Genomic DNA, 72,089 nt, shown 5'->3' with positions numbered 1-72,089 from the left:
CCTTGCAAAGAGATCTTTACTTTATCACTTCTGTTCACCTTAGGGTAGGTTAACATGGTCCATAAGGCCTCAGGAAAGGATTTATAATCATGAGATTGCATTTACTTTTATGTAAGTTAGACTTTGCTTTATCCTAGATTCAGTTATCCTTCACTATAGTTGGAAAAAAACCTCAAATGTCTTCCTTATACTTGTTACTTGTCTTCCTCTCGAACACTATCATAGTCTTCAACTGAAATTTGTACCCGTCAGCCTTTTAAAAATAGCTTTACAATTGTTTGCAGAAGTGGTACATCATATATTTTAGAGCAAATAAATCTTTGTTTGGATGCTAACGCAATATCTACAGATTCTATTTAATTGTTTCTCTAACAGTGAACCATGTTAGAGAAACACCATCCTTAAAAATGATATTGATGCTTAACCCTAAATGTGAAATATGGATCATGATGCTTTTATAAATAGAGGGATCGGGTATAGACTTCATCGTGTAAGCTAGGACACTTTGGGGAATAAACTAAGTAGTTATTGATAATTATACCAGGAAAATAGGCATGAACTAGGACTAATCATTAATTGAGGTCACCCTATTCATAAACTAAACTAAGTGATGGTAAGAAGCCAATTAAACCATATATATAAAATATCTTTAGAATAATGAAATAGACTCTGAGAATAGATTTCTTGTTGAGAGAGAATGAACAATTATTTTAAAATAATAATATTTATCGTTTGTTACTTATATGAAAATAATGTACTCTAATTGTATAAATTTTTAAAATATAGAAAATATAAATAAAAGATAATTCATTGTATATAATTTTTATATACTTTTTCAGATATTTTTCTTATGAATATATACAATGTTATATATGTACTGCAAGTAACATATTTTAGTATAATTGTTTTTTCATTTTTATTACATCAGCATTTTCCCATTCCATTAAATATTTTTCTACCACATGATTTTCATTGAATTGATACTAATTCATTTATTCAATTAGTATTTAGTAAGGAGTCTATGTATATTTCATTGTGTCAATGAACCATATTTTATTTAATGAGTTATTTTTGTTAGACATTTTGATTATTTCATTGTTTTGCTGTTATGAACAAGGCTCACATTAATATGTTTATGCATAAATCTTTGGTTTTGTTTCTGATAATTTCCTTAGAATGTGTCCTAGAATTGGAATTCCTGGATCTGATTGTATGAGTATTTGTAAGGCTTTGAATATACTCTGTAAAATTGAACTCCTGAAAGATTATATCAATTGCCATTGCTTGTGCAGTGCATGAGACAGCCATCTTACCCCATACTTGCCAGCATTAAAAATATCACCCTGTTTTATCACCCAGCAATCCCACTACTGGCATTTATCCAAAGGAAAAGAAATGAGTATATCAAAGACCTATGCACCCCCATCTTTATTGCAGCACTATTACAATGGCCAAAATATGGACTCAACCTAGGTGTTCAACAATAGTTGAATGGATAAAGAAAATGTGGTATATATGCATAATGGAATACTGTTCATCCTTAAAGATTGAGGAAACCCTGTCTTTCATGGCAACATGGACAGACCTGGAGGTCATTATATTAAGTGAAATAAGCCAGGAACAGAATGTCAAACATCCTGTGTTCTCACTCCTATGTGGAAACCAAAAAACATTGATCTCATAGAAGTAAAATGTAGAATAGAAGATACTACAGGCTGGTAAGGGTAGGTAGAAGATGGGGATAGGGAAAGACTTTTTAAAGCATACAAACTTATGGCTAGACAGGAGGAATAAGTTCTAGTGTTCGCCATAGCACTGTAGGATGACTATAGTTAGCAATGATAGATAGTTTTGAATAGCTAGAAGGAGGATATTGAATGCTCCCAACAAAAAGAAATGACAAGTATTTGAGATGATGTATATGCTAATTACCCTGATCTGATTACTATATGTATATTGAAACATCACTATGTACCCCATGAATCTGTACAATTATTGTCAATTAAAAAACTAAATTAAAAATATCCTTTTGAAAATGTTTACAACTTGAAAGGTAAAAATATATATTATGTTCACTACTGTTGATATGTCTCTTAAACTTGTACTAGTATCACATAGTTTAAATTTGTTCATTAAAAATAAATTTTTAATATCAAGTTAGATTCCCCAACCCCTGTTACTTTGCTTTTAAAATTATTATATATATAAGAGTTGGGAATTTATTCTACCCAGTGAACTTCAAAAATGTCTACTTCCTTAAACTTACAAATGAATTTGAAAGAGATTAGACAGATTGAGTCTTGCCATCAAGCAGCATGATGCACATCACTAATTTTTCTATGTGTCTTTTGTTTTCTTCCATAAAGTTTTGTAGTTCAACTCACATGTCCTGCACAATTCTTGTTTTGTTTATTTGTAGGTATTTTATAGTTTTATTAGTATTGTGAATCAAGTATATTTTTCATTAACTTCCAAATTTATTTGTGCTGAGATACACACACACACACACATACGCACATACAAATACACATACACAAACACATATACATTTTTTAATGTATTCTCTTCTCTTCTGTTTCACAGGGGCCATATTTTCTTGTCATTCATGAAAGTTGCCAACTCATAACTTAAACATTTTTTTGGATCCTCTAGTAGATACTTTTCAATAGCATGCTATTCTTCTGACTCTCTAGTATTGTTTCTTTTCTTTTGTTTGGTGGTTTTTCAGAGGTCTCCATTTTTTTTTCCTTTTCGTTTTTTCCTTTCGTCTTGGAATATGAAGTAATTCTTTCAGATTTAGTGTTCACTGAAACACAACCCAGAAGCTACTTCCTTTCACTTTCAAGCCAAGTGAGTTGCCTTATTTCAGGGCAGAATCATGTACAGGCCACTAGTTGGGTTTCTTCATTCAAACACATTGACCTTATAGTTATTAGAAGTTACACTCAATTTCTTAGGATTGTTTGTTTTTAGTTTTCTTTCTTTGCATGACTTACTCAGTATTTTAGTCGGAATTTGTCAGAGACACTTTCAAGAGATTTATAGCCAGGTACAATTTTGAACAAAAAGTAAAAAATGGGCTGTTAAATGTTTCTTCTCAAATTCTCCATGTTTTATAGTATACTCTCACATAAATGGAACAGCACTCTTTCTTTCTCCAAAGGACTTGGAAAAATGGAAGCCTTAAAATTTAAGCTGTAGATAATTTTTAAGAAGAATTAAGACAATATAAAAGATAACTATCAAATGAGATCACCTCATTATGATTTATCTCCTATAAGCTTTTGAAATTTACTCATGTGGCTTTTTTAAAACCTGAGGTTATAAATGTCCAATTTGTCTAGTGAATAGGTTCCATTGTATTCTTTATTGAAAACTACACTTAAAAGACAGATATATCAATGAAAACTCTTTGGTTTGTAGATGGCAGAAACCCAACTTGAATTAGTTTGGGCTAAAAGGTAATATATTAGAAGAAAATATAGATATTTCACAAAGCTAATAAAAGGATCTATTAATTAAACCATGGTAGGAACAAGGTTTCCTAACAACTGGCAGCAGAAGTTTCTTTCCTTCTATCATATGATTTTCTCTCTACATCTTGTTATTCTTTTCTACTTTATACTAGCTTTCCCTGCATGCTGGAGAGCATAGTGTCTCAAATTTGGGATCCCAGATCCCAAATCTCACATTTTGTAGTTCCTATTATCTAAGAGAGACTAACTCCCTATTCAGGTTGGAAATATTCTAGGGAAAGATGATAATCTGATGGACTTGGTGGGACATGTGAATTCAATATTTCCAAGTAATCATCAGTTATCATTTAGGATAAAGTAGAATTGTGGGAGTTCTTTTATAATAATTATATTATGCAACCTCATAGAGTTAGGAACATAAAATTTTATATTTGGCAGAGAGTACTACTAAACATTAAGTTTGGGGTGCAACTTTGTGTGGTTTAAGTGTCCTGTGAATAAAGAACTAAAATGATATTTTTATTTGGAGTGGCAGCTAATCAAAGCTATGAGACTTTGTTTTTTCTTTTTTGCAAAACTTTACCTATCTAGACCTGAATTAATTGCTAATAATCAATGATGCTACTATAGGTGCCCAAATAGTAGTCAGATATTAAAGATTTTAGGAGATATTACATATGGATAACAAGGTAATCATGATAACTTTAAAAAACACTTGAGGAAACTTTACATTGTATCATTCCCAGGTGAATGCTAGCCATGATTATCATCAGTGATTAAGAAGAAATAGAAAATAAGAACTTTAAATTTCTCTTCCTTAGACTGTGGTATTCTTGATACAGAGTGGTGTTTAGCCATGTACTCTGTTAGATTTAATTCAGCAATCTGTATCCCAAGTTAAACTATGTGCCAAGGATCCTAGGTACAGTAATGAATAAGATACAGTCCCAGAATCCAAGGTACTAAAACTCCAGAGTGTATTATTGGGTAGTTCCTTGTGAAAAGTTGGTGCATATGGAGTTTATGGTTGAGTATCCTATTGCATAGATTTTTTTAGTGTTCTCCAGAAATTCATGAGAACTCTTATATTTCAAGACTTTCTTTCAGTTAGATTAGAGCTACATGACTGGGTTCTGGCCAATGGAATGTGTATAGCTTATTAAGTATGAAATGCCTGATTTCCTTAAATACTAAGTTTGACAGGTGATATCTCTGACGTTTCACTTTGACACTTTTTGTTTTATTTTTATTGTGAAGGTACATAATCAGTCTTTCAAATACATGTTTTGGCTTCTGATTGTTTTTCAAATTATTTTTTAGAGCAATTTTTGTGAAACTGTGGGTAAGTCAAAAATTCAAGTTATTTTCAAATATGAGTTCTGTCGTGGAACCAATGCAGCCCAGACAGCTTGAAATGTCAATGGAGCATTTGGGAAGGATGTGGCTAATGAATGCATAGTATATTGATGATTTGAGGAGTTCCATTCTGGTGATTTTAATCTTGAAAATGAGCCATGTGGGTGACCTGAGACCAAGGTGGATAATGATGAGCTGAAAGCTGTAGTGGAAGCAAATCCATCTCAACCTACACGTGAATTAGCAGCAAGTTTTGACGTTATTATTCCAACAATATTGGACCATTTGAAACAAATCGGTAAAGTAAAGAAGCTGAATAGATGGGTACCGCATGAATTAAACAAGCGTCAGAAGAGAAATCGTCTGGAAGCTTGCCTTTCTTTGCTGTCACAACATAATGGGTGAACCATTTCTACTCAGTATTGCTACATGGAATGAAAAATGGATTATTTTTGGCAATCACAGGCATTTGGCACAATGGTTGGATAAAGATGAACTGCTGAAACACAGTCCAAAATCAAATATCCATCAAAAAAAAGCTAATGGTATCTGTTTGGTGGTCCAGCTCTGGTATTATCTACTACAGCTTCATGAAACCTGGTCAATCGATTGTAGCAGATGTCTACTGCAACCAAATCGACAAAATGATGATGATGCTTGCAATTAAGCAGCTGAGATTGGTCAATAGAGACAGGCCAATCCTCTTGCAAGACCACATGTCTCAAAAAACAACGCTGCTCAAACTACAGCAGCTGGACTTCGAAACTCCCTGTCATCTACTGTATTCACCAGATCTTGCACCAACTAACACTTCATCGAGGCTTTGGACCACTTCTTGCAAGGAAAAATATTCAATTCTTGACAAGCTGTGGTAAACGCCTTTGGCGATTTCATCACTACTCACTCTCCAGGTTTCTTCGCTGCTGGCATAAACAAGCTACTGTGAAAATGGCAAAACTGTATCAATAGTTTAGGTGCATACTTTGCTTAGTTATATTGCTTCTTGTTTGAGATATAATAAACTACACATTTGATTCAAAATTGGACATTTCATATTTGATGACCTATAGACTTGACACGAGCCTATTCTAGGACTGGCCCCTTTAACTTTCCTCATGACCACTTCTCTTTCTCCTCCTGCTACAGAAACCTAAAAGGCCATATGTTTAAGATAGTATGATGTCAAGATAGAAGAAGATAACCTGACTTACTTTGACCCGTATGTATGCTAATGAGAAGTAAACTTTCCTTTTTTTAAGCCACGGCCCATGCCAAAACATCCCAAAGTATGAGCCAGTGAACATTGACATGGGAGTCCCTGAGACTTCTTAAGAGGATCCACAAAGTAAAAATTATTTTCATAAAAATTCTAAGATATTATTTGCCCTTTTCAACTTTAATTTTGTCATGAGTACATGGAATAATTTTCCAGAGACTACGTGACCTGTGATAAGATCATTGCTCTGAATGCTATTGGAATGTATGCTCGTATAGTCCTGTATTTTCTAGAACTTTGTAAGATAGTAGGTTTAGAGTATAAATATGCATTTCAGAGATAAATTTCATTTGTTTTTGATACTTCTTCTTTTCTCTCATTATCTATCTTTGAGTTATACTTGTTCTAATCTCTATAATTTGAAAATCATGCATTAAATCTTTTTTTTTTTAATCCTTTACTTTTTCTTGGTCCTAAGGGGAAACAAAACTAGAAATGAGTATGCATTGTCGTCTTGTTTTGAATATATTTAAAGATGTTTTGGAAAGAAATTTATAATTTTTAAAATTTTGTCTAAAATTTTTACTTTATAATTTAAACATAGGTTTTACTAAAAGAAAATAAATATATTACAATGTTTTTATTATATTTGAGGATGTATTCTTTCCTTAAAAAGAAAGAAGATAATTGCTTTCTCAACTCACAGTGTAATATCTTCACCTAAAGATGCTGAAAAAAAAAGCTTATACTGGCATACTAGAGAATTGTCTGTTTTATGGAAGAGAAGAATCTACTCTAAAGAAACTGAGAAACTAATAAGACAAAAGATATGATGAAAGTTTATTTTCCTCAGCCTTATATGTGGCAATGATTTATTTTCTCTAATGCTAAACATTTTTGAATATTATTATGGAGTCTGTTAAGTTGGGAAATGATTTTGAGACCCATATTTTATAATTTTTATAAAAAGTAAGTTGCAGTTATGGACGATGAATAAGTCTGGAGAACTAATGTATAGCATGAGGATTATAGTTAATGATTTTGTATTATGTGCTGGAAATTTGCAAAGAGATTAGATTTTAAGTGACCACACACATATACTCACATACTCACACAAAAATGACTACGTGAGAAGCTGGATATGTTAATTGGCTTGATTGTAGTAATCATTTCACTATGTATATAAATATATATAAAACCATGTTGTAGACTTTAAATATATGCAATAAAAATAAAAGTAAAAAATAGAGAAAGAATTGCATATTTAATATAGACATAGTGAACTATTTAAAGTCAAAAATTATTACAGAATTTTAAACCATAAATGGAAAGTCACTGAAGCATCTTATGGAGTTGTTTATTGTGTTTCATTGGCTAGAGGAGTACACACAATTTTGTACATTTTACTTTGCCTAATAGCTGCTTGATGAAAAGTCAGTGAAAATAATAATGGTGCTGCCACTTTCCAATGATATGGTAACTCACTGACTTAAATATTTAGCTATAAACATTAGGACTGTGTTAACATCTCATCTTCAAAAGTATGATTTTGCATTATGAATGAACAAATCTATAGATGTAGCTGGGCTTCCTGTTTCACTTGTATTAATCTGGTATGAGCATGGACTAATTAGCAAAGCAGATCTTTTATGCTAATGATGGGCAGCAAACACAAGGGGTGCTGAAATATTCAAATAGAATGACGTCTCTGAATCTCATGGCATATCTTGGAACAACTATGTTGACAGTTGTACTGATGGTGCTAGAGCAATGGTGGATAAAATTGCTGGTGCATTAGCACAAATCAAGGCACTGGCATCAGACTGTAGTATTAATCATTGATTTTTTTCATCACCAGGCACTCACAGTAAAGATATATTTCAGATATATTTCAGATTCCACATTTAAACCAACTTTTAAGAAACACCCCTTGCTGAGTCTTGATATGGTGTACAAGAACAATATACAATTGTTTTAAAAGGCTATTAAAATTCTCCTCACTTTTCTAATTGCATGCATATGTCAGACCAAATTTTTGTCATATACTTCAACCAAAATGACATATTTAAACAGATTAAATACAAAAGCAAATAAGACATTTCACCTGTCCTTTATTAGGCTAGATATTAAAGAGATTTGCAAAAATAAAAATGTTAGTCTTTAACTGATTTTTTGTTTTAGAAAATATAGTTATTTTTCATAAAAATAAATTGTTAACATGTAATAAGTTTGTTACTACTTTTAAATAAATTGATAAAGTAATATTTTTAACACATATCAGTTTTATTTTCAAAAATCATAAATATCAATAGATATAATCCATATAAAAACTTCATTGGGGTCCTCAATAATTTTTATGAGTGTAAAGGGGTCCAGAGACTAAAAACTTTCAAAGTCTCTGGCTTACATTATCCTGAGTAGTATGTCATCTGATAGAGGTTTTAGGCCAGCAGGTATATTGTGTAAATGTTTCCAAATAAACAGTTTATGGATGTGCTGTACATGATGTGATTACCTTTCTGTACTCATTATTATATGCAATAAAATATACATAATCTGTGGAGTAGCCTAAAGTGTTCAAGCTCTTCACAAAGACCAATAGGCTCTACCTGATTGCAAATAATGCTCTTCTTTTTCTGTGAAAATGGAGTCGTTCGCAGTAGAAGATGATCACTGTATCTTGACCATGCCTCATTCAACAAGCTATTTTTGTATGACTCTTCCTTGATGAAATCATCTTAATTATGGCTAATGTTTTTTTCAAAGTGGCTTAGGGTGGTCTTTATTTGGTTTCAAATCTTTGCCATAACAACTTTTGCTCTGTTACAGTTATTTGCACAAAATGGATTGACAGCATTATATTTACAAAAATTTTGCATTTATTTTAGTTGAGTTTAAGGAATTTGTGGATGAGAATATTATTTACTTTTTCAGTATTTTGCTTAATCAAGCAAAAACCATAATGTAGGTGAGTTCGTCTGGTCCCAGGTACTGTTTGACTTTCCAGGAAGTGAATTCCAACACCTTTGTTTGGGGAAATTTGGCCTTGTGGCTAGAAGGATTTATTGAAGGGAATGGTATGTTTTCAAGGATAATCCTGTTACTGAAAGTTTGGCACTTGTCCCTGAGGCTGCATCAGAAGAACGAGACAAGTGGTTTGAGGAGAAGAAAAGGCAGGTTTATTAATTTGCTGGCAAATGAGGAGGATGGAGACTCTTGTCTTAAAGTGCCATTGTCCTATCAATTAATATAAGCAGAAATAGAAAGCTTTTAAAGGGGTGTTTTCAGCTTTAGGTGATTGCTGTTTAACTATAGTTGATGGTTCTGATACATCCCATCTCGGGGAAGACAATCTCATTTCCTCATCCCAGACAATTCTGTTGAGTCATCTCAACAAAGAACGAAGGACAGTCTTCTGCCACTCTGATTACTGGTCCTGAGCAGGGATGCAGGTTTTAATTTCTAAAAAGAATGGGGGAGGTTTTAAACAGACAGCTTGTAAAACATTTTACCCCTTTTCAGACCATTCCTATTGTTACAATCTGAATTATACTTCTAGTTTTACTTTTCAACAAGCATATATCAATCTCCTGCTATATTCAAGGAATTGTGCTAGGTCCTGTCCTTACAGACAAGACTGAAGATGGTGAAGGAAATTAGAAATATTTTACCCTAAAATATGTTTCTTTGACATATTTTGAGATGGCTGCCATGGGTCTCACAGACGGAAGTAATGCTGCAAAACTGTCTTTTCGTGGAGGGGGGGATATTTGTATCTGTAGGGAATCTCATTTAATGCAACCAGATCTTTCCTTACCTGAGCTGGAAAAGATTAACTGAGAATCTGACACCTTTAGAGATTTGAAAAGAAACATTTACCATTTATTTTCTCTGAGGGCTTCTACATTAAAAGGTTTCATTTATATAACAAAGCCACCTTTGCTAGCTAGCCAAGTCTCTTCCATTCTTCCTCCCCAAACCTGTTTTGCTGCTTCCAAATCCCTGTTCTTTTAAAAACTCTGTACCTCATTGAAGAGTTGAGTCTTCATTCTGAGGGTTCCTGTGTATACATGTAAAATCAATTTGTATCTTTTTCCTATTGCTAGTCAGTCTGCCTCATGTCAATGATTTTTCACTGAATCTTAAGGGAATCTTAGGGAGTCTTTGCTCCCTACTGTGGTAAGTGCCAAAATAAAAGTTTAAATAAAGTTTTCAGAATATAGCACAAGGGGAATACCATTTTGTGCATGAAGATTGGATCATGAAACTAGGTAGATCACGTGCACCAAGAAGCAAGGTACCAGTAGCTTATCACTCTTAAAGAGAATATGGGATGTTTTAAGGTTCCAAGGAGGAGATAGGATTTGAACTTGACCTTGAAAGACATTCATTGAGGGGTAGAGAAGTTGTAGGGGAGTTTGTAAGTGGAGGTGGAGTGAGGAGTCTACAGTTGAAGGGAAGTGCATAATGGATCATGAGAAAATATCAAGCCTTTGCAGGGTTTCCTGGTGAAGCATAAGGACTTGGGAGTGGAGGTGCAGTGACTAGTGCTACATAATGTGAGCAGGTGGGCTGTGGCCAGGTCCATACCTGGGTTGCAGAGGAGGGAAAAAAAAAAATTATGAAAAGAGCATGAAAGGGAAACATCTAATCAAGGATGGTGTTATGAGACCAGAACAGATATTTTGATCCCACCATATGCTGCTATTTCCTGCTATGCTGCTTGAGCTCTCACCTAAAGGCATTTTGGTGCCGCTAATCACAATAAGCCTAGAGAGGCTATTTTAGACATTTAAGTGTCTACTTTATTAAAGAGACAATTGTGATAAATACTCTCAATCTTATAGAAAAATTTAAGCTTATTTTTTCAACTAAACTTTTACAGCCTGTATTGGAAAGTTCCTCTCATGAAAAATTTGTATTTTTTTTTTCAGGTTCATGCTAATTTAGTGCTAATTTTATGTAAATCAAATTATTTTCATCTGCATCATATTATTTGATTTTCATGTGTGCCAATGTGTGATGCCAGCTGTGACATAATAAAAATGCTTATATTTGGTCTCCACCCACCAGCCCACTTTCCTGGCACGCAGCTCCTAAAACTCTTGGAATCTCCCAAGTAATAACTGTCTTTTGTCTGCTAATGAGATCACTGATGGCTGGGAGCTCCTGAATACTTTCTTAATGGGATCTGGTTGCCAGGGGAAGCAACCATATGATTAGAGTGTTGAAACTTTCAGCCCACCTCCTCCAAAGAAGGACTGGAGGTAGACTTAATCACCAATGGCCAATGATTTAAGCAATCTTGCCTGCTAGATTAAGTCCCCAAAGTGTGAGGAGTGTGATTCAGAGAGCTGAGATGGTGAACACAATCATGTGTTTGGAGGGTGGTACACCGCAACTCCATGGAGACAAAAGCTTCTGTACTTGGGACCCTTGTGGATTTCACCCTATGTATGCTTCATCTGGCTATTCATCTGTATCCTTTATCTTATCCGTTAAAACAAACCAGTAAACGAGTGTTTCCCTGAGTTCTGTGAGCTGTCATAGTAAATCTGAGGAGAGAATCATGGAAACCTCTGATTTGTAGCCACATCGGACAGAAATGTGGGTAACCTGGGAACCCACTAATTGGGACTGGCATCCAAAGTGGGGGACAGTGTTGTGAGACTGAGCCCTTAATCTGTGGGGTCTGCACTAACTTGCATTAGCGTCAGAGTTGAATTGTAGGATACCCAGCTGCTGTCTAGACAGTAGGAAAATTGGTTGATGTGGGGAAAACCCCACATATTAGGGCCCAGAAATGATAAGTGTATAGAGAAAAACTGAGTTTTTCCTGTACACATCACACTCAGGAATGTCTCTGAAATTGACACCAACTTTCCTCTTACTTCAGGCACATTTTTTTGTATAATGTGCTAAAAATAAATATGGTATATGACTTATTTATTAATAGTACTTAAGATTAAGTGTTTGTGATTCTATGTACTACTTTTTGTTGGTTGTGAGTATATCTACAGGATCATCTTGAATCTCTCATTCATCTACCAGATCTATAGTGCCATTTCTTAACTATTCTGTTCAGGTACGGCATTTTGGTCTGATTTTGTGATAATATCCTAAAATATGCAGGGAGTCTGGCTTCTTGAGTCTCTTCCTATAAAAAATTCTAAACAGCTCCCCATTGATTGACAAAAAAATGCTCAGCATTATCATTTAGGCCTTCTAACTAGCCTTCTTTTCTCAGGAAGAAAAAGCTGCCATTCACTGATTGCTAAACAATGTGCCAGGAAATAGGCTAGGTATATAACTTAATTTAAATCACACAACAACCTTATGAGGTATATTATTATAATTATTGTATTTTACAAGTGAGGAAAGTTGTAGGTAATAAGGTTCAATTGAAGGTTCTTTATAGAAGGTAGGAATTAACACCATCAAAGAAGTTATTTAGCAAGATTAACCTCATGCAGGATACAGGGTGGCTTGGAGGGGTGAGAGAATGGACAGCAGGGGACCAGGGAAGAGGCTATTGTACTTGTTTAGTGTGAAGTCATAAAGGCCTGACCTAGGGGTATTGTAATTGTAATGCAGAGAAACAAGAAACAAGAAGTCTTTTTGAAGGAAAAATAGAACTTAGTAATTAACTGGTCATAGGGAATGAAGAGAGGGAGAGATGTCCACTGCACAGAAAGACTTCTGCAGAGACTAGTTTTTTGGAAAAAGATGCTGTGGTTTTGTTTTCTCATTGTAACTTCTTTTTATTGAAGCACAATTTGTATAACATAAAATTTACCATTTTAAAGTATAAAATTCAGTAGTATTTGGTACATTCACAATGTTGTGCCACTGTCACTTCTATCTATTTCTAAAATATTTTTTATTACCCAGAGGAAATCCTGTACCTATTAAGTCACTCCTCATTACTTCCCACAGGCTCTGAAAACCACTAATCTGCTTTCTCTCTCTTTGGATGTACCAATTTCTGGATATTTCATATAACGAAATCAGACAATATGTGAACTTTTGTGTCTGGCTTCTCTCAGGTGTCATGTTTTTGAGGTTCATCCATGCTGTAGAATGTAACAATACTTCATTCCTTTTTGTGGTTAAACAGTATGGATATACTATATTTTGTTTATCAATTCATTCATCGCTAAACATTTGAGTTGTTTTTACTTTTTGACAATTGTAAATAGTATTGCTGTGAACATTGACATACAAGTATTTGTTTGCGGATCTGCATTTAATTGACTTAAATGCATACCTAGGAGTGCAATTGCTAGGTCATTACATTTAAAGTTTTGAGAAACCATCAATCTGTTTTCATGGCAGCTGCACCATTTTATATTCACACCAGCAATGTGTGAGTGTTCTAATTTCTGGACATGCTTGACAATAGTGGGTGTGAAGTGATATTTTATAATAGTTTTGATTTACATTTCCCAGATAAATAATGATGTTGAGCCTCTTTTCATTTACTTATTGGCCATTTGTCTGTCTTTTTTGGAGACACCTATTCAAGTTCCTTGCTTAGTTTTAAATATTTTTAAATCTTTTTGTTGTCGAGTTGTAAATATTCTTTGTATATTATGGATACTAGAGCTTCATTAGATATATGGTTTGGAAATATTCATTCCCATTATGTAGGTTGTTCTTTCACTCTTCTGATAGTGTCCTTTGATAAAAAATGTTTTAAATTTAGATTAGTCCAATTAATTTATTTTTTTCTTTTGTTGCTTGTGTTTTTTGTGTCATATCTGAGCAATCATTGCCAATTCATGGTCACAAAGTTTAGCATCTATGTTTTCCTCTGTGTGTTTCCCCTATGTGTTTTATGATTAGCTATTGCATTTAAGTTTTTGATCCATTGTGAGTTATTGTTTGTATATGATGTGGTGTAGGTATACCACTTTATTTTTTTTCCATGTGACTATACAGTTGTCCTAGAATCATTTGTTGAAAATACCATATGTCTCCCATTGAATTTTTTGGAACTTTTACTGAAAATCAATTAATCATATGTATAAGGGTTTATTCTGGACTATCAGTACTATTCCATTGATTTATATGTCTTTTCTTATGCCAGCTCCACCCTATCTTGATTAATGTTACTTTCTAGTAAGTTTTGAAATTAGGAAGTATGAGTCATCCAACTTTGTTTATCTTTTGAAAGATTTTTTATTCTTGGCTATTTGGAGACCCATTGCAATTGCCTATGATTTTGAGGATCAGCATTTCCTTTTCTACAACAAAGGCCACTGGCATTTTGATAAAGTTCACATCGAATCTGTAAATGACTTTGGGCGGTATCACCATTTTAATAATCTTAAATCTTCCAATCTATCAATGCAGGATGTTTCCATTTATTTAGGTCTTCATTAATTTCCATCAGCCATGTTTTCTAATTTTCAGTATCCAAGTCTTGTACTCTTTTTGTTAAATATTTTCTGAAATAATTTATTCTTTTTGATTGTTTTGTTAATTTATTTTTCAGATTGCCTGTTGCTTGTGTATAGAAATGCAATAATATGCATGTGTTGATATTGTATCATGGAATTTTTCAGAATTAGTTTATTAGCTCTAATACTTTTTTGGGAGATTCTTTAGGATTTTTCTATGTAAGAGCACTTTACTGCTGAATAGTGATAATTTTATTTCTCCCATTCTAATTTGGAGGCTCTTTATTTCTTTTTACTTTTAATTTTTATTTACTTTTTACTTTCTAATTACTGTGGTTAGCAAATCCAGTAAAATGGTAAAAAGAAGTAGATGTGCTTATTTCTGATATTAGTCTTTCACAATTGAGAGTAATACTAATTTTGTGGGACTTTATTTTCATAATTGTCATTTATCATTTTGAGAAATTTCACTTCTATTGCTAGTTAGTTTTTATCATGAAGAGGTGTTAGATTTTCTTACATTTTTATGTGCATCAATTGGGGTAATCATGTGGTTTTAAAAATTCTAGTAAAGTGTCATATTATACGGATTGATTTTTTTGCATGTTGACCCACCCTAGCATTCCTAGGATAAGTCCCTCTTGGTCATTATGTTTAATCATTTCAATATACTAGTGAGGTTTTTTTTTTTTCTGTTTTTTTTTTTTTTTTGGAGGATTTTTGCATTTATGTCCTTAACAGATACTGGTCTATAATTTTGTTTTCTTCTGATGTATTTATCTAGCTTTGGTATAAGGGTAATATTGGTCTCATAGAATGAGTTAGGAGGTATCCCTGCTTTTTCTATTTTTTGGAAAATTTTGAGAAGAATTAGTGCTACCATATCTTTTTTTATTATTATTATTTCAGGATATTTTGAGGATACAAACATTTTGGTTACATTTTATGTCTTTGCCTCGCCCAAGCGAGGATTAGAGGCATGCCCTTCCCCTCTATAATGCTTCCCAGTATCCTTTAGTTGTGAGTTTACTCCCCCCCAACTCCCTAATCCCTGGAGAATATTACTACCGTGTTAGCACCACAGTGTTGATCAGTCAGTGCCATTTTGATGGCGAGTACACGTGGAGCCCATTCTTCCGATCTTGTGATACCTCACTTCAGACGATGGGCTCAAACTCTATCCAGGAAAATATAACAGGTGCTAGATCACTGTCATTTCCTATAATTGAGTAATATTCCATTGTATACATATACCAAATTTTAATAATCCGCTCATGAATTGATGGGCACTTGGGTTGTTTCCACATCCTTGCAATAGCGAATTGTGCTGCCAGAAACATTTGGGCGCAGATGTCTTTATTATAGAATGTCATTTGCTCTTTGGGGTAGATGCCTAATAGTGCTATTGCTCGACCGAATGGTATTTCTATTTTTAGCTCTTTGAGGTATCTCCAGATTCTTTGTTGGGAGGTTTTGATTACAGATCCAATATCTTTTTTTCTTCTTAATTATTATGGGTACATAATAGTTGTATATCTTTACAGGGTATATGTGATGTTTTGATACAGGCATACAGTGTGAATTAACCAAATCAGCGTAAATGGAGTATACATCACCTCAGGCATTTATCGTATCTTTGTGTTAGGAGCATTCCAATTCCACTCTTTTAGTTATTTTAAAGTATACCCTTATTGTCGATTACACACCTTGTAGTGCTATCAAATATTGTTTATTCTAACTAATTATCTAATTATATTTTTGCACAAATTAACCATCCCTACCTTAGTCCTTCTCCCCACTACCCTTTCCAGCCTCTGGTAACCATCATTGAACTGTCCATGAGATCAATTGTTTTTTAATATTTAGCTCCCACATATGAATGAGAACATGCAAGATTTGTCTTTCTGTGTTGGCTTATTTCACTTAACATAATGATCTCCAGTTCCAAATATGTTGTTGTAAATGGCAGGATTTCATTTCTTGGGGCTATATAATATTCCATCATGTATATATACCGTGATTTTTTTATCCGTTCATCTATTGATAGATACTTATGTTGATTCCAAATCTTGGCTATTGAATAGTGCTGCAGTAAACATGGGACTGCAGATATCTTTTTGATATACTGAATTCCCCTCCTTTGGATATATATACAGCAGTGGGAATGCTGGGTCATATGGCAGTTCTGTATTTAGTTTTTTCAGGAACCTCCATACTGTTCTCCATAGTAGTTATACTAATTTGCATTCCATCAGCAGTGTACAGGGTTCCCCTTTCTCCACATCTTCCCCAGCATTCATTATTGCCTGTAGTTTTGATAAAGGCCATTTTAACTGGGGTAAGATGATATCTCATTGTAGTTTTGATTTGCATTTCTCTGATGACTAATGGTGTTGAGCATTTTTTCATATTCCTGTTGGCCATTTGTATGTCTTCTTCTGAGAAATATCTATTCAGATCCTTTGCTCATTTTTAATTGAATTATTTGATTTTTTTTCCTATTGAGCTGTTGGAACTACTTATAAATTCTAGTTATTAAACCTTTGTCAGATGGGTAATTTGCAAATATTTTCTCCCATTATGTGGATTGTTTCTTCCCTTTATGATTGTTTCCTTTGCTGTGCAGAAGCTTTTCAGCTTGACGTGGTCCCATTTGTCTAATTTTGCTTTGGTTGCCTGTGCTTTGGAGGTATTACTCAAGAAGTCTTTCCCAGACCAATGTCCTGAAGCATTTCCACTATGTTTTTTTTAGTAGTTTCCAGTTTTAGGCCTTAGATTTAACTCTTTAATAAATTTTGTTTAGATTATTTATACAGAAATAGATAGGGGCCTAGTTTCATTCTTCTGCATTTGGATATCCTGATTTCCCAGCACCATTTATTGAAGAGACTGTTTTGTCCCTTCTGTATGTTCTTAGCACCTTTGTCAAAGATAAGTTCACAACAGATGTGTGGATTTATTTCTGGTTTTTGTATTCTATTGCATTGGTCTGTGTGTCTGCTTTTATGCCAGTACTATCTGTTTTAGTTACTACAGCTCTGTAGTATAATTTGAAGACAGGCACCATGATTTCCCCAGTTTTGTTCTTTTTGCTCAGGATTGCTTTGGCTATTCTGGGTCTTTTGTAGTTCCATATAAATTTTAGAATTTTTTTTCTATCTGTGAAGTATGTCATTGGTATTTTGATGGGGAGTGCATTGAATCCGTAGATTACTTTGGGTAGTATGGACATTTTCATAACATCGAGTTTTACAATCCATGAACATGGACTATCTTTCCATTTTTTGTGTCTTCTTCAATTTCTTTCATAATGTTTTATAGTTTTCATTATAGAGATCTTTCACTTCTTTGGTTAAGTTTATTCCTAGGTATTTTATTTTATTTATAGCTATTATAAATGGGATTACTTTCTTGGGTTCTTTTTCACATTGTTTACTCTTGGCATATAGAAATGCTACCAGTTTTTGTAAGTTGATGTTGTATACAGAAACTTTACAGAATTTGCTTATCAGCTCTAATAGTTTTTTGTGGAGTCTTTAGGTTTATCTAGGTATAAAATCATATCATCTTCAGAGATAATTTAACTTCTTCCTTTTCATTTTGAATGTCTTTTCTTTCTTTCTCTTACCCGATTGTCCCAGCTAGAACTTCCACTATTGTATTCAATAACAGTGGTGAAAGTGGGCATCCTTGTCTTGTTCCAGATCTTAGAGGAAAAGCTTTCAGTTTTTGCCATTCAGTATGATATTGTGTGTCTGTCATATATGTCTTTTATTGTTTTGAGGTAAGCACCTTCTATATCCAATTTTTTGAAAGTTTTTACATGAAGGCATTTTGAATTTTATGAAATACTTTTTCAGCCTCAATTGAAATTATCATATGGTATTTGTTCTTACTTCTGTTGATATGATGTACCACATTGATTTATTTGCTTATGTTGAACCATCCTCGCATCTCTGGGATATATCCCAATTGATCATGATGCATAATCTTTTTAATGTGTTATTGGAATCGGTTTGCTAGTATTTTTTTTGAGGACTTTTACATCTATGTTCATCAGAGATATTGGCCTACAATATTTTTATTTTGGTACATTTTTGTCTGGTTTTGGTATCAGGGTGTTACAGGCATTATAGAATGAGTTTGGAAGTACTGCCTTATTCTCTATTTTTGGATAGTTTTAGTAGAATTGATATTAAATCTTTGAATGCTTGGTAGAATTCAGCAGTGAAGCTATCACATCCTGGGCTTTTCTATCTGGTTACTTGTTATTAGTTTATTCAGGTTTTGGATTTCTCCCTGCTTCAATCTAGGTAGGTTGTATGTGTCTAGGAGTTTATCCATTTTCTCTAGATTTTCCAATTATTAAAATTTTTATTTCAAAAATGTAGGGGTACAAGTGTTTTTTGTTACACGAATAAATTGTATCATGCTGAAGTCATGGCTTTAATAGTTGCTCATATTATTCTCTGTCTCCTTTTTCATCTACGTTTTTATTTATTCAGGTTTTCTCTTTTTTTTTTCTTAGTTAGGCCAAAAGTGTGTCAATTTATCTTTTCAAATAACCAAGTTTTCATTTCATTGATATTTTCTTTGTTTTTGTGGTTTCAATTTCACTTATTTCTGCTCTGATCATTATTATTTTGTTTCTGCTACTAATTTTGGGTTTGCTTTGCTCTTGTTTTCTAGTTCTTTGAGATGTATCATTAGATAGTTTATATGAAGCTTTTTACTTTTTTTATGTAGGCACTCATTGCTATAAACTTTCCTATTATTACTGCTTTTACTGTATTCCACAGGTTTTTTTTATATTTGCATCAAATGTTTATTTTTTGACATGTAGCACCATCTAATATCTCCATAATATATATGGTAATAAGACATTGATAGCATTTATTTATGCTAATGAAGGAGAAAAAGGTACTTGTAAAATTTTTATTGATGGAATAGTTTTAAGTTAGTAGAAGCCTACACAAAGTATCAATATTTAAAAGTAGTATATTTTGCAAGTGTATCTACTTAAGTATCTCTAATCCCTTACCTTTTGATTCCGTACTACATATTCAGCTTTTCCTTAATGGAATAATAGAGATATCTTTTTTTGTGAGACAGAATCTCACTCTGTTGCCCAGGCTAGAGTGCCCTGGCATCAGCCTAGCTCACAGCAACCTCAAATTCCTGGGCTCAAGCGATCCTCCTGCCTCAGCCTCCCAAGGAGCTGGGACTACAGGCATGCGCCACCATGCCCGGCTAATGTTTTCTATGTATGTTTTTAGTTGTCCAGCTAATTTCTTTCTATTTTTTTTTTATTTCAGCATATTATGGGGGTACAGATGTTTAGGTTACGTATGTTGTCCTTGTCTCCCCTCCCCCCCAAGTCCAAGCTTCAAGCGATTCCACAGGTTTTGATATGTTGTGTTTTAAATTTCATTTGTTTCAAGAAATTTTTAAATTTTCTTCTTCATCTCTTCATTAACACATGCATCATTCAGGAGGATATTGTTTAATTTCCGTGTGTTTGTGTAGTTTCCAATGTTTCTCTTGTTACTGATTTCTAGTTTTATTCCATTTTGGTCAGAGAAAATACTTGGTATGAATTCAAGTTTTTTTTTTTTTTCAAATTTTTAAGACTTGCTTTGTGGCCTAACATATGGTCTATCCTTGAGAATGATCCAGGAGCTGAGAAGAAGAATGTGAATTCTGTAGTTGCTGGATGAAACATTCTGTAAATATATCTATTAGATCCATTTGGTCTATAGTTCAGGTTAAGCCCAGTGTTTTTTGTTGATTTTTCTGTCTGGATGATCTGTCCAATGATGAAAGTGGAGTGTTGAGGTATCCAGTGATTATTGTATTGGGGTCTATCTCTCTCTTTAGCCCTGATGATATTTTCTTTATATATCTTGGTGCTCCAGTGTTGGGTACATATACATTTAGAATTTTTTTATCCTCTTGCTGATTTGACCCATTTGCCATTGTATAATGACCTTCTTTGTCTCTTTTTACAGTTTTTGTCATGAAATCTAGTTTATCTGATATAAGTAAAGCTACTCCTGCTTTTTCTTGGTTTCCATTTGCATGGAATATATTTTTCCATCCCTTTATTTTCATTTTATGTGTGTCTTTGTAGTAGAATGTGTTTTTCTTACATGCAACATATAGTTGGCTCTTGGTTATTTTATCCATTCAGTCACTGTATGTCTTTTGATGGGGGAGTTTAGTCTATTCACATTCAATGTTGTTATGGGTAGGTAAGGACTTACTCCTGCCATGTTGTTATTTGATTTCTGGTTGTTTTGTGGTCCTCTATTTCTTTTTTCATTCCTTCCTGTCTTTCTCCGTTAAAGGTGATTTTCTTGAGTAGTTTGTTTTAATTTCTTGTTTTTTATTTTTTATGAATCTGTTGTAGGATTTTGGATTTGAGGTTAACATGAGGCTTGCAAAAAAACATAACCAATTATTTTAAACAAGTTACAACCCTGCTTACAAACAAAGAAATAAACAAATAAACAAAGAGAAATCTAAAAGAAATTCTACACTTTAACTCCATTCTCCTCTTTTTGACTTTGTTGTTTCCATTCATATCTTCTTACACTATTTCTCAAAAAGTTACTGTAGTTTTTTGATAAGTTTTCTTTTAGTCTTCCTACTCAAGATATAAGTGGTTTATACAGCACAATTACACCAACAGAGTATTATGTATTTGTGTATTTACTGTTACCAGTGAGTTGTATACCTTCAGATGATTTCTTATTTTCATTAACATCCTCTTCTTTCAGATTGAAGAACTCTTTTTAACATTTGTTGTAGGACAGGTTTGTTGTTAATGAAATCCATCAGCTTCTGTTTGTCTGGGAAAAATCTTTATTTCTCCTTCATACTTGAAGGATATTTTTGCAAGATATAATATTCTAGGGTGACAGTTTTTTCTTGCAGCACTTTGATATGTCATGCCACTCTCTCCTGGCCTATAAGGTTTCCACTGAGAAGTCTGCTGCCAGATATGTTGGAGCTCCTTTATATGGTATTTTTTTCTTTTTTCTTGCTTCCTTTCAGACCTTTTCATTATCTGTGACCTTCGGGAGCTTCCTTATTAAATGCATGATGCAGTCTTTTTTGAGCTAAATCTGCTTGGTGTTCTAAGACCTTCCTGTCTCTAAATATTGATATACTTCTTTAGGTTTATAAAATTCTCTGTTAGTATTTATTTGAATAAAATTTCTACCACAGTCTCTCTCTCTCTACCTCCTCTTTAAGGTCAAAAAATTTTGGATTTGTCCTTTTGAGGCTATTTTCTAGATCTTGTAGATGTTATTCATTATTATTTATATTCTTTTTTCTGCTCTATGTATTTCCAAATAGCCTTTATTCAAGGTTACTAATTCTCTCTTCTGCTTTGTGAATTTTGCTGATGAGAGCCTTTGATGCATTTCTCAGTTTCTCAATTGAATTCTTCAGCTTCAGAATTCTGCTTATTTTTCTTTATTATTTCAATCTCTTTGTAAATTTCTCTGAGAAGCTTCAGAAATCCTTTTCTGTGTTGTCTTGAAGTTCATTGAGCTTCTCCAAAACAGCTATTTTGAATTCGTTGTCTGAATGGTCACACATCTCTATCACTACAAGATTGGTCACTGGTACCTCATTTAGTTTGTTTGGTAAGGTCTTGTCTTCCATGATTTTCTTGATGTTTGTGAATGTTCGCTAATGCCTGGACATTGAAGAATTAGGTATTTATTTTAATTTTTGCTGTCTGGGCTTGTTTGAACCCATTCTTCTTGAGAAGGCTTTCATATATTCTATTGGAACTTAGTGTTGTGATCTAAGTCTTTGGTCTGTGCAGCGATATTAGCACTGGGAGTGTCCAAAGCCCAGTAATGCTGTGACTCTTGCAGACTTCTACTGATACCACCTTGTTGGACTTGGCTATGATATGGGAGAATTCCCCGGATTAAAAGGCAGAATCTCTCACCCTTTTCCCTCACTCTCCATGCTGGGCTGCTGGAATTGGTGGAGGAGTGATGTGGGCACTTCCTCATTGCCAGCATTCCCTGGTCACACCTGAAGCCAGCCCAGTCTCACTGAAAGCCATGATGACTGCCACCTGGCTACCTCTGATGTTTATTCAAAGTCCAAGGGCTCTTTAGTCAGCAGGTGGTGAATCCTGCCAGAACTTGGTCCTTCCTTTCAGGACAGCATGTTCACTTCTGGCCCAGGGTGGGTTCAGAAGTGCCATCCAGGAACTGAAGCCTGGACTGAGGGGCTTCAGATGTCTGCTTGGTACTTTATTTTACTGTGGCTTATCTGGTAGCCAAGTTGCAAAACAAAGTCATCTGAACTCTTCCCTTTTCTTTCCCCTAGTAGAAGAAGACTATCTCTGAGCTGCACTGCCTGGAGTTGGCAGATGGTCGGCACTGGCTTGGCCACTGCAGCTGGTGTCTCACTGGGTCACATGTACCCCAATTCCACTGGCTCTGAGCCAGCACAACCACAAGAATTGCCCAAGGACTGCAGGCTCTGTGGCCCAAGGGCCTTAGAAATTTAGTCCATGCCCCAGGCTGCTTTTTGTCAGCTTGTGGTGGGGCTAGCTAGAGCTAGGGTTTCAGGGTGAAGGATTTTCCTCTGGATGGGTTCCTCTGAATGCATGTCAGTGGGCACCAGCAGAATTCTTCCCTGTGTTGTGATCCCCTGTGCCAGGGTGTCCCTGAGTTACGATGCAGAGTCCCACAATCACTTCACTCACCCTCCCGCAGGCACACAGATTCTCTCTCCACTTGGTGTGCTGGTGTGGCACTGCCAGGGCAAGTGGGGTGATGTACACAATACAAGATTGTCTTTTCTGTCCTTTTCAGTGCCTCTTTCCTTGGTATAATGTTACAACCAGTTAGTGTCATTGCTCATCTGACTTTTGATTCTTCTGAAAGTGCTTGCTTGTGTGGGCAGTTATTGAGTTTGGTATTTGTGTGGAGGCACAATCACTGCAGATTTCTATTTGGCTGTCTTTCTCTGCTCCCTCTCTCTGAACTATCAAGCAGAAGCTGCTTCTTGTGGTTGAGCAAGGAAAGTGGTTTGTTGAGTTCATTTTTACTGTATAGAAATGCAACTGAATTTTGTATGTTTTTTTTATTTTTTTAGTTTCCTACTTTTTCTAGTGTCAGTTTTGGCAGATGTTATTTTCCTGACAATTTGCTCATCTCATCTAGGTCATTTAATGTATTGGGGTACAGTTGTTCATAGTATTCTTTTATCTGTTTATTTCTGTAAAGTTTGTTCCTGCTTTCACTTCTGATTTCAGTTCTGTGACTTTTTCTTTCTCTTTTTCCTTGGTCAGTTTAAATACAGGTTTGTAAGATTTGTTGATATTTTCAAAGAATCAACATTTAGTTTCATTGATCCTCTTTATTCTTTTTATATTCTCTATTTCTTTGATCCAGTCTGACCATTTTTGCCTTTTGATTGGATTGAATAATCTATCACATTCAATGTTATTGTTGATATATTAAATAGTTGAATGTATGGCTGCCATTTTCCTTTTTATTTTCTAAGTTTCTCATGTTTTTCTTCTATTCCTCCTTTACTTCCGTATTTTGCATCAAGTGAATATTTTCTAACATAGCATTTTAATTTATTTGATGATATTTTTTACTATATTTTTGAATTATTTTTAGTAGTTGCACTGGGGTTTACCATGTGCACACTTATAAAAGTATTGTTATAAGGAACACATAACATGAGACCTACCCTCTTAACATATTTTTAATTATACAGTGAAGTATTGTTAATTATAAGCACAATGTTGTATAGAAGAGCTCTAGAACTTTTTCATCTTGCATAATTGAAACTTCATATATGTTGAACAGCAATTTCTCATTTTCCTCTCTTCTCAGCCCCTGGAAACCAACACTCCACTGTCTGCTTCTATGAGTTTGACTGTGGTAGATATCTCGTATAAATGGAATCATGTGGTATTTGTCCTTCTATGGTTGGCTTATTTAATTTAGCATAATGTCGTCTAGGTTCATCTATGTTGTCTCACCCGGCAGGATGTCCTTCTTTTTTAGGACTTAATAATATTCTATTATATATCACATTTTCTTTATACATTTATCCATCCAGAGATATTTAGGTTGTTTCGACATCTTGGCTATTGTGAGCAATGCTAAAACAAGCATGGGATTGCAAATATCTCTTCAAGATCCCGATTTCAATTCTTTTGGTTAAATACTCAAAATAGGATTACTGGATCACATAAAAATAGATCACAGTTCTATTTTTGTTTTTTTGAGGGACCTTAATACTGTTTTCTATAGCGGTTTGGCCATTTTTACATGCACACCAATAGTGTCCAAAGGTTCAAATTTCTCTACATCCTCACCAACATACTTGTCTTCTGTTTTATTGTTGTTGTTCTTAGTCTGTTTGTTTTTATAATAGCCATCCTGACAGGTAAGTGGTGATATAATATCATGGTTTTGATTTACATTTTCCCGATGATTAGTGATGTTGAAGACCTTCTTATATACCTCTTGGCCATTTGTATGTCTTCTTTGGAAAAATGTCTATTCAAGTCCTTTGCTCATTTTTAAATCATATTATTTATTTTCAGTTGTTGAATTGTAGGAGTTCCTTATATATTTTGGTTATTAAGTACTTATCAAATAAATGGTTTTCAAATATAGTCGGGTGCCACTTAACAATGTTTCAATCAGTGACAGACCATACATACAATGGCAACCCAGTAAGATTATAATACTGTATTTTTACTCTACCTTTTCTATATTTAGATATTTATAGATACAAAAATACTTATCAGTGTGTCACAATTGCCTACAACATTCAGTACTATAACATACTGTACAGGTTTCTAGCTTAAAAGCAGTAGGCTATACCATATAGCCTAGGTGATTAGCAGGCTATACCATCGAGGTTTGTGAAAGTACACTCTATGTTGTTCACACAAAGCTGAAATTGCCTAACAATGCATTTCTCAGAACATATCCCCATCATTAAGTGACACACGACTTTATTCTCTCCCATTCCAGTTTGTTGCCCTTCACTCTGTTAAATATTTCCTTTGCTGTGGAGAAGTTTTTAAGTTATATGTAGTCCCATTTGTTTATTATTGCTTTTGTTGCCTCTTGTTTTGGGATTATATATGAGAAATTATCACCTAGACCAAAGTCATAAAGCTTTTCCCTATGTTTTCCTCTAAGTGTTTTATAGTTTCAGGTTTTACATTTCAGTTTAATTTATTTTGAATTGGAATACACCCTTGTTGATATCGGTTGACTGTATATGCCTGGGTTTATTTCTGAGCTTTCTATTCTGTCCCATTGGTCTATGTGTCTTTTTATCGGAGTATCATACTATTTTAATTACTGTAACTTTGCAATATATTTAGAAATAAGGAAGTATGATGCCTTCAGCTTTGTTCTTCTTTCTTACTATTGCTTTGGCTATTTGAGGTCCTTTGTGGTTCTATATGAATTTTTGAATTGTTTTTTCTATTTCTGTAAAAAATACCATTAGGATTTTGGTAAGAATTGCATTGAATCTTCAGATCACTTTAGGAAGTGTGTTCATTTTAGCAATGGTAAGTCTTCAGTTATGAATATGGAATCTCTTTCCATTTACTTGTGTCATCTTTAACTTCTTTCATCAGTGTTTTATGCTTTTCATTGTACAACTCTTATACCTTCTTGAATAAGTTTATTCCTAAGTATTTTATTTTTTGATGCTATTATAAATGTGACTATTTTCTTAATTTCATTTTCAGATAGTTCATTTTTAGTGCATAGAAATGTAACTGAATTTTGATATGTTTATTTTTTAAATTTAATCTTTTTTTTTTAGGAAACAGGGTATTACTCTGTTGCCCAGGTTGGAGCGCAGTGACACTATCATAGCTCACTATAACCTTGAATTCCAGGGCTGAAGCAATTCTCCTGCCTTAGCATCCCAAATAGCTAAAACTACAGGCATATACCACCATGCCCAGCTAATTTAAAAAAAAAAACAAACACTTAGGGGGGGAGGGGGGGCAAGGGCAACATACGTAACCTAAGCATCTGTACCCCCATAATATGCTGAAATTTAAAAAAAAAACAATTTGTAGAGATGGGGTCTTGCTATGCTGTCCAGGCTGGTTTAGATCGCCTGGTCTCAAGCAATCCTCCTGCTGTGGCCTGCCAAAGCACTGGGATTACAGGACTGAGCCACTGTGGCAGACCTGTATGTTTCTTTTATATCCTATAACTTTACTAAATTCATTTATTAGTCCTAACAGGTTTTTTTTTTGTGTGTGTGTGTGTTAGTTGGCAATGTAGCCCTGCCAGCACCGTGATTTTAGACTTCTGGCCTCCAGAAATGAGAGAGAGTAAATTTCTGTTGTTTTAAGCCACTAAGTTTGTGGTAAATTGTTTTGGCAGATGCAGAAAACTAATATAGTCTCTAATATTCTAAGCTTATGTTCAACACATTTCCTATAAAGCGCTAATAGTTTTTCAAGTGGTCTTTAGGGTTTTCTACATAAAAGATTATGTCATCTGCAAACAGATAATTTTACTTCCTCCTTTCTGATTCAAATGCCCTTTATTTATTTATTTAGCCTAATTCAATTGGCTAGGATTTCCAGTATGATGTTGAATGGATGTGGTGAGAGTCAGCCACCCTTGCCTTCCTCCTAATCTTTTCACCATTGAGGATGATGTTAGCTGTGGGCTTTCAAATATGGCCTTTATTATGTTGACATAAATTCCTTCTATACCTAGTTTTGTGAGAGTTTTTATTGTGAAAATGTGTTGAATTTTGTCAAATGCTTGTCCTGAATCTATTGTGATGATGTGATCATTTTATCCTTCATTCTATTAATGTAGTATATCACACCAGTTGATTCTTGTATATTGAAGCATGTTTGTATCTCAGGAATAAATCCAATTTAGTGATGATGTATTAAAAATGTGTCACATTTCACTCAGTCACTATCTGTTTATTTTTTTTCATTTCATTTTCTCTCTGTTCTTTAGATTGCATAATCTCTATCTATAGTCAAGTTTCTTTCTACTTTTACTTCAAATGTTCTGTTGAGTCCTTCTATCAATTTTCATTTCATTATTGTAATTTTCAACTCCATAATTTCCATTTGCTTCTTTTTTATAATTTCTATCCATTAATATTCTATCTTTGATGAGACATTAGCTTCCTTTAATTCCTTAAGCATAGCTTCCATTGGTTCTTTGAACATATTTATAACAGCTACTTCGAAGTCTTAAATCTAACATCTGGTCCTTCTCTTAGGCAATTTCTGTTGCCTACATATTTTCTTCTATATGGGCCATGCGTCCCTGTTTCTTTTCATGATGTCATAATTTTGTGCTGAAAAATAGACATTTGAGGTAATTTGTTATAGCAACTCTGGATCCTAATTCTCTCCTTCAATGCCAGTATTTGTTTATGTTGTTATTTGCTTATTTGTTTTCTGATTTGAGTAGGATATTTTAGTGAAGTCTATTTCTCCTGCCATGTGAAGTATTTTGTGTTGTTTCTCAGAAGGTGCAGCATTGGGCATGCACATAGTCAGCTGGGATGACAGTGGTTTTAGAAGTTCTTTCTTTGACTTTCTCTTTTCCTGATCTCTTTGTTAAACTGTCGACTTCATTTCTATTTTATCCCACTATTAGGCTCCACTAATTATGTTACTTTGTTTCTTCTTTCTTTATTTCTTTACTGTTTTATTTGTTTATTGTTTTGACAATGCCCTAGGACATAAATTGCTCCACAGTCTGATCTATTAATAATTACATCTGGGCAGGTATGATTTTTGAGGTTTGTTCAAATCTCAGTACAGCTCTAGGTAGATGTCTCTTTTCCTGGGGCAGTCTGCTGAACTAGCTTGTCTGTCTATCCTTTGGAAGATATTCAGAGCTTTCTTTTCCTTTTTACTCCCTTTTTTTCAATAGATTTAGGGAGTACAACTGGCTTTTTGTTACATGAGTGAACTGTATGGTTGTGAAGTCAGGGCTTTTAGCGTACTCATCACTCGAACAGTGTACATTCTACCTGCTAGGTAATTTTTTATCCCTCAGCCACCTCCCAGTCTTCCCCTTCTGAGTCTCCAAAGTTCACTTTACTACTCTGTGTAACTACATACGTCCCTTGCTTAGCTCCCACTTGTGAGTATATGCAAGAATAAGTTTTTCCATTCCTGAGATGCTTCACTTAGGATAATGGCTTCCAGTTCTATACGAGTTGATGCAAATGACATTATTTCATTCTTTTTTTATGGCCAAGTAGTATTCTATGGTGTATATGTACCACATTTTCTTCATCCACCTATCAGTTGATGGGCACTTAGGTTGATTCCATATCTTTGTAATTGTGAATTGTGCTGTGATAAACATACAAGTATATGTATCTTTTTGACAAAATGACTTCTTTTCCTTTGGGTAAATACCCAGTAGTGGAATTGCTGGATCAAATGGTAGGTCTACCTTTAGTTATTTCAGGAATATCCATACGGTTTTCCATAGAGGTTGTACTAATTTACATTCCTACCAACAAGATATAAGTATTTCCTTTTCACTGCATTTGTGCCAACCTCTACTGTTTTTTGACTTTTTATAATGGCCATTCTGACAGGGGTAAGGTGGTATATCACTGTAGTTTTAATTTGCATTTCCCTAATAATTAGTGATGTTGAGTATTTTTTGATGTTTATTGGCCATTCACCTATCTTCTTTTGAATAATGTCTGTTCATGTCTTTTGCCCACTTTTTAATGGGATTATTTGCTTTTTTTTTCCTGCTGATTTGTTTGAATTCCTTGTAGATTCTAAATATTAGTCCTTTGTCAGAAGGATTGTTTGTGAATATTTTCTCCCATTCTGTAGGTTGTCTATTTACTCTGTTATTTTTTTTCTGTGCAGAAACTTTTAGTTTAATTAAGTCCTATTTATTCATTTTTGTTTTCGCTATATTTGATTTGGAGGCCTTAGTCATAAAGTTTTTGCCTAGGCCAATGTCCAGAAGAGTTTTTCCTAAGTTTTCTTCTAGACTTTTTATCATGTCAGGACTTACATTTAAGTCTTTAATCCATCTTGAGTTAATGGTGAGAAATAGGGGCCCCATTTAATTCTGCATGTGGCTATCCAATTTTCCAGCACCATTTATTGAATAGGGCATCCTTTCTTCAGGGTATGCTTTTGTCTGCTTTGTTGAAGATTAGTTGGTTATAGGTGTGTGGTTTTATTTTTGGGTTCTTTGTATTTCATGGTTCTATGTATTTACTTTTATACCACTACAATGCTTTTTTGGTTATGATAGCCTTGTAGTATAATTTGAAGTCAGATAATGTGATGCTTCCAGATTTGTTCTTTTTCCTTAGAATTGCTTTAGCTATTCAGGCAGATCTTTCTTTTTGTATGGACTGCTGCTGCTGCTACCCCTGAAAAAAACTTTCTAATCAACCATACTCAGCACTGTGTGGGGTGGTAGCCTCTCGTCTTCTTGGCTTGCATCTCCAAGCATGGAAGCTATGCACTAGGAGATATGTGCAGTGAGGGTCACTGGGGATCCAATATTCTTGGCCTCTGACCTTTGAGTATAGATTGGGTAGAGGAAAGACCACATTGCCTCTCAACTATACTCACTTAGAATTTAGCTTCTTCATCTCTGTACTGTGAACTCTAGTTGTCTTATACTTCTTAGGTTTCTAGCTCTTTCTTTTCATCCTTTCAACTCAGGGATATTGTTGGTCTCTGCCTAGGTTCCCCTTCTCAGGGCTGTAAATTGGAAAATTTCTCCAGGAAGTAAGCTTGGGTAATTGTAGGACTCACCTACAATTGTAGGACTCACCTACTCACCTACTCACCTCATTTTTTCCTTCTTTCTTCTTTTTTTTTTTTTTTTTTTTTAGCATCGCTGTCCTATATTGCCTGATATCCAGTAATTGAAAGCCATTGTTTAATATATTTTGTTGTCTTCCTTATTAGTTGTTTTAAGAAGAAAGGTAAATCTGGTTCCTACTGCTTCATTTTGGCTGAAATTGTTTTTTGTTTGTTTCTTTTTTCCTGTATTTTTAGTAGCAATTATAGCATGTGTAAACCCCTAAAAACTCTGTAGCATAAATTCTTTTTTTCTAAAGGATATCTGAAAAACACCTGTACTTTAGGTTGTGAAAACATGCAGGAAAATATTTAATGTCGTGTCTACCTAATGTTACAGCAGTTGGTCATTTCTGTGTAAAAAGCAGCCAAAATGGTTATCTAGCATTGTCAGACAAAGGTCCGAAATTGGTTGATGATATTCTGGGTCTTTTTTTTTTTTTTTTTTTTGAGACATAGTCTTGCTCTGTTGCCTGGACTAGAGCGCCATGGCATCAGCCTAGCTCATAGCAACCTCAAACTCCTGGGCTTAAGTGATCCTTTTGCCTCAGCCTCCCAAATAGCTGGGACTACAGGTGTGCACCACTACACCTGGCTAATTGTTTTTATTTTTAGTTGCCCAGCTAATTTCTTTCTATTTTTAGTAGAGATGGGGTCTTGCTCTTGCTGAGGTTGGTCTTGAACTCCTGACCTCAAGCCATCCTCCCTCCTTGGCCTCCCAGAGTGCAAGGATTACAGGCGTGAGCCACCATGCCCAGCCTCTATCAGTTCTTAATGTGTTTAAAATTAATATTACTATAGAACTTCACATATAATGTTCCTCAAGTATGTATTATATAACAGTATTTTAAAGGATTGTTATTATCTTATTTATTTTTTAAGGTTATTTTCTTAAGTAGACTATTATAATCAGGTCACCTTCTAGTTTTAGAAACGTTGAGGATTCTTTCCTTTTCTCATCTTTGTTTCTTTAAGTATTTTATAAATCATAAAGACAGCCTCTAATTTAAACAATATCCTCAGTCAGGCAGGTTTTCAAACAGGGAAATAATCCTGAAAAATAAGGGTCCATTGGGGTAAGTAGCATCATATTTTCTAAAAACTTAAATTTTGTACATTCTAATTATGGGTTCATTAGGTTACTTGGAATGACATTCTGTTTCTTGCACCCTATTATACCAGGAACAAAGGACAAAATGATGGCACAGCTATCTCAACTGGCATAGTTACTAGCAGTTTTACACTTTTGATTATTTCAATTCAATTCAATTTTGCCCATTGTTCTTTTTTTTTTTTGAGACAAAGTCTCACTGTGTTGCCCGGGCTAGAGTGCCGTGGTGTCAGCCTCGCTCACAGCAACCTCAAATTCCTGGGCTCAAGTGATCCTTCTGCCTCAGCCTCCCGAGTAGCTGGGACTACAGGCACGCGCCACCATGCCCGGCTAATTTTTTCTATGTATTTTTAGTTGTCTGATTAATTTCTTTCTATTTTTAGTAGAGACGAGGTCTGGCTTTGCTCAGGCTGGTTTCGAACTCCTGAGCTCAAACAATCCGCCCGCCTCGGCCTCCCAGAGAGCTAGGATAACAGGCGTGAGCCACCGCGCCCGGCCTGCCCATTGTTCTTACTGGATAGGTGGAGGGGGTACCAGACAGATATACAAATTTGAGTTATGTCAGCTTTTGTTACAGAATACATTTCAGGAACCACCATTCCAGATTTCAGAGGATTTGGTAGGAATAAGCAATATATAAAACCAAAAAGTACAAATATGACTGAAAATAGCACTGTGCTTTAGATTCAGCTCTATTACTCTCTTGTGACCTTGGGCTAGAGTTTCCTCCTCTCTCTGAGCTTCAGTTTTCTCATCTATAAAGTAAGGTTTGAAATAGATGATCTGTAGTGGAAATGCCTTTGCAATGCTGCCAGCAGATGCTTCTGTGAAATGCTTTATTTTAGTGTGCAAAGGTACAGGTAGTTTAGAAACGATTGGATATTATCCCTGGCTAATTGTGCAGTTACATATGAGAGAAGCTTCAGGAGACTAAGTAGCTTTTTCATTTTCATTTTTTCATATTCTTAGGAAAGATTTGGCTCATAACCCACAAAGACATTATGAAAATGACCCTATTGATTTTGCCTGTGCCATGCACTTTTAAATAATGATTACCTTCCCTTGTTTCATTATGTAGTTAGATGTACTTTCAACTGCATTTTAACTCCTTCTGCTCATGTAATAATTTTCTCTGTAACATTCCCGCATTATATTATATGTACTTATGGAACAATAAAATTTCTACATATTAATTTTCCCACTTAACTTTTAAATATGCTTTTTTCAATGGAAACTCTTCCACAAAGATTTATTAATGAGCCAAATGCTAATCTTATTTTTAAATTCACAAAAGCCATTTTATGGGATATATCCAACTCATTCTCCTTCCTAGGGTTTGAAAAGAAAGAGCATCATATATGAGGTATTTCCTGAAGTATGAAGCACTAGGCAGTGGGGGGACAAAAGATAAACTTCTTCCTAATAGACTCAGCAAATGGAATACTTTCTATTTTGTGTGACTTTAGAAAGGCTGTTACACTTTGAAGGTTAAGTAGAAAACCAGGTTTGCAATCCACTTATACTCCAATTCATATTTATTTGCTCTGATTTGATTTGTTTTCAAGTTATGCAAATAAGGTGAGTTAAAAAATAAAATATATTCTACCACTTGGACTTCCTGTATGCTAACAACTCTCAAGCTATTTTGCCCTTTAGCAGCTGCCCTCCAGTGTCCATCTGTCTATTAGACATCCATAATAGCATGCCAATTATTCCTATTTGTATACCATATTATAGTTAATAGGACATTTTTTATCTATCTCCTCAAATCTTCATAATAGCCCTCTGAGATAGGCCAGACTGGGATTGTCAACCATCTTCAATTATATTCATTTTTATGAAGTTAATTTTTCAGGGTATTTTATTTTCACAGTTGAATTTTTAAAATGATCTGTTAACTCCCTATTACATTAACTGCAAAATAGCTGCATAAATGATAAGTGTATATGTCCAACACCAATAACTCAAATTCAACATGTCTAAAACTGAACTCATTTTCTCCCTGCCCTCCACATGTTCTGCTTACCATCTGTTTCACATACATCAAAGATGATCTATCGTCTTTTTTTGGGGGGTTGTCAGGAAGTATTACTTTAGTTGTTAATGACATCACCACTTCTCTAATGTTTCAATCCAGAAATACCTTTCTTTACCTTGTCCTCCTGAGTGATCTGGTTATATTGCAGCAATATCGGCAACAACTGCTGTACATTTCCTTCCTCCTCCACTGCCACTACCATAATTCTGTTGCAACAGCCTTGTAATTGGACTCTTGATCTCTAATCAAGCAATTCTCCATTTTCTCATGCTGCCAAAAATGTGCCTTTCTAAAAACATAGATGAGGATCCATCACATCCCTTATCAAATATCCTCAGTGATGAGCAGTACAGCTTAATGCTTTGAAGTACAATTCTCAAAATTAAAGTTTTTCTCTGCCACTTGCTAGTTGTATGGTGTTGGGCAAATCACTTCACTTCTCCACACCTTATTTTCATCATCTGTAAAATGGAGTTAAAATTAGTATTTCATTCCCAGCATTAAGGATTAAAAGGAAATGCTTATAAAGCAGTTAGAGCAATGCCTAGCACATAATGATTGCTTAAGAAGTGTTAGCTGTATTGCATGTGTGTAACATACTGGAAAGAACACACTGTATACAGCACCATCTTTGGGTCAGACAGCTAGTACTTGGCAGAGTGAATATTCAAACCTGAGTATGTCTGAATTTAAAGCATAATTATATCCAGTATATTATGCTGACTTTTTGGCCTTCAGGTTGAGCAGGGGATAGAAAATTGGGCCATAAAGTAAGGAGCTGACACCCTTACTCCTTAAATTAGCGATCTCTAGTGTTGCTTGTTAGAGCCTGCCAGTCCTTGCCAATCTCTGTGAATTTCTCAGTTTAACCCTGTGGCTGGGAGGTCTTGATGGTCAAAGTAAGAGCTCTTGCTCTAAATATATTCCCCATTTTGGTTTCTCTTGCCCTGTTCTGCCCATTTCCTCACACCAGACATGACAAACCTTGCCCCAAATTCTTTTTAGTTAGCCTAGTACTGAGGATGGTGTACAAGAGAGGTTGCTCAGTGTTCATAATGTTTGTTTTTCACCATCTTTGTAGAACCTCATGAGAAATTATCAACATTGCTTGCTTAGAGGTTCTGGAACACACAGACCTAGGCAAGGATCCTAGATCTTCCACTGACTAGCTGCAGGTCATCTTACCTCTCTAAGCTTCAGTTTCCTCTTCCCAACATAAAGTAGGTATGCATTAATATTGGCTAATTTGGAAAATATCCAATGATAAAAGCACTGTCCAGAATTTAAAAATACTTTGAAATAAATTTACATTTTATTATATAGCAGGTATATATCTAGGAGATACATTGTTTGTTCCATCTGTAGCTAATATTTGGTATACACATGAATTAGGGGCTCTTTGCCATAACTGGTCACTTAAGCTCCACAGGCTACTCGTTGTGACAGGGACTGCTAATTGGCTTCCAGTATCCATTCTCACTTTCTTCTATGGTCAGATAACTTTTAGCTGACCACTGAGGTATCTGACTAATGATTTCATTCCATGGCCTCCCATGCAACTGTGAGCGGCCATGTGACTAAGTTATGACCAATGGGACACAAGCACAAGTGAAATGTGCAACATCTAGGAATGCTTATAAAGAAAAAGCATGGACTCTGTATTTTTTTCTTCCTTTGCTGCTGGCTGGGATGCAGAGAAGTTGTGCTGAAGCTGGAGTATCCATTTTGGATTATGAATTGAGAAAGATAGAGCAAATAAGATCTGTGATCCTGGACTCCTGATTATAGTGGAGCACCTGTACTAGCCTGATCCATCAAGTTGGACCTTTATGTGAAAGAAATCAATTTTAAGCCATTATTATTTTATATTTTTCTATTACAACTGAAGAAAATTCTAATTAATACAGTTGGAAAGCACTGAAATAATGCATGTGAAAGAGCTGAGCAGTGTTAGTGACTTCTTATAATTGCTTAGATCAGTTCCTTCCTTTCCTGAGTGAACTACCCTTGGGTTTGTCCTATCACCCCATAAGAAAGCTGGGGCCTCTGCAAGATTTTAAAAAACCTCCCTTTCCCATAATGTTTGTACCCTCAGAATACCCTGAAATAAAAAAAAAAAAACCTCCCTTCCCCTGGGCAGACACATCCCATGCTATATTAGTTGTTTTGACCTTCGTGAACAGTTATGCGTAGCACTTATCTGAGATGCCCTCTGAATTCTCTGAAGTGATAATATGCAGTACTTTTTATAAGAGGCACTTTTGATTATTAGCTTCACTGAAAGTAATAGGCACGCAGATTTGTGGTGCTGTTTCCATGTGTATTCAAGATTGCATTGCCACTTCATAATACTCGTTATTTACAAGCTGATTAGAGAGAGTATAAAAAGCAAATGGAAAATGACACAATTTATTACCTTTACAGAGTGTATTATAAAAATATTATAAACAATAAAAAATTCTTCAGAATTAATAGAACATAAAGCACTCGTTTTTCTCCCAGTAAAAAATTATAGGTGGAATTGGATCGTATCTGGGTAATAATGAAACATCTTGTTAGCTTTCAATTATGGTCCTGAACAGCAACTCTCACTCTCATGAGCACTCTCTCTCACTTGTTCTCTCACTCTCTTTTTTTCTTCTTCTCTCTCTCTCTCTCTCTCTCCTTTCTCTCTCTTAATTAAATAGATATTAGGGGTTTAGACCAGAAAATAATCAAATTGAACATGAAATGCATTACATGATAATAATTGTATTTTCATACTTTAATATGTACATGCAAATGTGCCAAACTATTCCAAAAGACAAAAATCCCATTCAAACCAGAAAGTATAATTACAATGGAAAGAGGCATATTGGTTGGGCTACAGAGAATAAAATATTACTGCATTCCCTTGTTTTTTATGTGATGCATCGTTCGCTTAACTTTATAATGCTGGTTTGGGATATTTAATGCTATTAACTGTTGCAATGAGATATTGAGAAGTTTTGTTCTTTTATTGTTAGGATTGAGGATATGTGGTTACAACCAAATACTTAAAGAACTCTGTGCTTTATGTTCTGCTCCTAACTGCAACAGTGCATCACTGTGGCACCTGCATTAGCTTGTTCAGTATTCCAGAGACTGCCATGCCTGACAATTGGAGAGTGTCAGGGAGATAAACTCTATGAGAGACATTTTTTAATTTGTATATGGAGCACATCTGTTGATATCTTAAACACTAATTAATAAATAAGGGACTCAGGCCTCATTCAGAATTAATGCAAGATGAATTATCTCTGTTTTTTTCCTCCAAATATAGAACTTGAATGGAGATTGAAGTGGGGCTCTACTTTCTGTAAGCTAGTTGTACTTTCAGTTTACAGAGTCAGAAAAAAATTCTGGAAGCATAGGTTTACTTTCAGAGAAAAAGAGAGGAAAGAGCTTTTAAAATAAATGGTATTTGTCTGTCATTGTAGGAAATGCACGAATGATTTTCCAGGCTGTGCCAAGAGAAGCAAGGATACTTTGAGGGCCACATGGTCCCCTTTGCTAATTAGAATGCTGGCTATGACCTATTTCTATAGGTTTCAGGGCCTGTATTGACCAATCCTGTCAAGGAACTTTAAGAAACAGACATTATTATGCACATTATGAAAAATGCAGTCAGTCACAGCTATGACTTATTTTTTAAAAAAGCATCTTTAAATAGAAGCACTATAATAACCAGAAAGAATTCTACTCACTTATGTGGTAGAAAATACTTCATGACAATATGTTTTAACGATACAAGCCATATTTCTCCCTGTAGATTTTTGGGTTGAAGAAAATTATTCTTCTAAAAAGTAGTAATATAGACATACACTATTCTTGGAGCAAGGAGTGTGATTAATCCATGTTCTGCAACACTTCTTCAGTAACCTATATTTTGTGTAAAAAGGAGAGAAATCTTAGCCTTCTTGGTGCAGTTGTAGTTCCTTGGTTGTTATATTTGGAACTGATCTGTATGTGTACTGATCCATTTGTGAGAGAGAAAAAGTGATTACATATTTTGTTAAATTATGAGGTAGTTTGTTCTGGTATCTCATAGTGGTTAATACTCTGGTGTCTTTTCTTCTTCTTCTTTTTTTTTTAATAAAAGACTGTGAGAGGCTTGATTTGTCAGGGATATAGATTTTCATCTAGTTAAAGGTCAGGTGACGAGCAATTGATTTGATTGCTGAGCAATTGGGTCATTAAGTTGCCTGAAATAGCCTTGTTGCAAATGTTCATTGATGAGCCAATCTGAGGCCCTGTACTCATGCTTGCATTAGGGTCTGTGGGAAATATTAAGTTGAATTTTGACTTTGGAATTACAAAAATAAAATATAGTCAGAGATGTGTACGTTCCAGGAGTAGAATATTTGTATATGAAACTATTTGTGATTTGAGGATATAAAAAGTCCCTTTCCTTTGTGAGCTTTGCTCTAAGGCTTGAAATCCCACTGTTGGAGATTCCATTTTTTCTTTTGCATTCAAAATTGTGGCATCCCTGTGGAGTGGGATGACAAAGGTATAGAATATGAAACATTGCCCAGAAGGATTGGACTGTGTGGAGGACAGCAGTGCTGAGCTTGTTAACAGAATGGGAATGCTGAGGGAAGCCAAGGCTAAAGTGGGCTTTCTTCAAAATTTTCCTAAGGAACAGACAAAAAGTCAGAAAATGATCTCATTCTAAAGAATCTAAAGAAACCTAAAATACAGCTAATAAAAAGAATAGCACTGAACTTGGAGTCTAGCATTCTAATTCCAGCTGTGCTCACTCATCATGTGCCTTAGAACTAGTCAGTGAACTCCTATGAGGAAACTCTGCTTCCTCATGTAAAATATGAAAATTTAGGTTGATGCTTTCTAATCTCTAATATCTTATATTTTAATAATCTAGATAGCTAGAATTTGGTTCAATTTTCAGTGAAAGTCATACCATTTAGCAAACCAATAAATGTTTCCATTTCAACCAGTATTGTCCAAATTACTTGTTTGAACCGTAAAGCCTTCCTTGATTATTGTTGAGGGTGACTTCATGTTTTGGAATTTTGGAAGGGGTATTGTAGAATGCATTTCCACAATGTCATAGTGGACAGGGTATCCAATTTTAACTTTGCCACTAAGTTTCAGAAAATTCCATTTTACTCATTTCAGCTTAGTTTCATTATTTCCAAGGTCTTCTAATCTATTATATTTTATCCTTTTCTAGTCACCCCACATGTCAGTCCATCATAGATGTATACATTTTAGCTTTTCTAATTTTCAGGAAAACCCAGAATTTAATAGTTTTAAATAGCTATCATATGATAATGATTTAAAAGAGCAAACTTCTTACAGTCCTTAAAATATTTCTAATGTAGCCATATTTGCTAGCTCCCAGAATCCTGCTCATAAAGTACGTATAGGAATTTTATAATCCCTGAGAGTGAATATCCTCATGTTAGTTTGTGTCCAAGTCATAGCATTTTGGGGACTCTTAGTCATCTCCCTGTGAGTCAACCATCTCAGACTGCTTACATGCTTCTATCATCTTCCAACCTCCATGCCCAGAGAATAAATTAATTTCATATATATATGTGTATATATATATAATTATACACATATCCTCTCTTGCTGAAGTGACATTAAATACCAATTAACAGCAGTGTCAGAACAAACCTTCATTAAAATATTAAAATACAGGAGAAGAGCTGCTTTAAGTGTTGCTGATAACAGAATCATAGGTCTACTTGAAAGAGGTGGCAGGGAGAGAGAGGCGGGGGGGAAAGAAAGAGAAAGAGAAAGAGCTAAGGCAATCTCTGCTTGCTCCCTGAGGTCATTCCTCCACAGGTATGGGAGAGCTGGATTTACACAGTATTGTGAACCACTGGATTGAGGCAGTCAAGAATGGAGCTGGTAGCTAATGTGTGTGGAACAAATGAATCTCCCAGTGTCATAGGTAGAAAATAACTTACCAAAATATCATCTGTTTGAGTGCTTTGTTTTCTACAGGAAAGAGGATGAAAGCAAGTTATTGAAGATAATTTTCCAAAGGAATATCATTTATAAACACATCACCTTAACACACAATTTTTTTTGTTTGTTTCTTATATGCTGCAATCCTTATTGTGGCTCTCTTATTAGCTGTGTGACCTTAGGCAAGTTTTTCTTGGTTTCCTCATCTTTAAAATATAGAAACCAACAGTACTTATTTTTATAGGCTTGTTATAAGGATTAAGGGAAATAAAGCATCATTAAATGGTTAGCACAGCACTGAGGTAATAGTAAGTGTTATTGTTTTTAGTTATCTACAACTTTGGATGACTCATGAGCTGCTAAAAAGCAGGAACTGCATTTGGTGTATTATTCATCCTTGTATTTGATTGACTTTGCTCTGGTGGGGTAAGGCAAGCACGAGTTGTAAGTTCCAGACTCTGTGCCTTCAAGAGCATTGCCAACTTCTTCTCACCCCATCCCTGCCTTAACTTATGTAAGCTTTAGTGCCCTCATCTGAAACCTAGGGATAATAACAGTAATTAATTACATACTTGATATAGGAATTCAATGAGATGAAGCATGTGGTACTATTAAAGAGCTCAATATGTTATAACTATTATTTATTTATGTGATCTCCATTAATGGTAGAAATGATTATCATGTGCATTACCTTATTAATTAAGTGCATACTTTTTTCCATTCTGCTTGTTTGGGTTAATTTATCATAAATAGTCTCCACGTTTCTTCCCACTGTTTGTAAAATTTCTATCGAAAGGTATCTTAGTCCATTCCTTATGCTGTAACAAAATATCATAGACTGGGTTATAAATAATAGAAATTTGTTTCTCCCAGTTCTGGAGGCTGCAAAGTTTAAGATCAAGGCACTGTCAGATTTGGTGTCTGGTAAGGGCTTGGTCTCTGCTTCCAAGATAGTGCCTTATTACTGCATCCTCCAGAAGGGATGAACACTGTGTCTTAACATGGAAGAAGGGACATAAGGCCAAAAAAGGGACTAGGGTGCTCTCTTCAACCTCTTTTATAAGAGCACTAATCCTATTCATGAGTGTGAAGTGCTCATGACTTAATCACTTCCCAAAAGGCACCACCTCTTAATATTATCACATTGAGTATTAGGTTCCAACATACGAATCTTGGAGGGACACTGCTGTGGTTTGAATGTGTTTCTTAAAATTTATTTTGAAAACTGAATCTCCAATGCAATAATTTTGGAAGGTGGGGCCTTTTGAGAGGTATTTATGTCTTAAGGGCTCTGTTCTTATGAATGGATTAATACCATTATAAAAGGGCTTGACAGAGCGAGTTCATCCTTTTCCGTCCTTCTTCCTTCGTCCATATGAAGCACACTGTTCCTTCCCTTCTGAGAGTGCAGCATCAAGGGACCATCTTGGAAGCAGAGTCTGGACACTCACTAGACATCAGATACCTGTGCCTTGATCTTGGACTTCCTACATTCCAGACTGTGAAAAATAAATTTCTGTTCTTTATAAATTACCTAGTATCAGATATTCTGTTATAGCAGCACAAATGGGCTTACACAGACACATACATTCAAAGCATAGCAAAAAAGCTTCATAATTCTGTCCTAATATTGTTCAGGATGGTTAGCATGTAGGGACCCAACAAAATGTAACTTCATGAAAGCAGAAATTTTCTGTTTTGTTCACTTGTATATCCTCTACATATCTGTGCTGGACACACAGTAGGTATTCAGAAAATATTTTTGAATGGATATATGAACATAACTAGGAATTTTGGTTTAAGTATACTGCTGGATTACACAATGTTAGAAAATATAGTGATAACTGAATAGAGCACTATAATTAAAGGATGGAGAAAAAGTTTTAGATTATTTATGTTTTTTTTAACCATTGTTATATGGGAATCAAAAAAATCTGCATTGGTCTACAGGCCTAAGACCTATACCAGTTTTATCAATAAAGTAAAAAGACTCACATATGAGGAAACTTGAAAGATGCTGGTCTTAACTTGGATCAATTTAATGTCATTTTACAGACATTTACTGAGCATCTATTGTGTACCTTACTGTGTTCATCTGAGCTAAAAGATAGTTATGCAATCTCAGGAAGGTCTAAGTCTAAGATATTAGAAAGTCTTTAATCTTCCAATCTCTTAAAGATTGTTTTTCAAGGGAAAGCTGTTGTGGTTGAAAACTTCTCTAATACAATGAAATTTACCTGATTTATAGCATGACTTTGCATTTATGCTAGATTATCATGGGAATTAAAAACAAAAGTCCGAGTTGATGCCAGTCTCTGGAATCCAGTGTGATTGTCATTGGTCACGCAGTTCCATATAGAACCACATCTCTACAAGGAATCACATTTTTTTCTTTCAATTATGATCATAGATTAATATATCAGTTAAGATCTTGAAGGAACCAAGGCCTCACATCTTTCAATCTTAAAGTATCTTTATAGTTTTATTTATTTCATTGGTACCTGTGGTTGATGTAACTTGAAGCAAATCCAAAGAATTTTACCTCTAGTCTGTGTTGTTAATTACAATCATATACTGCCTCTTATGTCATTCAAAAGTGTAAATTTTGCCTATAGAATGTATGAAAAAAATTACAATAGGGACATCCAGGGTTAGGCTATTATTTCGGTTAAATACCATAAACTGGCTATAGCTATCATTACTTAATACTTTCAAATAAGATCTCTAAAATATTATTAAAATTCAAGTCTATTATTGGTAATATGCCACTTGGGACAACTTTTTTATGAAATAGTTTATAAAAACTATTTTACATAAAAATGTAAAAAAATAACATATATACAATGTGTAAAGAATAAAAAGATAATGATTCCCTATGTACTCACTATCCATCTTAAATGTAGGCACTATTCTAAATTATATATTTTTAAAAGTTTAACCTTATGCATATATTTTGCTAAATGTTATATCATTAAATTTTGTATAATGATGAAATCTGATATATACTTGCTTGACTTTATCTTTTTTCATTAAGTATTATATTTAGCAGTGGACTTTGTGCGAGTAAGGTTATGAACCTCTGCTTTTTTAAGCCATTGAGATTTTTGAGGTTGTCTATTATCACAGCATAACCTAGCATATCCTGACTGATAAATATAGCCACTTTCATTTTCTTAAGAAAAAACATTAACAGCATAGAAGAAAAAGAGCCTAGGTAATAGGCAAAGGAAAATGAATTTAAGGCTGCAATTGCCTGAATCTTTATACTTGATAATTATAGCGATGTAATTCAACCAAGTTTAGCATTAATTCTCATGTAAATACATGGTGTCAGACTTACAAATGAAACTTCTTTGACTAATGGGAGGGTATACCTGTAGCAACTCATGAAAAAGAGATTCTAAAACTGAATTGAGACTGAATTAAACCATTCAAGAGAAATAGCTTTTAACACTATCAACTTGCATCCTTTTGAGACATTTAGATGGGATGGTTACCTTGTGCAGGCACTATCTAGTGTTCTTTTTGTTTTAATTGGGTACGCTGAATTACTGATCTAAACGATTTTGGAGGACCTGTTACAATGCACATCTCCTGGCTCCACAAGCCATTTCCTTTATAACATGAGGACTCTTGAGAATCTTGCAGCCATTTCATTTTAACTCTGATATTGAAGTAAAGCACAAGAAAGCCATATGGTAGTATCTGGCTTATGAAAACAAAAGCAAATCAAAGCAAAGAAATTAAGTTCATAAAAAATGTTTCAAAACAAATTTGAGGGGGGTTTCCAAAAACCTTTGGCTAAAATAGTAATATTGAAAAAGAGACTCGTTTGCTCCAGACTTCTTGAAAATGATCGTAATTTGAAAATGTGATTTTTTTCTTTTTATAAATATAAACACCACTAGAGAAAGGAAATATGGAAATATTGAACAGATTAACAAATTACTGTTTGCCAGGGTTTAAGGGGTGGGGTAGAACGAAAATGGGTAAATGGGTTTGGCTATAAAAGAACAACATGAAGGATTTTTTTTTTTTTTTGAGACAGAGTCTCACTCTGTTGCCCAGGCTAGAGTGCCATGGCATCAGCCTCGCTCACAGCAACCTCAAACTCCTGGGCTCAGGTGATCCTCCTGCCTCAGCCTCCCAAGTAGCTGGGACTACAGGCATGCGCCACCACACTCGGCTAATTTTTTCTATATATTTTTAGTTGTCTGGCTAATTTCTTTCTATTTGTTAATAGAGACAGGGTCTTGCTCTTGCTCAGGCTGGTCTCAAACTCCTGAGCTCAAAGGATCTGCCCGCCTAGGCCTCCCAGAGTGCTAGGATTACAGGCGTGAGCCACCACGCCCAGCCAACATGAAGGATTTTTATGGTGATAGAAATGTTTTTTATATGACTATATCAATGTCAATAACCTGGTTATGATATTGTTCTGCAAGATATTACCATTGTGGAAACTGGTAGGTTGTATATAGGACCTCTCTGTATTATTTCTTACAACTGCATGTGAATCTACAATTATCTCAAAATAAAACAGTTTAATTTTTTAAAAAGACAAGAAATAGAAAAGGAGAAATATTTGTAAAACAAGTATCTGATAAAGTGTTTGTGTCCAGAATGTACCACAAATCTTATACCTTAATATAGCAATCAAACATGGACAAAAGCTTTGAATAGATATTTCACCAAAGAAGATATTCAAATGACTTAAAAGCACATGAAAAAATGTCCAACATCACTAGCCATTAGGGGAATGCAAATAAAACTCACCGTAAGATACTTCTTTACATCCGCTAGGATGCTTTAATCAAAATGGCAGACAATAACATGTGTTGGAGAAATTGAAATCTATATACATTTCTGGTGAGAATGTGAAATGGTACAACTGCTTGGGAAAACAGTTTGGCAATTTCTCAAAAAGTTAAACACAGAGTTACCATATGATCCAGCAGTTCCACTCCTAAGTATATACCCAAAAATATTGAAAATATACGTCCACACAGAGACTTATGCAGAAATGTTGATAGCAGCATATTCATAATAAGCAAAAGATGGAAACTACTCAAATGTCCATCAAATTATGAATGAATAAACAAAATGTGGCATATCCATGAAATGGAATATTATTCAGCCATTAAAACAAATGAAAACATGCTATCACATCTCAAAAACATGTTTAGTGAAAGAAGCCAAACATAAGAGACCACATATTTTACAATTTCATTTATGTGAAATATCCAACAAAACTAAAACTATAGAGAGTAGGTTAATGGTTGCCTAGTGTTGTGGTGGTGGGTAACAGGGATTAACAATAAATATGCATGAGGGTTTATATTGGGTGATGGAAATGTTTTATTGAGATAGCTTTGATAATTTTACCAAACTTAGTAAATTTATCCAAAAAATCAGTTAATTGTATACTTGAAAAGGGAGATTTATAGAATATGTAAATATATCTCCATAAAATTATTTCAAAACAACAACAAAACTCTAGATACTGATAATCTATCAGAGGTTACTAGGTAGTGTAGGCTTTACTCTTAAAAATGTTGATTACTTGATTATTTTCTTCTTTATGATAGTTCTCTCAGTTGAAGTCTATCTAGAACTCTAATCAGATGCAGAATTTTTAGTGTAATTGGTATCTTGAAAATTGTTAGATGATGGGCTATTGTTTCTTCATTTGCTGTAAATGATGAAAACAGGTAAGGATATATTTTCTAAAAATTCAACTCCATATGCTAAATAGCTTGATTTAGCCATTCTACAAATACATAAAACATCATGTTGTATGTATATCTATACAATTTATGTATTATACAATTTATACTTGTCAATTAAAAGAAACCTAAAGAAATCAACTCAATCACAATGTTGTTTTAATTCCCTGTCAAAATTATTGAGTAAAATTTTTCCTCAGATGCATTCACCGGGTACTGTGTTTGAATATCTTTCATTGGAAATCTGCAGGATATGTGCAAAAGCAATTATCTTTATCTGATAGTTCCAAAGTGCTTTTATAGACGTATCTTAAGTATTTGAGATATTGCAAATGTACACCATAGATGACTTTGATTTATAGATGTAGCCAAGAATTGTCATTTAAAAATATACACTATGAAAGGAGTTCATAGTGACAAAAGTACGTTATGAAGACAAGTTTCAAATATTCTAATATTTGTTGCTTAATGAAATAGATACAATCCTTCAAGGTCTGCTTGAACTGATTGTGTGTGTGCATGTGTGAGTGTGTGTGTATGTGTGTGTATGCATGTGGACTTTCCCTACTCACAATCAAACTGGTTGTCTATGTAGAAAAATCTCAAGAAATACAAAATGTGTGTAGAACAAGTAAGCGAATTTAGCAAGGTTGCACGGTATAAGTTTAACACACAAAATTCAATTATAATTCTATATACTGGCAATAAATGATTGAAAACTGTAATTTAAAACAAAATTCAATTTATAAGTACCCAGCCAAAAAATTAAATATTTATCAATAAATCTAAAAATACATAAAAATGTCTTTTAAAAATTAATAGACTTTATTTTTCAGAGAGGTTTTAAGTTTACAGAAAAAATGAGCAAAATGTACAGAAAATCGCCACATTTCTTCCCTTAATCCTCCCAGTTTCCCTTTGTATAACCATTGTACGTTTGTTTCAGTTGATGAATCGATACAGATACATGATTATTAAATTCCATAGTTTGTGGTACAGTTCACTCTTTGTATTGTACATTCTATAGGCGTTGACTAATATATAACGTCCTGAACCACCATTACAGCATCATACCAAACATGCCTTTAAAATATCCTGTGCTCGACCTGAACCCTTGGCAATCACTAATACTATTATTGTCTCTATAGTTCTATTTTTTTCCAGAATGTTATATAATTGGAATTATATAATATGTAGCCTTCACATATTGGCTTCTTTTATTTAGTAATATGTATTTAAGATTCCTCCATGTGTTTTCGTAGCTTGATAGCTCATTTTTTAAAAATTTATATTTTGTTTTTAATTGACACAATAATTACACATATTTATGGGAAGGGGCGTGATTTTTTAATACATGTATAATTTTTATTGCTGAAGAATATTCCATTTTATACATGTTCCACAGTTTATCTATATTTTATATTATTTATTAATTATTGAAGGGCATTTTGGCTGCTTCCATGTTTGGCAAGATAAATAAAGCTGCCATAAACCTCTGTGTGCAGGTTTTTATGTGGACATAAGGTTTTTTCTTTTTCTTTTTTTTCCTTTTATTTCAGCATATTATGGGGGTACAGATGTTTAGGTTACATATGTTGCCCTTGGTCCCCCCCCAAGTCCGAGTTTCAAATATGTCCATCCTTCGGGTTTTTTCTTAAAAAAACTCATTTCAGTAAATATACATAGGAGCAAAATTGCCAGCTTGTAGGGTAAGACTATATTTCACTTTGTAAGAAACTGCTGGACTATCTTCCAAATTGGCTGTACATTTTGCATTTCAACCCGCAATGAAGTAGAGTTCCTGTTATTCCACTTCTCACCAGTATTTGGTGGCCTCAGTGTTTTGGATTTTGGCCATTCAAATGGATATGTAATGGTATTTCACTGGTGTTTTAATTTGTAATTCCTTTTTTTTTTCAGTTAATTTTTATTTTCTTTTTTCTTTTTTTTTATTTCTGCATATTATGGGGGTCCAAATGCTTAGGTTACATTGCCCTTGCCTCCCCCCGAGTCAGAGCTTCAAGCGTGTCCATCCCCTAGATGGTGCGCATCGCACTTGTTATGTTTGTATGTACCCATCCCCTCCTCCCCTCTCCCATCTGCCCGAGGCCCGATAAATGTTATTCCTATATGTGCACTTAGGTGTTGATCAGTGAAAACAATTCGCTGGTGAGTACATGTGTAATTTGTAATTCCTTAATGACATACAATGTGGGGTATTTTTTCATATGCTTACTTTCTATTCGGATATCTTCTTTAGTGAGTCATCTGTGTAAGTTTTTGCCCATTTCTTAATTGGATTGTTTGTTCATTATTGTTGAGTTTTAAAAATTCTTTGTGCATTTTGGATACCAGTCCTTTATCAGATATGTGTTTTGTAAAGATTTTCTCTCAGTGTGTGCCTTGTCTTTTCGTTATTTTCTGCAGAACAACAGTTTTTTATTTTAATGAAGTTCAATTTAATATTTTTTTTTCTTTCATGAATTACAGTTTTGGTGTTGGATCTAAAAAGTCATCTCTGAACTCAAGGTCATCTAGATTTGTGTCTATGTTATTTTCCAACAGTTTGATATTTTTGAATTTTAAATCTGGGTCTATGATTCAGTTTGAGTCAATTTTTGTGAAAGGTGTAAGGTCTGTGTCTATATTCATTTTTTTTTTGCATATGAATTTCTGTTCTAATACCACTTGTTGAAAAGACTTTTTTCTCCATTGAGTTGCTTTTGCTCTTTTGTCAAAGATAAGTTGATTATATTTGTGAGGGCCTATTTCCGGGCTCTGTATTCTGTTTCATTGATCTATTTGTCTATTTGTTTGCCAATACCACATTGTCTTGATTACTGTAGATTTATAGTAAGTCTTACAGTCTGGTAATTCAGTCCTTCCATCCAGTTTGTTCTTTTCCTTAAATATCTTGTTGGCTATTGTGGATCTTTTATTTTTCTATAGAAACTTTAAAATCTCTTTGTCAACATCCAAAAAATAACTTGCTGGGATTTTGACTGGGATTGCATTGGATCTGTAGATAAAATATGGGAAATCCGACATTTTAATGATATTGAGTCTTTTTATCTGTCAACATGAACTATCTTTCCATTTATTTAGATCTTGATTTCTTTCTTCAAAAGTTGAAAGAATCTATTTTTTTCCTTATATATACGTTGTACATATTTTGTTAGGTTTATACCTAGGAATTTTTATTTTTTGATGCAAATATAAATAGTATTTTGTTTTTAATTTCAAATTCTGGATGTTCATTGACAATATAAAAAAAATGACTTTTGAATAGTAACCTTGTATCCTGCAACCTTGATAAAGTGACTTATTAGCTCCAGGAGGTTTTTTATTGATTCTTTTGGATTTTATACATAAACTATCATGTAACCTGGGAACAAAAACAGCTTTACTTCTTCCATCCCAAACTGTATACCTTTTATTTCTTTTTCTTGTCTTTTTGCATTAACAAGGACTTCCAGTATGATGTTGAATAGAAGTGGTGAGAGGGGACATCTTTGTTAGTGATCTTGCCTTGTTTCTGATCTTATGGGGAAAGCATCCATTTTTTTTCACCGTTAAGTATAGTGTTAGCTGTTGGCTTTTTGTAGATGTTGTTTATCAAGTTTAAGGAAGTTCTCCTGTATTCCTAGTTTTCTGAGAGTATGTTTTAAATCATGAATATTTGGTGGATATTGTCAAATACTTTTATACATTTATATATATGGTCATATGATTTTTCTTCTATAACATTTTGATATCCTGGATTACATTAACTGATTTTTACATCTTGAACCTGCCTTGCATACCTGGAATAAATCTCAGTTGTTGTATAATTATTTTATATACCGTTCAATTGGATTTGCTAATATTTTGTTGAAGATTTTTATATCTATGTTCATGAGAGATGATCTGTAGCTGTACTTTCTTGCGATTTGTTTGATTTTGGTATCAGGGCATAAACAGCATCTTTAGGATGAAAACTACCAAATGCAGATAGGATAAATCAAAGATTTATACAAATCATGTGGCTTGGGGTTAGAAGACTCAACATAGTAAAAAAGGTCAATTTTTCCAAAATTTATCTACAGGATTAATGCAATTTCTATCAAAATCCCAGCAGGATTATTTGTTTATATAGACAAGCTTATTTAAAAATGTTTAAGGAATGGCAAAGGAACTAGATTATCTGAAACAATTCTGGAAAATAAGTATCAAGTTAGAGGAATCACACTACCTGATTTTAAGACTTTCTATAATATATAACTACAGTAATCAGTATTAGGACAGTGTGGAATTGGTGGCAGGATAGACATGTAGGTCAAAGGCAATTTGAAGGAAGAAGGATATTCTTTTCAACAAATGGTGTTGCAACAATTGGACAATCATATCCAAACAATGAATCTTGACTTTAATCTCAAACAAAAATTAATCTAAAATGGATGTACCATGGATCTCCATATAAAATATAAAACTTCAAAGAAAAACATAAGAGAAATGCTTTTTGAAGTTCCAATGAAAAGTTTAAAAATGACATGAAAAACAAGATCCATAAAATAAAAAAAATGTTACTTTGGCCCTCATCAATATTGAAAATACTTCCTCTGTGAAAAGACCTCGTTAAGAGGATGAAAATACAGGCATACTATAAACCCAACAAAGGACTGGTATCTACAATATACAAAGAACTGTCAAAACTCAACAGTTAAAAAACAGGCAATCCAATTAGAAAACGGGCAAAAGATTATACTTACACTTCACCAAAGAGGATATATGAATAGAAAATAAGCACACGAAAACATTTTCAAAATCATTTGTCATTAGTGAAATGCAAATTAAAACCACAATTAAATATCAGGACACACTGATTAGGATGCATAAAATAAAAATACTTATAATATCAAACGCTTACAAGGAAGTGGAACAACTTGATCTCTCATACATTGCTGATGGAAATGCAAAATTATACAGTTATTCAGGAAAACAATTTTGCAGTTTCTTTTAAAGGTAAACATATACTTCCCATACAACACAGCAATTGCACTCCCAGGAGTGCAATTTAACCCCAAATAATGAAGACTTATTGTATTAGTTTCCTTTGGCTGCTGTAACAAATTACCATATACTCAGTGGCTTAAAAAAACAACAAAAAAAACCATTTTATGACAGTTCTAGGGAAAAAGAATTTGAAATCAATTTCACCAGGTTGAAATCAAAGTGTTGGCAGGGCTGCACTCCCTCCAGAAGCTCTAGGGAAGAATCTATTCTTTGATTCTTTTAGCTTCTAGTGGCTGCTAGTATTAATCGGCTTTAAGCCACATCTCTCCAATATCTGCCTTCATGATCATATTGCCTTCCCCTCTTTGCACTGGGGCGATTCTCTTTTCCCCTCTTATATGGATGCTTGTGATTGCCTTTAGGTACCACCAAGATAGTCCAGGATAATCTTCTCATTTCACGGTCCTTAATTACATCTGCAAAGTGCATTTTGCCATAGAAAGTAACATATTCACAGGTTCTGGGGATTAGAACATGAACATATTTGGGGACCATTATTCAGCCTACCACACTTATGTTCACACAAACTGTTGCATATGAAAGCTCATAGCAATTTTATTCACAATATTCCAAAGGTGAAACAATCCATATGATCTTCAATGGATGACTGAATAAACTGTGGTACATTCATACAGTGGAATACTACTCAGCAATAAAAGGAATAAACTGCTGATTCATAAAACAGTTTGAATTAATCTCAAAGGCATTATGCCAAGTGAAAAAAGACAGTTTCAAAATATATGATATTGTATGATTCCATTTATATAATATTCTTAAAAGGAAAAACCGTGACAGAGACAAGATCAGTGATTTTTGAGAAGTTAGAGATATGAGGAGGTTGTGACTCTAAAGTGATAGCACTAGGTAGTTTTGGGGGGTGATGGAACAGTTCTCTGTCCTGATTGTGATAGTTGTTATATGTATCTGTACATAGTTAAAATCCATAAAACTATACATCAAAAATAAGTCCATTTTACTTTATGTTAATTTTGAAAAATCTAGGCAGAAGGCATTTCTTCACAGAAGTAATGTGTACAAAAGCCCGGCGGTAAGGGAGCATGACATATTTGTGTAACTGCAGCGACGCTTTTAGTTTTGAGTGGCAGAGGCTTAGAACAAGGGATGTGGATAGCAAGAGAGGAAAAATGCTGGGATTTCAATGGTTTTTCAATAATCATGACATGAAGAGTGCAGAACATTGATACTAAAATTGTGTCTAGCAAATCTAAGTCCTAACAATTAATGTTCTCATCTCACTGGCTGATTTCCTTCAATAACTGAAAGTTGGCATCTGTAATAGGACAATTTGAACATCCAAATGGTAATGGTTGAGCCTACCAAAAGACCAATAATTTTCTAGTAGAATTCAGTTATTAGGATTTTATTTCATTATATTGATTCATGAATGACCTACCTAAGGAAATGAATGTGTCTTCTGCCTCTACCGTCTCAGAATCAAGAGAATCACTCCACGTATCATTCTCTCAGTATTTTCTCTCAGTATTTTACCACTCAGCCAGCTTTGCCCTTCATTTTTTGCCTATTCTTTGAATAATTCATTAGAGATGAATTTCCTTATCTGCTATTTAGGGCCAATTTTATATTATTTCAGAAGGAGTTTGCATAAAATTTTGAAAAATAAATGTATGGTATAAATGTATTGGACTGAATTATTGATAGGTCATGCAAATTTGTTGTGCCTTGTAGTAATATAGAGCAATTGCACAGAACAGAAAAATAAAAAGGGTCATTTTGCACATATTTTTGACACCTTGTATAGCTAATGCACAAAACATGTCCCAGCCATCAGTTTATTTGGCTACATATTTCTTTCGCATATAATATGCTTCAGTTGTATTCAGCTATAAATAAATGTCTTCATTTTGAGTTATATATAAATTTATTTTTGATGTTAGCATCACACAAATTTCGCAAAAATAATTTTGGTTTTGGGATTACAAGCCACTTCTAAGTCAGCCATATTCCACCCATTGCTTTAAAAGACCTGCTTTAATTGTTGATTTTACTTTTAATTTTAGACTGCCTGCTAACCTTATACTTATCATAAAGGTTGAAAGCATTTCATCTTGTCAGAGCTTTCTCCTTTGAATAACTCTCATGTTCTTAAATATCAACTTGAATTTAATGAAACATGTTCAATTTATACAGCATTGCAGTTTCAGCAAATGATTGTTTTCAACATCCCTGATTTAAGGAAAAATCTTTTCGGTGATGTTTTCTCTTGATTTCTGTGCTGAAATACCAGAGTATATTGAAAACATCTGTAGTATTGTGAGTAGCTTGTGTCATTTTTTCCCATATATTATTAGAAATCAGTTGTTATTTGATGTTTCTATGAAATCATTTTTATACTGCCAGTAAAGATATATTTCTATTTCTTGAGTATCATGTACAAGGTACAATTTAACAAGGTATAATGTAACATATAAATAAATATAAAATACAACCCATGCATTCTAATAGCTTACAGTTTAATTAAGGAGACAAAACATGTATGCATGTACGCATACTTACACACATACATGAAGTTAAATAGCAAAATAAGGATATGTACTGGCAAAGCACAGAACTTGGAGGACTGTAGTTTGGTATTTGAAACTGACTCTTCTGTGACAATGAGTAAGTTACCTAACCCTATCAAATTCTTGGTTGTTTCATCTTTAAAATAGGAGTAATAATGCTCAGTGATATTGGGAAGATTATATGGAATAATGTGTATGAAAATATACAGGGTCTCATGCCCAAACAGATATAGTCCTTTTGTTCTACTCAAATAGAACACCGGGACAATGACTGCAACCATTATTATTTGGACCTCTTGTTAAGATACTCTTTTACAGTACTTGAAGGCACCATGCTATTAAATACCGTAAAAAACAGCCTTTGGAATCAGACCTACTGGATTTTGAACCATGACTTGGGTAATTGATTGTATGACATACAACAAGTGACAACCTTTCTAATTCTTAATTTTGTAATTTTCAGTGGGGATATTATCCACTTGCCTCAGAGAATTATTGTGAGGATTAGAATATTAATATTTAAAACACCTAGTACTCAATACATGGTGGAGCATATATTTATTTACTAAAGGACACCCATTCCTTAGGACTTTATGAGGATCAAAGAAGGCTCAACTGAGAAGTGGGAAACCTATACTTTGAAATAGATTATGAAACATTAATGAGTTTATCTGTATATATTACAGTGTATGTGCTATAGATAGATCTATAGCAAATGACAAGGACACAAAGGCATAACCAGGATGTCCTTTTGTTGTTAGCCAACAATCCCTGCTTATTAGGGAAGAGAGAGGATGAGTACAGTGGTACTTGTCCTTATTCAAATCTTACTGTTCTATCATACTGGCAGCTACTGTGGCAGATGGACTATTGGAGGAAGAAAAAGTCGCCTCTGAAAAGACACCATTTGATGGTCCTTCTTGTCCTCTCCTAAGTCAGAATGTTCCCTTCAATCTGTTTTCAAGAATATTTAAAAGTCAATGGTTTGTTGTGATTCTGATTTATTACTTTGTCATTTTGAGCAAAAGTCCAGTAACTTTTGTTACTGTTTTTATGTGTATCCTTCCTTCCACTGTTTACAGACTGTAAACATTTTGAAATATTTTTCTTATAAGGAAAAGGACCAGATACCAATGACTCAGGTTGTATTGCATTTATTATGCAAGCCTTTTGGCAGGCACCTGCCTATGAAAGAGAAAGAGCCAAGCACAACTTTATTGGACTTATTAATGTTACAGTCACCATGGCTTTAATTTGATTGTTATTTATTGAGCAGTCAGAATGTGTAAGGCAACATAAAGAACACACAGAAAGTATGATCTAGATATTAAGAATTTTACAACCTAGAAAAGGAAGCTCATTAACTCAAATACAGAATGTATCCAATTCTGTAATTACTTGTGAAATCTTGATTGGGGAACTAACCTTATACTTAGAAAGTATTTTTATATTTTTCTAACTAAAAACTGTGTTTTTTTAAATAACATTTCAAGACAGTGTAGTGTGCTGGTATTCACATATATGAGATGATTCCTCCATACTTGTAATCAACAAATATCAAGTGCAAAATACTTGGCAGATACGAAAGATCTGGAGCAAACTCAGTCTTCAGAGAATAAAGTCATATTCATTTTGGATTAGTTTTGGGAAAGTAATCATGTAAGGAGAATGAGTATCTTCAGAATAAGGAGAATCAGTGGGGAGTTGAAGGAGGAAGGGTAATTTTGAGGTTGTAGGAAGAAATAATTCAAGGTTGTACTGTAGTTTGATACATAGCCACGTGACAGATTGTCCATTTCTACTCTACCAATCCAAATTGAGCACCAATAGTGTCTTAGATGCCCTACAAAGCACTGGGGATGTAATATCTTCAGACAAGAATGCTCTTTGCCTTTTGAGACACTCACAGTCTAGCTGAACAGACAGATGGGAAAATGTAATTATTCTTTTATTCAACAAATACTTATTGAGTGCTCTCGTGAGGGCAGATGCTGTTCCTGGGGATGGAGAGACTGTGAACAAAAGACACAAGAATTTCTACCCTCATGTCTATATTACAAGCAAGATAGAATGATAGCAAATGAGTATGTGCATGTGTGCGTGTGTGTGTATGTGTGTGTGTGTGTGTGTGTGTGTGTAGATTTAGCATCTATGTCTGTATCTGTCTATATTTACATAGATATAACTGTATCTGTACCTATATCTATATTAACATATATATCTATATTCAGATGGTGACAGATGCTATGAAACAGGAAAGAGGGAAAGCATGTACTGGTTGAGATAAGGTAGGGGAAGACCTCACTAGTAAGGTGACATTTCAGCATGGCACCTAAAGACATACTTCCCTTACCCAGGAGTAAGCCATGTAGATATGGGTGAAGAGTGGGATTGCATTCCAAACAGAGGAAATAAAAAAGTTCAAAAACTTTAAATCTGTTGTAGGTATAGCAAAGAGTCAGTGGAGCCAGAGGGAGTGAACAAGGGAAAGAGTGGGAGGAGCTGATAGGAGGAGATATAGGACATGTCCCATATCTTATTTATCTTTGCATTTCCAACGACTACCACTGATGAATGATTTCACGGAATGATTGATAGGGTAGGAAATGGAAAGAAATGAGAAGAGAAATTGATTCTGAATTCTGGTGTAATAGAAAATGAAGAAATGCTATTGAAAGAAATAGAAACCCTAATAATAAACTATAAGTAAGCTAAGAGAGATGTTCACAACCATGCTCTGTTTGGTATTATGTAGGGAAGCCCTGGGGTTTGGGGACTGCTTCTTAGAAGAGATAACCTTTGAACTCCACTGGCGACATGTTGATGATGTGCTTCAGGCTTCTTGCCTGCCATCTAGCCACTGTGTGTTACCTTATTTTTCCATTTATAAAATGGGACTAATATTACTAATCCTGCCTGGAATGGCTCTTTTTTAAAAAAGTTTTATTTTTTATCATAAATTGGCAATTTAAAATTGTATATATTTATGGGGTACAAAATGATTTTATAATTCATGAATACAATGTGGAATAATTAAATCAAGCTAGTCAGTTAACATATCTATCACCTGAAATACTTAACATTTTTTGTAGTGAGAACATTTGAAATTTACTCTTAGCAATTTTGAAACATACTCTATTATTAACTATATTAACCACCCTGTGCATTATATCTCAAAAAAATATTCCTCCTGTCTAACTGAGATTTTGTACCCTTTGACTATCATCTCCTCATTCTCCACAAACCTCAGCCCTTGTAACCACCATTCTTCTCTCTGCTTCCATGAGTTGGAATATTTTAGATACTACAAATGAGTGAAAATGCACAGTATTTGTATTTCAGTGCCTGGCTTATTGTACTTAGCATAATGCTCTCCAGGTTCATCTACATCATCAAAAATAACAGAATTTCCTTATTTTTTAAGGCTGAATATATTCCATTACAAAAAAATCCACACTTTTTTATCCATTCATCTATTGATGAACACAGGTTAATTTAATAACTTAACTGTTGTGAATAGTGCTAGAATGAACATGGGAATGCAGACATCTCTTCAATAAACTGACTTCAAATCTTTTGGGTAAATACCCAGAACTGGGATTGCTGGATCATATGGTATCTCTAATTTTAGTTTTTTGAAAAACCTCCATACAGTTTTCCATAATGGCTGCGCTAATTTACACCACTTACAGTGTAAAAAAGTTTTCTTTTCACCACATCCTTGTGAACACTTGTTATGTTTTGCATTTTTGCTGATAGCCATTCTGGCAGGTGTGACATGGTAGCTCACGTGGGTTTAATTTGCATTTCCCTAATGATTAGCAATATTGTGCATTTTCTCTTATATCTGTTGATCATTTATATGTCTTCTTTTGAAAGATGTCTATTCGGGCCTCTTGTCCATTTTTTAACTGTTTTTTTTTTTTTAATTTTCTTGCTATTGTGAGTTCCTTATATATTTTGGATATTAACCCTTTATCAAATATATGGCTTGCAAATACTTTCTCCCTATCTGTATGTTGTCTGTGCACACTGTTAATTTTTTGTTTTGCTGTAGGGAGGCATTTTAGCTTGATGTAATCCCATCTGTCTATTTTTGCTTTTCTTGCCTATACTTTTGCCATCAGATCCAAACATTATTGTCTACATCAATGTTGTGTGATATTTCCCCTATACTTTCTTCTAGTAGTTTTATAGTTTCTAGTGTTACATTTAAGTCTTAAATCCATTTTGAGTTGATTTTTATATATGGTGTGAAGTAAAGGTCCAACTTCATTCTTCTGCATGTGAATATCTAGTTTTTCCAACACCATTTGTGGAAAAGACTATCCTTTTTCATTGTGTATTCTTGCAACCTGTGTCAAAATCAATTGAATGTACATGCATGGGTTCATTTTTGTTACATTGGTCAATGTGTCTTTTTTTTCCAGTACCATGTTTTAATTACTGTAGCTGTGTAGTATAGTTTGAAATCAGGTAGTATGATACCGCTAGCTTTTTTTCATTTTGCTCATGTTTTCTTTGGGTATTTGGTTTTTTTTTGTGGTTCCATGTGAATTTTAGTATTGCTTTTTCTACTTCTATGAAAAATGACATTGGAATTTTGATAGGGATTGCATTCAATATGTAGATAATTTAGGGTAGTATGGACATTTTAACAATATTAGTTCTTCCACTCTGTGAACATGAGATATCTGTCCATTTATTTATATCTTCTTCAATTTCTTTCATCAACATCTTATAGCTTTCAGTGTACACAGGATTTTTACCTCATTGGTTAAATATATTCCTAAGTATTTTGTTTCTTTTTGTAGCTATTGTAAATGGGAATGTCCTCTTGATTGCTTTCTTGGATGGTTCATTACTAGTGTATAGAAATGCTACTCATTTTTTTGTGTGTTGATTTCACATCTCGTAAGATTACTGTATTTGTTTATTAGTCCCAACAGTTTTCTTGGTGGAGTCTGTAGGATTTTCTATATATAAGAACATGTTATCAGCAAACAATGACAATTTTATTTCTTCCTTTCCTATTTGGATGTCTTTTAATTCTTTCTCTTGCATAATTGCTCTGCCAAGTACTTCCAATAATATGTTGAATGGAAGTGCCCAGAGTGGGCATCCTTGTCTTGCTCTAGATCTTAGGAGAAAGGCTTTCAAATTTTTACCATCGAGTATAATGTTAGCTGTGGGATTCTCCTATATGGCCTTCACTGTGTTGAGGTACATTTTTTCTACACCTAATTTGGTGAGCATTTTTTGTCATGAAATGGTGTTGAATTTTGTCAAATGCTTTTTCTGCTTTGAATGATGCGATAATATCGATTTGTCCTTCATTCCATTAATTTCATATATCATATTTAATGATTTAAAAATGTTGAACCATTCTTGTACTCCAGGGATAAATCCTACTTGATCATATTGGATGATCCTTTTAATGTATTGTTGAATTCTATTTGCTAGTATTTTGTTGAAAATTTTTGCATCTATGTTCATCAAGAATATTGGCTTGTAATTTTCTTTTCTTGTAATGTCCTTGTCTGGCTTTAGTATTAGGGTAATGCTGACCTCAAAAAACGAATTTGGAAGTATTTCCTCTTCTTTAATTTTCTGGAAGAGTTTGAGAACGATTTGTATTAGTTCTTCTTTAAATGTTTGGTAGAATTCAGCAATGAAGCCATCGGGTTCTGAGCTTTTCTTTGATAGAAGACTTTTTATTTCTGATCTCTTTATTAATTATTAGCCTATTCACATTTTCTATTTCATTATAATTCAGTCTTGGTAGGTTGTATGTGTCCAGGAATTTATCTATTTCTTCTAGGTTCTCAAATTTGTCAGCATATCATTGCTCATAGTAATTTCTTGTTCTTTTTATTTCTTTGGTATCGGTTATAATAATTCCTCTTTCATTTCTGATTTTATTGTTTTGAGTTTTCTCTCTTTTTCTCATATTTAATCTAGCTAAAGGTTTGTCGGTTTTGTTTATCTTTTTACAAAACTCTTTCTTTTGTTGATCATTTGTATTGTTTTTCTAGACTCTATTTCATTTAATTCTGCTCTGATCTTTATTATTTCCCTCCTTGTGCTAATTTTAGACTTTGTTCTTTCCTCTTTTTCTAGTTCCCTGAAATGTAACATTAGGTTGTTTAGAATTGCTTTTGCTGTATCATGTAAGTTTTGCTATGTTGTGTTTCTATTTTCATTTGTCTCAAGATTTTCAAAAAATTTCTCTTTTAATTTATTCGTTGACACATCGGATGTTTAAGAGTATGTTGTTTGATTTTCACATATGTGTGAATATTCTGAAATTTCTCCTGTTACTGATTTCTAGTTTCCTAGCATTGTGGTTAGAAAATATAATTGATATAATTTCAATTTTCTTAACTTGGCTGAGGCTTATTTCTTGCCCTCATGTGTGACCTCTGCCTCCTTTCTTTGTTTCTATCTGACCCTTGGTGGTTTAGCCATGATATTTCCCCTAGTATTTCCCACGAAGTGCTACCAGGGTGGTCCTAGGAAGCATCTCAGTATGCTATGGATGCTGGATGAATGTCCCTGGTTCTCTTTTTTCCCTGCAGAAACCACGGGCCCAGGGAAATCCTCTCCATCTGGTGTTGTGCCAACTTGAGGTATGAGGATGGGTGGCATGGTTGGAATAAGAGCATTCTTCTTACCCTTCTAATTTGGATTTCATTCAGTTCTGTGGACCACATGGGTGTCTTAGGATTGGTTTCATGTAGTGGGGTTTTTGAAAGGATGTTCTGGTCTGTGGGGATAGTTCCTATCTGAACTTTCTGTGGGGGGAGTAGAGCCTGAGACTTTCTACTCTGCCGTCTTGTTGATATCACCCCTTAGCATGGCTCTCTTGAAAAGTCATCCTACATTTTGACAGTCTGATTTTACATAAAAGGAGCATTTTATAGTGTTGTTAATCTTTTCAGATACCATCCTTTCTGAACCAATTAGCTCCATCCACTTTTCACCCTTACTCTTCAACCCAATATCTCAGTTTTCTTGGTCTGTGTCCTTGCTGTCCTCCTATTGTCACCCTGGCACCTGTATATATGATTCAGCCTCTCCTTGCTTAGAGCCTTGGCTTTCTTCTGGCCTCAGTTGGAATGACCTTGATTTGGTGTGTTTCCAGAGGATACTTGGTTTAATGACCCTCCATGATATCTGTCTTCTCTCTATCCACCCCATGCCTTGCTGGAGGGTCCCAGACAATATCTGCCTCATGAATTTATTGTGAGACCAAAAGAAGATAATATATGTGAAAGCACTTTACAAACTTTGAAATTTTTTTATACTTGTAATGAAATCTTTATTCCCAAGGCCATGAGTTCACAAATAAAACAATTATACCAACAATAATGTCATTTTACAATACAAGAGAGAACAAAAGAAAGGAACAGAAAAAAGAGCAGGTAGGCAGGAGGTCTATCTCTTCATGGGTGAGATGAATCACCAGCAAGAAACAGAGTGGTCTTTGGAAGAGTCAGGGCAGTTTGGTTGGATCACCCCATCAGTCTGGGAGAGAGCACTGAACAACTCATCTTCCTCTCTGCCCCAGCTATCAGAAACAATCTGTAGATTCTTCTCCTGTTTTCCTCATGCCATATTTTTTTCTTCTTAATTTTCCCCCATGCTAGATTTTTTCCTTCCCTTGGCTTAGGGCATTGTATCCTTTTGCTTCTCTCCTTATATCATTCTCTCACTTCTTCTGCTTCATTCTTTTCTGGTTCTTGCTCTTTAACATTGAAATGGATTTTGTTATGATTTCTGGGGGAGTTGGTCTAGAAGCTTGCAGTACATGTGGTATCAGGAGTCAATATGACCACCTTGCCTGCTTGGGGAAGACTTTTTGCTACAATAAAGTGATACCTTGAGACAGATGAGCTGAAAAGCATGGTGAAGACAGTAATGCATAAGGAGTCAGTAAGTCTGGATTGTACCACTGATATAATGGGTAAACTTTGGTAAGTGCCTAGCCTCACGTAGGTCTCAGTTTTCCATATTTATACGATGAAGGTGCTAAACTAGATAATCTCTTAAGAATTCTGATACGTGGATTCTGAAAATGTCATGTTAATGTGAAACACAGAGGATTGCTTTTTGTTATTAAGAGATATAGGATAGTAGGACTTCAGCTAGTGATCGACCTATTGGAATAAATTAGCTCTGTTGTTTCCTAGCATACTGCATCATGTTCCTATTCTTGGGGTCTCTAATCAATGCCTGAAAATGCAGATTGGAGACTCTGCCTCCCGAAATAATTTTCCACTGTGTCAGCATATAGTGTCTGTTCACTGAAAATATCTGACTATATTATGGGCCGACAAATTCTGAATAAACTCTCTTTGTTTTCAAAATATAGCATTGGCAGGTTGCCTAGGATGTGATAAAAGGGGATAAAGCAAAATTGGAGGAAGCCCTAGGGATAGTTCTCACAAAATATGAGTGACAAAGCAAATAAAACTTTCAGGTTGCTTAGCTAAATGGTCCAGGAGCTTTATAGTCCACTAAGCCCAAGATTGGTCAAAATCAAACACCATTGATTCTACCTTCAACTTTATGAAGGAGTAAAGGGCTTGTATCTCTAAAGCAAATAATTCTTTAGCTACCGCAATAAAAATAATTTCCAGAGAATTTGGAATTGCATTCATGAAATTAGGTTGTAAAATTATAACAGGTCATCTTACTGACTTAATTTCCCTAATACTCAGCCTGATGAACATATATTTCAAAAGTTATGAATAATAACCTGTGCAGGAGTATATGCAGCAATGACTCATAACCATGGAGTCTGAGTGAATGGCTAAACTGAATGTTTGAATTTGCAGAACTGATTACAATCATCTTTTATTCCCCTGAATCCTTACTATTGGTGCAGCCAAATCAGAAATGTTGACATCTTTCCAAAACCCAAACTCTCAACTTCCCTGCATTTGTATCAACACTTCTTTACATTCTTCCTGACACTGTGGAGGCAGCACCTCTATTAATATCTAAGTCCAACCTCTCAACTGTGCTTTGGATCTAATCTCCCCTCACCCTCTTGAGGACATAACTCCAGCAATGAATGTTCCCTTCTGTATCCTATATAAAGCGTTCTTCCCTTTCTATTACGTCATTCCCATGAGAAAGAAAAATAGGAAAAAAGGACAAAAAATTTAAAAACTCTACTGTCTCTTCTTTTATTAGAAGCAAAAATAAAAATATGTCTTACCCTATATTACCTTCCAGCTACAGCCCAAATTCTCAGTTCCCTTTTTCAAGAAAGCAATATTCTTCAGAACAGATACCTATTCTATTTCGAATCCTTCAACTCCGTTTTAGAAGGCTCACTCCATTCTTTTAAAAACATTTTTACTTTCTCTCAGTTTCTAAAATGCCATATTCACGTTTTTATTTCCTATATTATTGAGCACACTGTTTCAGTCTTCTTCGATTTTCTGCTTACTGCTTCTCTGCGTGATCTCTAAATACTGGAGTATCTGCAATCTGCCACTGGCCCTCTACCCACCTGCATTCTTCCCTAAGTTATCTCAATCCATTCCACGGCTCTACATATGCTCCAAGTGCAGACTTCTCCCTTCAGCTTTGTACTCACATATGAAAATGCCTAATCAATATTTACTTGGATGTTCAATAAGCATCTCAAACCTAAAATGTTGTTAACAGGACTCTTGTTCTATGCCTACCCTACACTCAACCTGCCCTTCCATAGACTTCCTTTATAGTATCATCCACCCAATCCCTCAGTTCAGACACCTGGGAGTCATCCTCATCTCTTCTAACTTCCACACCCCCCACATCCAATCCATCAGCAAGTCCAGTAGGCTCTACCTCCAAAATATTTCCTGAATTCAACTTCTTACTGAGCTCTATGGTACAAACCTATTTCAAATAACCATCATATCTCTCCTGTACTCTTGCAGGAGCCTCTGAATTGATCTTCCTGCTTCTTCCCATGCTTTTTATAGTTGATTTGCCACACAACAACCAGAACAACACTTTCAGAAGTTGGTCAGATCATATCATTGTCCTATGTAAAACCCTCCTGTGGATTTCCATTGCCCTTAGAAAAAAATATAAACTCTTGATGGTCTTCAATACCCTGTAGCGTCAGACCTCTGGTGGCCACTTTTAACTCATCTTCCACCCCTTGCCTACTGTTTTCTGGCTGCATCATATTTTTTTGTTAATTGGTTCAGAAAGGTTGGTATCTGCAAACACACTTTTTTCTTCAAATATGCTAAGCTTGTTGCTATGCTAGGGCCTTTGCACTAGTTCCCTTTTATATTTGTCATCTATTTTTATCATTCTTAGACCCAATACATGTGGGGGTAGAACTGTAATTTGCATATGAGATTTGATGAGATCAAACTACAGATGTTGCAGCTGCAGTACAAAAGTGAGACTTGGAAAGAAAATCAGATATATTAAACTGCAAATGCACTCATAAATAATCTCCTAATAGTCTTTTTTTGAAGAGAAGCCTCTTGAATTATATGTTACTCTTAGTTCTCTATCATATAATTACTTTAGAGAAGAATTGTGTATTGTAATTAAAAACATGGTAAAATCATAATATTTGTAAAAATAATTTCCCTGCCATTATGACACTTAGATTGACTTTTATTCCAGAGAAATATTGTAATGTAATTGACATTTTGTTTAATCCTTGATTTCCTTATATTAAAATAGAAAAAGGATATCAGATAAGGACATAAATAGAATAAGGAAGCAGAATATTTCTATATTCAGAAATTTTTATTTTATAAAGCATTTTGCTGAATATTCCTGGGTTAGGAATATTGATGAACATAAAACCTGATTTGATTGCTTCACAAAATCCATTTACCAAGAATAACCTCTCTTTTTTTGTTTGCTATCAGAATTGATTAAATTGAGGCATTCATTTGGGATGACACTATTAGGCAAGGAATGAGCCTGTCTGTGTGACTAAATTGGGACCACCACAATCAATACATCCAATGACCTTTCTTAATTCTTTCACCCTGAACAATTGCCTGACTTGAACTTCAGCAAGAACTTAAAATCTCAAGACCAGTTGTATTTAAAGTATCCTTTAAGAAAGCTACAATAGCAGGCCAGATTAGGTTCTCTAGCATTATGCTGCTGCAATACACGATCAGTCAGCTCTCTCAAAATGAGGTTTAGCCAGGGGACTTTGCAGGACTATATTTAGGATCTGCAATGAAAGTTAACTCATAAGTGTATGGAGCATACATTATTGATTTCTTTTAGAAAAAATTCAACAATTACAAAATCAGTTTATTTGACTATTCTAAATATAATTTCCTTTTTTGAAAGAAGGAAAATTTCCCGGAGTATTTATACACAGTTTGTCCTTAACAAATGCAGTTCACATACTAAGGCACACCATCTGTTACCCCTCTAATTTTGTCATGATAAGAATTACTATTACAATGAAACTACCTTTTTAAAACATATATTTTTATGTACATGAAGATAAATGTGAACAATGAGATACACTTTGAGACATTTGTTTCTGGCTCTTAAGGTTGACGTAGGTATCCTGAAAAATAGACCTTTTTCTACTGATTATCAACAAGGCATAGGCTTGGTAGGCTTAGATCCTGCTAATAGTGTGTTTCACTCAGTCTTATCATTAAAAAAAACCCTGAACTTTGCATTGGGAGTTGAGGTTGGAGTGGAAGGAACACAAAATCTCAGGAAGCTACTCACATCTTTTCCCCTAAACAACTCTTGCAACAAGAATTTATGAAGTGAGCCCAGTCTTGAGAGAGCAAGAATGGAATGAAAATAAGTCAAATAAAGTGTGAGTTTAAAGACAATCTGAAACTATATCATGGTGTATGAAACTAGAAAATTGTTGTGGGAGTAAAGAACATATTCTTGTCAGTGTGTTACAGTTACGTTTTAACAATATTTTGAAAATAACTGAATCTCAACTTTGCAAATCTTTTTTTTTTTTGAGACAGAGTCTCGCTGTGTTGCCCGGGCTAGAGTGCCGTGGGGTCAGCCTAGCTCACAGCAACCTCAAACTCCTGGGCTCAAGCGATCCTTCTGCCTCAGCCTCCCGAGTAGCTAGAACTACAGGCATGTGCCACCATGCCCGGCGAATTTTTTCTATATATATATTTTTTTAGGTGTCCTATTAATTTCTTTCTATTTTTAGTAGAGACGGGGTCTCCCTCTTGCTCAGGCTGGTCTCGAACTCCTGAGCTCAAACGATCCGCCCGCCTCGGCCTCCCAGAGAGCTAGGATTACAGGCGTGAGCCACCGCGCCCGGCTGAATCTCAATTTTAATTAAAATTTTCTCTGGGTTATGTGATCATTTAGACAAGAAAAAGGTTTGAAATCATACTTATTTTTATAAATCACATGGAGGGAAACAAAGGTCTAGGAGTAGCAAAAGTAACAACTGTGCTTGATTAAAAATTTAACAAGATATTACAATTTGCTTTTTCTTCCTTCTCAGTCGCCAATCTACCGCTTATATCCAAAAATACTGAAATAAAAAGATTGGCCTGTTTCTTCTTAGTTCTATCTTCCGTTATGTTATCCACTATAGGAACTCTAGGGCTGAGGAATTTATGGCATATATTTAAAATAATAGTGTGGTATTGGAATCATATCTAAGTCCAATTCCTATCTTTATTACATTGGATAACTTTCCCAACTTTTTTGAACCTCCATTTCCTCATCAAAGGAAAGGGGTCCTACCTCACTTGGACATTGTGAGAGTTGAAGAAGAAAATGTATATGAGCACCTAAATGACAATTAGTGATCAATAAATGGTCATTTCCCTCCCTCACATTTGTTTCCTGAACAATAAAATAGTCTTATCTATATGTATTTCTGTCCTGTATTCTGTACTTGAGTCCTTTTATCAATATACTGCTTTTAATAGCCCCCAAAACCATACTGAAAATATTTTTATAAAGATAACTAATACCTAATTTAATAATTGCATAATTCCTGTTTCCAATTGCCCTATATATTCTAGGCTTATTAAACATGCTTTTAATGTTTTTATTTTGATGTTGCTAAGTTCTAATTAGTCTTTTGAATATATTAGGTTTTTTGTTTTTTCCAGAGATGGAATGTTACTCACAGGTTTGGAAGAGGTAATATGCTAACTGTTATTCAAAGCAGTTTCTAAAAGGGAGAACATACCTTTTGAATGTGCCACTTTTATACCAAAAACAGTTCACCCCCAGTAGGCCTGCTCTCTGGTTGATGTCCTAGCAGTGCTATCAGTCATTTTGACTGTCAGGTTAATTTGATGACTTCTTGATGAGACCACCTGCAGTCTGACTCCTGGTTAATCTGCCTACTTCAGCTCCCTAGAGTCTTTAAATTTCATTAATTAGAAGGATTTTTAAAAAAGTATTTAGAAACAATGATGATATAGCACGTTTTGTATTTTCCTGGATAGAGCTGGGACACATTCTATTAAGTGAAGTATCCCAAGAATGGAAAAATAAGGACCACATGTACTCACCAGCAAATTGGTTTCACTGATCAACACCTAAGTGCACATATAGGAATAACATTTATCGGGCATCAGGCAGATGGGAGGAGGGAGGAAGGGATGGGTATATACATACATAATGAGTGCGAGGCACACCATCTGGGGGATGGACACGCTTGAAGCTCTCATGGGGAGGGTGGGCAAGGGAAACATAACCTAAACATTTGTACCCCCATAATATGCAGTAATAAAAAAAGAAAAAAAAGTATTTTTCTTTTTAAATTATTGACTATATTTAAATTTAACAAACTTATAGGTCAAGACTTTTTATTTCCTAGGTGATACAGATTTAAATAATGTTGACTTTTTATTTCAAAAAAATTTAGGGGGTACAAGGGTTTTTTTTGTTACATTGGTAGATGGAACCATGCAGTCTTATCTATTTAAAATTTATTTTTTTACATATATTTGGTAAATTTCATTCTCTCGGTATACATTTCTATAAATTCTGACAAATCTATAGTCATGTGAAGACCATCACAACTAAGATACAGAACCATTCTATTACCACAAAATATTCCCTTGTGTTGCCCTTTTAAAGGAAAATCCTCACCTCCAACCCTAAACCCAAGAAACCACCTGTCACTATAGTCTACCTTTTCCAGAATGTCATATAAATAGAATCATTTAGTATATAGCCTTGTGAATTTGTCTTTTATCACTTTGGAGTTTCATCCCACTGTTCTGAGTATTAGTAGTTCATGCCTTTTTATTACTGAGTAGTATTCAATAGTATGGTTGTATCACAGTTTATCCTTTCATCAGGTGGATATTACATTGTTTCCACTTTTTGACTGCTATGAATAATGCTCCCATAAACATTCATGCACAAGATATTCTTTTTTTTGAGACAGAGTTTTGCTCTGTTGCCTAAGCTAGAGTGAAGTTGCATCATCATAGCTCGCTGCAACCTCAGATTCCTGGGCTCAAGCGATCCTCCTGCCTAAGGCTCCTGAGTCGTTGTGACTATAGGTGTGTGCTACCACGCCCTGCTAATTTTTTAAAAAATTTTTTTGTAGAGACAGTGTCTCACTATGTAGCTAAGGCTGGATGGTCTCAAACTCCTGACCTTGAGTTATCCTCCTGCCTTGGCCTCCCAAAATCCTAGGATTAAAGATGTGAGCCATTGTACCCAGCTTCACATATAAGAATTTTTCTTCCTGTGCACATATGTATTCATTTATCTTGGGTAGATACTTCAAAGTAAAATTGATGAGTAATTTGAATACTCTATGTTTAGCATTTTGAGGAACTGACAAACATTTCCAAGCTGGCCACACCATTTTGCAATTCCCACCAGAAATATATGAGTCCCAGTTGCTCCCATTCTTACTTCCATAATTAATAGAAGAGAAAGACACAGAAAATCAGGAAAGGCAAAGAAAAGTGTAATAGCAGTATCAACCAACTTGATCTAATTGACAAGTATAAAACTTTGAAGTGTTTTTATACTTTAACAGAAATGGCCAATATCTGGATAAATGTAACAGAAATGTTCAATATCTGGAAAAATATAATATTTTTCTACTCTTAAATTTTTAAAAATACTTATCACTGTTGAAAAATATATAGCATTAGACACAATGTTATAAAATGTAAAAAATAAACATAATATTATACAAAAAATTATATGGTGGTGTTTTCAATGTATACACATATGCATATACATATTTGTATATATGTGTATAAAATTATGTATATATACATGTATAAAATATAAGTATACATATGTATATATGTATAGAATTATATATGTATATGTATATATATTTTAATTCATCTACTGACTTTTTGGCTATATCTCTTCATATTACTATTATTTTTTAGTATTTGATCAAGGAATTACAATATACATACTTAATCATTCACAGTCAACTTAACATTTTACTACTTCCAGCAAAATGTAAATTTCTTTCAATCACATAGGTCTATTTACCTTTCCTCCTTTAAGTTATAGGTGTCATGTGTACTGCTTCTACATATGTTGAAAATTCTACTGTATTAATATTATACTTTTTGTGTTTTATAACATTATCTATAATGTTACATATTTTATATTAATAACATGTATAATGTTATATATTCTTCAACAGTGATAAATATTTGAAAAAACTTAAGAGGAGAAAAATATAATTTTCCAGATGTTGGACATTTATGTTAAAATATAAAATACTTCAAAATTTTATACTTGTCAATTAAGGTAAGTTGGTTGATAGCGCTATCACAGCTTTCTATGTCTTTCCTGATTTTCTCTTTTTCTTCTATTAATTACGGAGGTAAGAATGGTGACAGCTCCAACTATTATCGTTGATTTGGCTGGTTCTCTTTTAAGTCTTGACAGTTTCTTTTAAATATGTTTTGAGGCACATAAACATTTAGGATTTTTATGTCAGTTTAATGAATTGATACTTTCATCAAGAAATATTTCTATCCAGAGATGAAACCATCTGCATATGGTAATCTAATCTTTGACAAAGCTGACAAAAACATACACTGGGGAAAAGAATCTCTTTTCAATAAATGGGACTGGGAAAACTGGATGGCTACATGCAAAATACTGAAACTAGACCCCCACCTCTCACCTCTCACAAAAATTAATTCAAGATGGATAACAGACTTAAACCTAAGGCATGAAACCTTAAGAATTCTAAATGAAGATGTTGGGAAGACCCTTTCAGACATCGGCCTAGGCAAGGAATTCTTAAAGAAGACCCCCAAAGCAATCGCCGCAGCAACAAAAATAAATAAGTGGGATCTAATCAAATTAAAAAGCTTCTGCACTGCCAAGGAAACTATCATTAGAGTAAATAGACAGCCCACAGAATGGGAAAAAATATTTGCTCTCTACACATCTGATAAAGGACTGATAACCAGAATCTATCTAGAACTCAAAAAAATCGGCAAGAAAAAAATCAAACAACCCCATCAACAAATGGGCAAGGGAAATGAACAGAAACTTTTCAAAAGAAGACAGAATAATGGCCAGCAAACATATAAAAAAATGCTCAACATATCTAATCATTAGAGAAATACAAATCAAAACCACAATGAGGTATCACCTAACCCCGGTGAGATTGGCCTCTATCAAAAAAACGCAAAACAACAAATGTTGGCGAGGATACAGAGAGACAGGAACACTTTTACACTGCTGGTGGGACTGCAAATTAGTGCAACCTCTGTGGAAAAGAATTTGGAGATACCTCAGAGAGCTAAAAATAGAAATACCATTCAATTCAGCAATAGCACTATTAGGCATCTACCCAAAAGAGCACAAAACATTCTACGATAAAGACATCTGCACCCGAATGTTTACGGCAGCACAATTCACTATTGCAAGAATGTGGAAACAACCCAAGTGCCCGTCAATCCATGAGTGGATTATTAAAATTTGGCATATGTTTACAATGGAATATTACTCAATCATAAGAAACGACAGTGATCTAGCACCTCTTATACTTTCCTGGATTAAACTTAAGCCCATTATCCAAAGTGGGGCACCACAAGAGCAGAAGAACGGGATCCATTTGTACTCACCATCAAATCGGTACTAACTGATCAACACTAGGTTGATCACATGGCAGAAATACTCTCTAGGGATTAGGGGAATGGGGGGGCAAATCTACAACTAAAGGACATGGGGAGCACTAAAGGGAGGGAAGGGCATGCCTTTAACCCGCATTTGGGTGAGGCAAAGTCATAAAGTATAACTATAATGTTTGTACCCTCACAAAACCCTGGAATAATAAATAAATAAAAAAAGAAATATTTCTTTTTGTCTATGATAATATTCTTTATCCTGAAGTCTTTTTCTCTAGTATTAAAATAGGGACTTTAGTTTTCTTATAACTTGTGTTCATATGATATTTTTTTCCTTTCAGTTTTAACATATGCAAATCTTTATGTTTAATGTCTGACAGTTGATTCGTGTCCTCTGAGAAGCAGATGCCAAGGCAGGATTAGATAGGCAAAAGATGTATTAGGTGAAAAGCCTGTGTGGGGAAATGTAAGGCCATGATGCAAGTCTGATTCTTGTGAAGAAAGAAAGAAGGAAGGCCTGATGGAAGAGTCTTAGACTGCAATGCAGCTATAAGAAAGTTCTTGTAAAGCCAATGGGCAGTTCTTGAGCTAAGGTTGCCTATCAAAAGATTTATATGTCTACCAAGAGTGGGCCTAAATTAGTATTTTTATTGCATTCAGACAAAGACTGGGAGCAGCCCATGGGAAATGTAGAATTAATATGATAAATTTTACAGCACAGCAACTGGAGCTTTTGTTCAATTATGTTCACTGAAATCAGAGATTTGAAAGGTACATTTTCATACCACCAAGGTATGAATTTTGTAGACAGCTCATAGTTGGTTCTTGCCATTTTATCTAGTGTAATAATCTCTGCCTTTTACTTGTAGTATTTAGACAATTCACATTCAATGTAATTTTTGATATAGTTAAGTTTAATTCTACCATCTTGGTTTATGTTTCTTATTTAAACTATTGTTTGTTCACTCGTTCCTTTATTCTTGCCTTCTTTTGGATTGATTTGACTCAGTATTATATTTTATCTCCAACATTAATTTTTTATCTATAATTTTTGTTCAATGTTTTCAGTTATTGCTCTAGATATACCCCTTTAACTTATGCCTATCTATCTTAAAGTCATATAGCATATGTATAGTATCATGTAAGAACTTTACAACAGTGTGCACCCAGTTATCTCCTCTATTCCTTTCTTTATTTTTGTCATGCATTTTAAATCCACATATGTTAACCCCCAAGATATATTGTTATTTTTAGTTTAAACAGTTGTTTAAAAAATAAATTTAACTTTAAAATTTTAAAAATGAAAAAAAGTTCTGAGTATCTATCCACATATGATTTCTGTTGTTCTTTGTTCTTTTATGTTGATATAAGGTTTACTCTTGTACCATTGGGCTCTCACATGAAAAACTTCCTTTCCCATTTCCAGTATTCTAGGTTCATGGGACATAAATTTTCTCAGGTTTTGTCTGTCTGGAAAAGACTTATTTGTCTTCATTTTAGAATGATATTTTTTTCTGTGTATTGAATTCTAGGTTGAGTTTCTTTTTTCTATCGATAATGCACAGGTGACATATCATTATTTTTTGGCTTGCATAGTTTCCAACGAAAAGCCTATCTTCATTTTTATCTTTGGTTCTTTGTACGTACACTGTCATTTCCCCCCTGCCTAATTTATAGGTTTTTTTTCTATCAGTGGTTTTCAACATTTTATTATAATGAGTCTCTTTTTTGTTTTTGTTTTTTTTATTTCAAAATATTAAGGGGGTACAAATGTTTTTGTTACATGGATACCTTGTATAATGCTTAAGTTGGGGCTTTCAGTGTACCCATCACCAGAAAATTGTTCATTGTACTCCATGGATAAGTTTTTACCCCTGCCCCTCTCCTACCCTCCCTCCTTCTTGTTTCCAATGTCCTTTACATTTCTTTGTGCCCATGTGTGCCCATGGTTTAGCTCCCAATTATTAGAGAGTGAATGTGGTGTTTGTTTTTCCACTCCTTTGACACTTCATTTAAGATAATGTTCTCCAGTTCCATCTAAGTTGTTGGAAAAGACATTATTTCATTCCTTTCTATAGCTGAGTAGTACTCCATAGTATATCTATACCACATTTCTTTATCCACTCATGAGTTGATTGGCATTTAGGTTGATTCCACGTCTTTGCAATTGTGAAATGTGCTGCTATAAACATTCAGGTGTAGATACATTTTTGATAAAATGACTTCTTTTTCTTTGGGTAGATACCAAGG

This window comes from Propithecus coquereli, unplaced genomic scaffold (assembly GCF_000956105.1).
Source record: "Propithecus coquereli isolate 6110/MARCELLA unplaced genomic scaffold, Pcoq_1.0 Scaffold99, whole genome shotgun sequence".
NCBI lineage: Eukaryota > Metazoa > Chordata > Mammalia > Primates > Indriidae > Propithecus > Propithecus coquereli.
This window is presented reverse-complemented; position numbering follows the sequence as displayed.